At 45.4% G+C, this 72,089-nt stretch overlaps 3 pseudogenes; all 3 read left to right on the forward strand.

Moving 5' to 3' along the window:
* The first annotated feature begins 658 nt into the window (after window positions 1-658).
* Window positions 659-9,627, forward strand: LOC139241079 (neuropeptide SIFamide receptor-like; annotated as a pseudogene).
* Window positions 9,628-25,168: 15,541 nt separating this feature from the next.
* Window positions 25,169-34,043, forward strand: LOC139241080 (probable G-protein coupled receptor 139; annotated as a pseudogene).
* A 15,353-nt stretch (window positions 34,044-49,396) lies between these two features.
* LOC139241081 (probable G-protein coupled receptor 139) lies at window positions 49,397-58,815 on the forward strand (annotated as a pseudogene).
* The last annotated feature ends 13,274 nt before the right edge of the window (window positions 58,816-72,089 follow it).

Raw genomic sequence — 72,089 nt, forward strand, 5'->3', positions numbered from 1 at the left:
ACTATTCGATCAGTACTTAACCTTCTCTGCCCTAAGCAGAACAATCCCAGCTTCTCAAATCTCTCAATGTAACTGAGCTTCCTCTCCCTGGTATTATCCTTGTAAACCGCCTCTGCACCCTTCCTAAAGTACGGTGACCAGAATTGGACACAATTATCCAGCTGAGGCTTAACCAGTTTTTTGTAGAGCGTTGACATGCCTTCCTTGTTTTAGAATCCAAAGTCCCTATTTACCAAAGCAAGTCTTCATATACTTTCTTAGTCGCCTGATGAAGTGGCCCTGACACCTTCAAGGATTTGTCAATATGCAGCCCAGGTTCTGCTACTCTCCTGCACCTGCCTCAAAATAATACCATTTTGTTGAAACCGCCTCTGAACCTTCTGAATATTACTCGGTGACTCTGCTATTGCAGGGTGTGTTTGAGGTTATTAAAGTGCAATATCCACATAAGCTCTCCCGTGGATTAGGATAGTTAAGGTCCCTTACCTATTGTGCGACTGCATTGACTGCAGCTGGTACCAGGCCCCCCCTGAGCTCGATGTCTCACTGGGAGATTCTCCTGAGTATATATTAAAGGCTACTTCCAAAGCACTGCCTCTGTGTGTCAGTGTGTGCTGCTGTCTCCAGCTTCAACACACGTCACTGACTCTCTGCGAGGATGGGAAGCTTGGCATTCTTACTAGTGCAGGACGTGTTCTACCATTGCCTGGCAGTCATCGGTGTGGCCGGTATGTGAGTAGCAGATAGTCACCAAATGAGGGAACTCCTCTTTAATGACTGGCAACCTGTGAATGCGTGGCTGCATGGGTGTATGTGTGTGAGAGCGTGTATGTGTGTGTGTGACTGTGTGTATGAGACTGCATTTGTTTGAGCATGCTAGTGTGTGAATGCGTGTAAGTATATGTGTGACTGTTTCTGAGTGTGTGCTAATGTGCATTTTCGTGTGCCTGCATAACTGTGTTTCTACATGCAAGCTACTGTGTGAGTGTGTGTGTGTTTTAATATCTAAGTGTAGATGTATGTGGCTCTGTGTGTACTTGTGCCTGCGTGTGTCGGTCTGTGTCTTGTGTGTCTGTGGGAATTAAATACATAGGATATACGGCACAGAAACAGGCCATTCGGCCCAACCAGTCCATGCAGGCATTGATGCTCCTCTCGAGCCTCCTCCTGCCTTTCCTCATCTAAATCTATCAGCATAACCCTCTAATCCCTTCTTCCTCGTATGCTTGTCTCGCCTCCTCTTAAATGTATCAATACTATTCGCCTCAACCACTCCCTGTGGTAGCGAGTTCCACCACTCTTTGGGTAAAGAATTTTCTTCTGAATTCCCCATTGGATTTCTTGGTAACTGTCTTATATTGATGGCCTCCAGTTATGCTCTTCCCCACAAGTGGAAAAGTTCTTCTGTACCAACCTATCAAAGCATTTCATAGCTTTAAAGACCTCTATCAGGTCACCTCTCAGCCTTTTTTTCTTAATATGTATACCACTGCAGTTCTTTATCATCATTGTAAATCTTCTCTACACTCTCTGCAGTGACTCGATATACTTTTTGTAATATGACGACCAGAACTGTCCGCGGTCCTCCAAGTGTGGTCTAACCAAAGTTTGATACAGGTTCAGCATAACTTCCCTACTTTTCAATTCTATACCTCAAGAAATCAGGCTTGGTTTGCTTTTTTTAAGGCCTTGCTAACCTGTATTACGACTTTATCGATTTGTGTATTTGTACTCCGAGATCCCCTTGTTCCTCTACCCCACCTAGACTTGCACCTTCCAAGTAATAAGGGACCTCCCTATTCTTCCTCCCACATTTATCTGTGTTGAACATAATTTGCCAAATATATGCACATTCTGCAAGTTTATTAACGTCCTCCTGTAATTTGTTACAGTCTTCCTTAGTATTGACTGTCCCCTCTATTTGGTGTCATCAGCAAATTTAGAATTTGTATTTTTGATTCCAAGGTCGAAATCGTGAATAGAATTGTGAACAACGGTGGTCCCAGCACTGATCGATGTGGAACACCTATACCCACCTTTTGCCATTGTGAAAAGCTACCCTTTACATTTACTCTCTGCTTTCCGTCTTGAAGCCAGCTAGCTATCTATACAGCTACTTGTCTCCAGACTCCGCATTCTCTGACCTTGTCCATTTGTCTATTATGGGGTACCTCATCGAAGGCCTTTTGAAAATCTAGATAACTGACAGCTACTGCATCTCTATTGTCTACTCTCTGTTAACTCTTCAAAAAATTCAATGATGTGGTCAACCAAGACTTTCCCTTTAGAAATCCAGGCTGAATATTCGTTATTATATTTTTGGTTTCTCGATGTTCTTCCTTGTTCTCCTTTAGTAGAGATTCCATTATTTATCCATTATTTTTCCAACCACCGATGTTAAGCTGACTGGTCTATGAGTGTGTATATGCGAGAGTTTGTGTATTTGACTGTGATTGTGTGTGCGTGCAACTGTGTGAGTGTGTTCCTGTTTCAGTGTCTGTGTGTGAGTGTTTGCAACTGTGTTTGTGAATGCATTCTATTTTGGGTGCTTGTTTGCGTGTGTTGGACAGAGGGAGCTCAGTGAGAGATGGGGAGAGCTGGACACTTGGAGCTCATTGTGTGATGGAGAGAGTTGGACAATGAAACGCCAATGAGTGAAAGAGAGCGTTGGACAACTGGAGCTCTGACTGGTGAGGGAAGTTAGTAAATGGGAGACCGGTGAGTGACAGAGAGCTGGTTAGTGGAAAATAATTGAGTGAGGGGAGAGATGGACAACGGGAACTCGTTCATAGGGGCTGATTGAGTGATGGAAAGATAGTTGGATCTGGAGTTCTGATTGCTGAAGAGAGTTAGAAAATGGGAGCTTATTGGATGACTCAGAGAATTGGACAATTGGGAGCCATTTGACTGATGCAGAGAGCTGGCCAACCAGAGCTCACCGAGTGAGGTGGTGAGAAAGACAAAGGGATCTCATGGAATGAGGGAAAGAGTTGGGCAATTGGAACATTGATTGGCTGGTGGGATTTGGAAAATTGGGGCTCATTCAGAGACCGTTAGAGATTGGAGACTGGAAACATTGATTGATGGTGGAAATTGGATACTGGGGGTGGCATTCAGTGACTGGGAGAGCTTGTACGTGGAAGCTTAGTGATTGCTGATGGGAGCCAGGCAGTGGCAGTTGATTGAGTGCCATAGATAGTTGGACAATGGCAGCTCACTGAGTAATCGAGTGAGTTGGTCAATGAAGAATATAAGAAATAGGAGCAGGAGTAGGCAAGACGGCCGCTCGAGTCTACTCCGCCACTCAATAAGATCATGGTTGAATGACTTTCCCACCCTATTCCCATATCCCTTGATCCTTTAAAATCATAGAATCATAGACATTTACAGCATGGAAGGAGGCCATTTTGGCCCATCGTGTCCGCTCCGGCCAACAAGAGGTTATCCAGCCTAATTCCACTTTCCAGCTCTAGGTCCATAATCCTGCAGGTTATAACACTTCAAGTGCACATCCAAGTACTTTTTAAATGTGGTGAGGGTTTCTGCCTTTCCCACCGTTTCAGGCAGCGAGTTCCAGGCCTCCATAACCCTCTGTGTGAAGAAATTTCCCCCCAAATCCCCTCTAAATCTTCTACCAATTACATTAAATTTATGCCCCCTGGTTGTTGACTCCTTTGCTTAGGGAAATAAGCCCTTTCTACCCACTATATCTAGGCCCCTCATAATTTTATACACCTCAATGAGATCTCCCCTCAACCTCCTAACAAACCCAGCCTATCCAATCTGTCCCCATAGCTAAGATTCTCCACTCCCAACAACATCCTCGTAAATCTCCTCTGTACCGTATCCAGTGCAATCATGTCCTTCCTGTAATGTGGTGACCAGAACTGCATGCAGTACTCCAGCTGTTGCCTAACCAGTGTTTTGTACACTTCAAGCATAACCCCCCGGCTCTTTTATTCTCTGCCTCAGCTAGTAAAGGCATGCATTCCATATGTCGTCTTCACCACCTTATCTACCTGGCCTGCTACCGTCATGGATCAAAATCCTTGAAGTGGAATGTATATGGTTCGAGCTGCAGAACACCAAAGGACAAAAAACGTTAGTGGGAGTTGTTTACAGACCTCCAAATAGTCGTAGTGATGTTGGGGAGGGCATCAAACAGGAAATTAGGGGTGCATGCAATAAAGGTGCAGCAGTTATCATGGGTGACTTTAATATACATATAGATTGGGCTAACCAAACTGGAGGCAATACGGTGAAGGAGGATTTCCTGGAGTGCATAAGGGATAGTTTTCTAGACCAATATGTCGAGAAACCAACTAGGGGGGAGGCCATCTTAGACTGGATGATATGTAACGAGAGAGGATTAAATAGCAATCTAGTTGGGCGAGGCCCCTTGGGGAAGAGTGACCATAATATGGTGGAATTCGACATTAGGATGGAGAATGAAACAGTTAATTCAGAGACCATGGTCCAGAACTTAAAGAAGGGTATCTGTGAAGGTATGATCTGTCAATTGGCGAGGATAGATTGGCGAATGATGCTTTAGCGGTTGACAGTGGATGGGCAATGGCAGACATTTCGAGACCGCATGGATGAACAACAACAATTGTACATCCCTGTCTGGCATAAAAATAAAAAAGGGAAGGTGGTTCAACCGTGGCTATCAAGAGATAGTATTAAAGCCAAGGAAGTGGCATACAAATTGGCCATAAATAGCAGCGAACCCGGGAACTGGGAGAAATTTAGACCTCAGCAGAGGAGGACAAAGGGTTTGATTAGGGCAGGGAAAATAGAGTACAAGAGGAAGGTTGCAGGGAACATTAAGACGGACTGCAAAAGCTTCTATAGATATGTAAAGAGAAAAAGGTTAATAAAGACAAACGTAGGTCCCCTGCAGTCAGAATCAGGGGACGTCATAACGGGGAACAAAGAAATGGAAGACCAATTGAACAAGAACTTGGTTCGGTATTCACTAAGGAGGACACAAACAACCTTCCGGATATAAAAAGTATCAGAGTGTCTAGTAAGAAGGAGGAACTGAGGGAAATCCTTATTAGTCCGGAAATTGTGTTGGTGTCATTGTTGGTATTGAAGGCCAATAAATCCCCAGGGCCTGGTTGTCTGCATCCCAGAGTACTTAAGGAGGTGGCCTTGGAAATAACAGATGCATTGACAGTCATTTTCCAACATTCCATAGACTCTGAATCAGTTCCTATGATGTGGCGGGTAGCCAATGTAACCCCGCTTTTTCAAAAAGGAGGGAGAGAGAAAACAGGGAATTATGGACCGGTCAGCCTGACATCGGTTGTGGGTAAAATGAAGGAATCAATTATTAAGGATATCATAGCAGCGCATTTGGAAAGAGGTGACATGATAAGTCCAAGTCAGCATGGATTTGTGAAAAGGAAATCGTGCTTGACAAATCTTCTGAAATGTTTTAAGAATGTTTCCAATAGGGTGGACAAGGGAGAACCAGTTGATGTAGTGTATTTGGACTTTCATAAGGCTTTCGACAAGGTCCCACACAAGAGGTTAATGTGCAAAGTTAAAGCACATGGGATTGGGGGTAGTGTGCTGACGTGGATTGAGAATTGGTTGGCAGACAGGAAGCAAAGAGTAAGAGTAAATGGGTATTTTCAGAATGGCAGGCAGTGACTAGTGGGGTACCGCAAGGTTCTGTGCTGAGCCCCAGCTGTTTACATTGTACATTAATGATTTACAGGAGGGGATTAAACGTAGTATCTCCAAATTTCCGGATGACACTAAGTTAGGTGGCAGTGTGAGCTGCGAGGAGGATGCTATGAGGCTGCAGAGTGACTTGGATAGGTTAGGTGAGTGGGCAAATGCATGGCAGATGAAGTATAATATGGATAAATGTGAGGTTATCCACTTTGGTGGTAAAACCAGAGAGACAGACTATGATATGAATGGTGACAGATGAGGAAAAGGGGAGGTGCAACGAGACCTGGGTGTCATGGTACATCACTCATTGAAGGTTGGCATGCAGGTACAGCAGGCGGTTAAGAAAGCAAATGGCATGTTGGCCTTCATAGTGAGGGGATTTGAGTACAGGGACAGGGAGGTTTAACTACAGTTATACAGGGCCTTGCTGCTCCCGGGATGGCGGGACTGTCATATCAAGAAAGACTGGATCAACTGGGCTTGTATTCACTGGAGTTCAGAAGAATGAGAGGGGATCTCATAGAAACGTTTAAAATTCTGACGGGTTTAGGCAGGTTAGATGCAGGAAAAATGTTCTCAATGTTGGGGAAGTCCAGAATCAGGGGTCACAGTCTAAGGATAAGGGGTAAGCCATTTAGGACTGAAATGAGGAGCAACTTCTTCACCCAGAGAGTGGTGAACCTGTGGAATTCTCTAGCACAGAAAGTTGTTGAGGCCAATTCACTTAATATATTCAAAAAGGAGTTAGATGTAGTCCTTTCTACTAGGGGGATCAAGGTGTATGGCGAGAAAGCAGGAATCGGGTACTGAAGTTGCATGTTCAGCCATGAACTCATTGAATGGCGGTGCAGGCTCGAAGGGCCGAATGGTCTACTCCTGCACCTATTTTCTATGTTTCTATGTTTTTCTAAGATTAGGGCTCATGGGGTTGGGGGTAATATGAGTAGCATGGACTGAGGCTTGGTTAATGGACAGATAATAGAGAGTAGGAATAAACAGGTCATTTTCAGGATGGCAGGGTACAACTAGTGGAGTGCTACAAGGATCAGTGCTGGGGCCTCAGCTCTTTACAATCTATGTCAATGACTTAGATGAGGGAACTGAGCATAATTTCTCCAAGTTTGCTGCTGATACAAAGCTAGGTGAGAAATATGCTGTGAGGAGGATGCAATGAGGCTACAAGGGGATAGGAATGAATAAGTGGGTGAGCAAGAAGATGGCAGGTGAAGTATAATGTGGGGAAACGTGAAATTATAGGTAAAATGGAAAAGCAGAATTGTGAAATGTCAGTATTCAAAGGGATTCGGATGTCCTTGAACACAAATTACAGAAAGTTAACATGGAGGGACAGCAAGCAATTAGGAATGCAAACCTTTATTGCAAAGGGCTTGGAGTATAAGAATAAGAATGTCTTGCTGAAATTATATAGGGATTTGGTGAGACCACACCTGGAATACAGTGTACAGTTTTGGTCTCCTTACCTAAGGAAGGATATGCTTGGGGGTGTAACGATGGTTCACTGGATTGATTCCTGGGATGAGAGATTGAGTCCTATATTCTATGGAGTTTAGAATATTGAGAGGTGATTAAATTGAAATTTGTATAATTCTTAGAGGGCTTGACAGGGTCATTGGTGAGAGGCCATTTCGTTTGACTGGAGAATTTAGAGGTCATAGCCTCAGGATAATTGGTTGGCCATGTGGGACTGAGATGAGGAGAAACTTCTTCACTCAAAGTGTTGTGACTCTTTGGAATTCTGTCCCACAGAGTGCTGTGTATGCTCAGTGATTGGGTATAATCAAGGCTGATAACAATAGATTTAAGGGATTAAAAAGTTTGCAGGTGAGGCTAAAATCAGCCATGTAGTTGATAATGAAGAAGAAAGCTGTGGACTGCAGCAGGATATTGATGTACTGATCAGGGAAGGTTCAAGAGGTTGATTCCTGAGATGAAGGGGTTGTCTTATGAAGCAAGGTTGAGCAGGTCGGGCCTATATTCTTTGGAGTTTAGAAGAATGAGAGGTGATCTTATTGAAATATATAAGATTCTGAGGGGGCTTGACAGGGTCCATGCAGAGGATGTTTTCCCTCCCTGATGTCGAGAGTTGGAAAAGGGAGGTGAATGGAGTGACTGGTTGTGATTGGATAATGGGAGACCATTGGGTAAGGTAGAGAGTTGGGCAATGGGAGGCCACTGAGTTAGGGAGTGAGTTGGAAAATGCAAGTCCATTGAGTGACTGGTAGAGAGTTGTACAATAGGAGCTCATTAAATGATGGAGACAATTGAACAATGAGAGCACATTCAGTGAGGGCTGAGTTGAACAATGGGATCTCATTGAGTGATGAAGTGAGTTGAACAATGAGTGCTGATTGAGTGATGGACCGAGTTGGACCAATTGTATTTCACTGAGTGATGGACAATGGCTGCTCTTTACTTGTATGGTGAGCATTGGATAATGAGAGCGATCAGGGAAATAGAATCCATACAGTTTATACGGCTATCGAAGACATATTTATCATACTGATAGCCAATCATTCTCTCATTACTATTTTCCAACCTCTGGCTCTAAACTAACTTGAAATGTCCTCTCCTGCCAAGTTTCCTCACTCCTTCTTTGCTTCTTCACTGTGTTGCAACCAAGTTTCATCACACTGTCTCCCACTCATTACCTTTACATGGTCGTCTCTGTTCAATGCACAGCTGATTCTTACGCACACATGTTTACATTTCTCTATATTATGCAATCATCAACAGCCTTTCCCATAAGTTGCAGTTCTCGAGTTGTTGTGACCATAAAAGTTATGATCTAAACATACTATTAAGGCAGTACTATAAACATCCCATGGCCATAATCAATCTTGAATGCTGGCTGTTGCTGGGGACAACTCTCAACAGTTGCTACTCGAGGGTATCTCTCCCTCATGTAACATGCCCTATAACACATGGTGTGGGTGTAATTACTAACTCTCACCTCTCTTTCCCTCTCTGGCAGCTAACTTAATGACCATCGTGATTCTCTCCCGCGGGAGCTGTGGCCTCGCCAGATGCACGGGCCGTTACCTGGTCTCCATGGCAGCAGTGGACTTGCTGGTCATCATCTTCTGTGTGATGTTGAACTACCTGGGATCTCTCTACTTCCCCTTCTCGATCCTCACCCATTACCACGTATGCAGCCTGAACAGCATCATGAATGCCGCGGTGGTGGACTGCTCGGTCTGGCTCACCGGGGCCTTCACCCTTGATCGATTTGTCGCCATTTGTTTCCAGAAATGGAAAGCGAGATACTGCACGGTGGGAACAGCGAGCGGGGTGATAACGACTGTGTGCACGGTGAGCTACCTGCGCAATATCCCGCGCTACTTCACCTACGTAGCCGTTGATGCCCGCGGCCCGTTCCCAGTCTGCAGGCTCCGCAACCTTTGTACCAAAACCCCCTGGGCAGCATACCTTTGGTCCTGTACCATCTTAACCCCTCTCATTCCCTACGTGTGCATCTTGCTGCTCAACGCTCTCACTGTCAGGTACGTTCTCGTGGCCAGTCGGGTCAGCAGGGCATTCCGGGGTCAAGGTGGCGATGGGAAGCAGGTTGACCCCGAAATGGAGAACCGGAGAAGGTCCATCATCCTGCTCTTCGCCATATCGGGCAGCTTCATCGTGCTGTGAATGACCAGAGTGGTGGTCTTTGTGATCCAGGAGATGTTGCTGGACATAGGCCCTATGGTCATGCAGGTCGGCGACATGCTGATGTACATGAACTCCTGCACCAACACTTGCATTTACGCTCTCACCCAGGCTAAGTTCAGGGAGGAGATGAGGCGAGCCATCACACAGCCTATTCATCTGTTTCTGAAGCTCACCAAAGACTTAAAACCGAAGGAGAACTCGTCAACTCATCGGTTTCACCCAGAAGCTGCCCGCAGAGGTGGGGGTGGAGTCTAGGCAGCGGTAACCGGCTGGGATTCTGCTCATCTCGTACAACGAACTAAAAGTTAATTTAAAAACAGAGTTGTGGGAAAGTGAGTCGGTGCGTGAAAGGGGCAGGTTGAGTTAACAGAGATAGGGGAGGACAGAAGGTGAAGCTGGGCTGTTCAGGACTAATTATCACTGGAGCAGTTCTACACCCGCTTTCGAGTTTCTAATTCTTCTCACTGTTTGAGATTTACATCATCCAACACTTCCACCTTTCCATATCTACAAGGCACACAGCTGGAGTGTGATGGAATATTCTCCACTTGCCTGGATGAGTGCAGCTGCAACAACACTCAAGAAGCCCCACGCCATCCAGGACAAAGCAGCCCATGTGATTATCCACCACCTTAACCATCCAGTCCCTCCACACTGGTGCACCATGGCACAGTGTGTCCCATCTCAGGGTTGAGCAGATAATCTGTTTTAATCATGTTTATTAAGGGATAAATATGACCAGGACACTGGGAATAACTCCCCTGCTCTTCTTTGAAATAGTGCCAACTGATCTTTTATGTCCACCTGGGAGAGCAGACAGGGCCTCGGTTTGATGTCTCACCCAAAAGACGGCACCTCCGATAGTGCAGCACTCCCTCAGTACTGCACTGGGAGCGTCAGCCGAGATTTGCGTGCTCAAGTTCCTGGAGTGGGACTTGAACCCACAACCTTCTGACTCAGAGGTGAGTGTGCTGCCCACTGATCTACGACTGATCTACCCCATAGGTTTTGATTTCAACAAAGGGAGGAGGGAGCGTGGGTAACAGATAAACTGATTCACAACATAAGGACATCCCAAAGCAGTTTGCAGCTGATGAATTACGTCTGAAATGTAGTCACTGTTGTAAAGCAGGAAATGCGGCAGCCAATTTGTGCACAGCAAGCTCCCACAAACACCAATGAGACAAATGACCAGTTTGGATAGATGTTGTTTGTGAGAGGAAGGTTAGCCGGGACTCCAGGAGCACTCCCTGCTCTTTCAATAGGTGCATGGCATCTTCTGGACTGGATCCTCCTCCACATTTCTCCGTGAAATCGGTTGGGGTTGTGGCAGAGAAAGGAGTCAAAGGCGGGCAGTGAGGCCTATTGCCCATTAATTGCCCGATATCCATTTCCCTCCCCATGCGTCACTCACCATGTGAGCTCATGAACATGAATCAACCAAGGACGGTAGATGAGAGGATCCACCAGGTGGAGTAAAATGCAGAATGATACCTGGACGCCAAGGGTTAAATTACGAGGAGCGATTACACAAACTAGGATTGTATTCCCTGTAATTTAAATGATTAAGGGGTGATCTGATTGAAGATTTCAAGATATTAAGGGGAATTGATACGGGAGAGAGAGAGAAATTATTTCCACTGGCTGGGGAGCCTAGGACTCGGAGGCACAGACTAAAAATAAGAGCCAGACCTTTCAAGGTGAAGTTAGGAAACATTTCTACACACAGAGTGGCGAAGTTTGGAACTCTCTTCTGCAAACAGCAATTGATGCTCGATCAATTGTTAATTTTAAATCTGAGATTGACAGATTTGTGTTTACCAACGGTATTAAGGGATTGGGGCCAAGAAGGAGTTCGGTCACAGGTCAGACATGATCTCATTGAATGTTGGAAAAGGCTCGAGGGGCTGAATGGCCTCCTCCTGTTCCTATCTTCCTATGTAAGTGCACAAGGAAAGGAGCATTCAGATGTGAAGCGTGGAACTGTGTGACCATTGGGTTACAATACACACCATCCCTGCGTCGTACTATAGATCTGTTATAACACCTCCTCCCTAAGGTCACCCGGTGAAGCCATTAAACTGTTTTTAGTCACTGCGCCCTTGCAAGTTGAGTGCTACCATTTTTAATCATGTCTTCCCTGAATCAATTGCACTGAATTGAAATATAAAATGCTTTTTATTCTCATAAATAAACCTGTTAAAAGCCAAGTCGAGCCTGGGTGTAGTTATGTGACACGCAGTGATGGTGGGACCTAATCCGCGTGGAGATGTTGCGGGCAGGGGGGAGCCTCAATTTAGGGGGCCGGAGATCCACAGGAAATAGGCTGATGCCTCATTAATATCTGCATATCAGGGATCAGCATCGCAGTTAAGACCCCGATCCCATTTCAATCTCGGCCCGTCTTGGTGCTGCCATTTTCCGATCCCGCCATAACACATTCCTACACTCACAGTTGTTAAAGAGGCGGGGTCCTGATCAATAATTTGCTTCCCCAAATCAATAGGAACATAGGAATGGAAGGGGGTCATTAAGACCCTCGAGCCTGTTCAGCCACTCACTTCGATTTTGGCTGATCCGCATCGGAACTCCATCTACCTGCCCTGGTTCCATAACCCTTAATACCCATACCCAATAAAAACCTATCAGTCTCAGCTTTGAAATTGACGCCCCCAGCCTCAATAGCTTTTTGGGGGAGAGAGTTCCAGATTTCCACTCCCCTTTGTGTGAAGAAATGCTTCCTGACATCACCCCTGAATAGCCTGTCTCTAATTTTATGGTTCTGCTCCCTTGTTGTGGACTATCCCCACCAGAGGAAACAGTTTCTCTCCATCTACCCTATCAGCTTCTTTTAATCATCTTAACCACCTCAACTGCATCACTCTTAATCTTCTATACTCAAGCTTAATAACGGGATAATTAAGAGTAATAAGCTTCTTATACCATGAATATCAGGTCTCACGGATATATTAAGTACGCAGCTACTTAAACATACTTAAAAATAAAACTTACTATCACAATTAGAATCATAGAAATCTGTGGCACAAAAAGAGGCCATTCAACCTATTGTGTCCGTTCCGTCCGACAAAGAGCTATCCAGCCTAAACCGACTTTCCAGCTGTTGGTCCGTAGCCCTGTAGGTTCCGGCACTTCAAGTGCATATCTAAGTACTTTTTAAATGCGATGAGGGTTTCTGCCTCTCCCAGCGTTTCAGGCAGCGAGCTTCAGACCCCCACTGTCCTCTGGTTGAAAGAAATTCTAAAATCCCCTCTAACCCTTTGACAAATGACTTTAAATATTGATGATGGTTTGGTTGGGGATTGAAATGCAAGAGAGATCTGAGGTCACTATCTTAGGCTTTTACAACACCAAAGATTCATCACAAACTGTCAGTTTTATACATTTCTCTCACTCACTCCATGTGACTATCCACACAATTATGCATTGTGCCATTATACTTTAAAATACAATTTAATTGACTTGTCCATTATCAATAACTTTCGTGTCAACAAGTTATTTTTCCATAGACCGGTGCAGTTTCCTTACTTTGTTATTTTTCTGACAGGTTCACTCTTGTTTCATATAATTGCCATTCCACCAAGTTTCTTTTTAATTAATTCTCGGGATGTGGGCATCGCTGGGAAGTCCAGCATTTATTGCACATCCCTAATTGCCCTTGAAAATGTGATGATGAGACGGCGTCTTGAACCCCTGCAGTCCGTGTCGGGTCAAGGTTTATTTTCGGAGCGGTTTGGTACAACTGAATGCTGGGCTATTGCGGAGGGCGTTTAAGAGGAACCCACATTGCTGTGGGTCTGGAGTCACCTATAGGCCAGATTTCTCTCCCTAAGGGGCAGTGGTAAACCAGATGGGTTTTTAACAACAATCAAGTCGTTTCATTCACCATTGCTGATGCAGGTTGAACATCCCTGATCCAGAACCATTCCTGGCTACCGGGTTGCGCATGCGCAGAACTCCGACATAACAAATTGAAGTGCTTCCTCACTGCTGACTCCTGCAATTGCTGGCTTGACCTCGCGATCTACTGCCCACCCCACCACCGCCCGCCATGATCTCTCTGCCGCACTCCCAGCCCCCAGCCAGCCAGCCCCGATATACCCTTGCTCAGCAGCTGTACCATCCAATTTAACATGACCACCCCTCGTCCTGAAAATTCCCTCATCCGGAACAGGCCAGGTCCCGAGGATGCTGTATAAGGGGAGGTGCAACCTGTACTAGCTTTTTATTTCAGATTTACTTATGTAAGTGGGTTTAAATTTTCGTGGTGGGATTTGAACTCATGTCTCTGGATTTCTAGTCCAGTAACATATTTACTATGCTACCGTATCCACAGTGAAACTTGTAATTGTAATTATGCCTGGTCTGCCTTTGATTCTGTACCATTTTGTACGAATCAATCTCCTGCTTCTATAGAAGCCTCAATTAAAATGGATGAGATTTACCCAGAGGGTTTTCTGGAGAACTACCTGTTATCCCTGCACTTGTTATCAACGGATTAAGATTCTCTGACATATATGAATCAGCGTGCATGTCTTTGATCAAGTTTACTGAACTGACTAAACTGACCATTGCTTAAAGGTTGGTCTGGCTGAACATCCCAGTGGCACTTTACAATGACTTAAACTTCCATGCTTTAACAGTCAAAGGCTGAAGTTTAACATTACTCCAATGCAAAGCGATATCGATACAGTATAAGTCAGGACAGTCTGATTAACCCTTTCCTTACACAGTTATAATGCAAACTGCCTGTGTAAACGTATCACGCTGCAATGATGCCCACTGACCAGTGGAGGCTCTGCAGGAGCACGTCTAACAGGAGAATTCAATTACAAAGTGACAGGTTCACATTATAGAAGCAGTCAGGGGAATTTATAATGGAAATGTATCAAAAAAAATAAGGACAGATTGTATGACTTTAAAATGAGGGCCGAAATTATACCTATGTGTCCGAGACTCTAACTCTAACTCTTCACCTGAAGGTTATACTCGGTCTCAACACCCCTTGAGCAATGCCAAAAGAGGTTGACTATTCATATATTAAAAATATTATATCTGAGTGCATGTCTTGTCTGAAACATCTTACTTCTTGTTGTCACATTTTTGCCACACTGTTTGCATTAGCTTTGTCCATTATGTCCACATTTATAATGGAAACTACCGATTGAAAACATGCCTTAATAACATAAGAAATATGAGCAGGAGTAGGCCATATGGGCCCTCGAGCTGATCTTCTGCACTAACCCAACTTTCCCGCCCAATCCCCATATCACTTGTTGCCCCTAGTTTCCAAAAATATATCAATCTGAGCCTTGAATATACTCAATGATTCAGCATCCATGGCCCTCTGGGGTGGAGAATTCTAAAGATTTACCAGCCTCTGAGTGAAGAAATTCCTCCTCATCTCAGTCTTAAATGGCCGACCCATGATCCTGAGTCTGTGCCCCCTGGTTGTGGACTCTCCAGCCAGGGGGAATCAACCTCTCAACATCTACCCTGTCAATCCCCCTCAGAATCTTATATGTTTCAATGAGATCACCTCTCATTCTTCTAAACTCCAGAGAGTATAGGCCCACTCTACTCAATGTCTCCTCATAGGACAACTGTCTCATCCCAGGGATACATCTAGTGAACCTTTGTTGCACCCGCTCTATAGTAAATATATCCTTCCTTATGTAAGGAGACTAAAACTGTGCACAGTAGTCCAGGTGTGGTCTCACCAAAGCCCTGTATAATTAAAGCAAGACTTCCTTACAATTGTACTCCAAGACCGTTGAAATAAAGGATAGCCAATTATTTGTTTTGTTAATTGCTTGCTGTACCTGCAAGTTAACTTTCCGTGAGTCGTGCTCAAGGACACCCAAAACCCTCTGAATATCACCATTTCATAGTTTCTCATCTTAGAGAAAATATTTTGCTTTTCCATTCTTGCTACCAAAGTGAATAATCTCACATTCCCTTACCTTATACTCCATCTGCCACCTTCCAGCCAAATCGCTCAATAAATCTATATTCCTTTGCGGCTTCTTTGCATCCTCCTCACAGCTAACGTTCACCGAGATTCGTATTGTCAGTATACTTGGATATATTACATTCAGTCCTCTCATCTAAGTCATTTATATAGATTGTTTTCAGCTTAGGCCCAAGCACTGATCCAGCCAGGAGAAACAGCCTCTCAGCATCTAACCTGTCAAGTCCTCCAAGACTTTTATACGTTTCAATGAGATCACATCTCATTCTTCTAAACTCCAGAGAGTTTAGGCTCATTCTACTCAATTGCTCCTCACTGGATAACCCTCTCATCCCAGGAATCCATCTGGTCAACCATCATTGCGCTGCGTCAAAGGCAAAAGATATCCTTCCTGAATGTCACGTTGTAATGACACCTTCCAGGCAGTGGTGGCACTGTAGTGCACTCTAATATATTCATTCAGTTTTTAAATGCCATTTGTCAACGATACTTCAGGTACAAGGAGAAGCTATTAGTTACTGCAGGAAATTGGTCTCCAAAGTTGATCTCATGTATGTACAAAATAATTTTTGACCTTTAATTCTAGTCCGAATCATGGAAATTCTTAAACAGTCCATCTGAAAAGTCTGTTTTAGCTAAACTACTTTTCTGTAGTGCCACGGTTTGGCACCTCCCAGCTCCTCAACCTGAACTGGATAAGTACCTGAAAGAAAAAAAGTGCAGGGCTATGGGGAAAAGGCGGGGGAGTGGGACTAGCTGAGGTGCTCTTGCAGAGAGCCGGCATGGTCTCAATGTGCCAAATAGCCTCATTCTGTACTGTAGCCATGCTATGATTCTGTGAATTAAGGTGAGAGAGTTAAGAAGAGTTAAGGTTGAGGGGTTAAAGTGAGAATGTTGAGGATTCGAGTTGTTACTTGACATATATTTGAAGGCTAGGAGTGACTTTCTTCCTCTGCTGATCAGCACCTCCAGGTCCGGTGAAACGGATTATTTCTCTGGGTTGAATTAAGTTGCAAGAGCTCCTTCAGCCATCCCTGGGATCCTTCGGTTTCATGCATTCGGATTGTGACAGCTGCTCCCTGGGACAGTGGCAGGGGGCTGCCAAGGATGGGCAGAGAGATGGTATCTGTCCCTCAGTGCAGTGTGAGAACATCAACCCTCACAGTGATGACAGGGTCACAGGGGCAGAGCGCATCTCGCAGGAATGGAACGGGAGTACTTCATTCAGCAGTTTTAGCCTGTTACATAGGTGCAGGAGAAGGCCCATTGAGATCCTCGAGTCAGTTACATAGGAACAGGAGGAGGCACATTCAGCCCCTGGAGCCTGTTACACAGGAACAGGAGGAGGCCCATGAAGCCCCTGGAGCCTGTTGGACAGGAACAGGGGCTGGCCATTCAGCCCCTCGAGTCTGTAACATTGGAACAGGAGGAGGTCATTCAGCCGCTCGAGCCTGTTGCAAACAGGTTATCAGCCTTCGGTAACGGGTATTGATCCTGTTTCGAAACTCGATTGATCGTAACCTTGTAGTCTCCTCAAATCCTGACAGTGCCATCACTTTTCAACATGGGAACAATGGGGCTGGCCCATCCGTTAAATTTGACCAGTGATAAGTTCCCTTCACGCTAGAGTCTGTCCAGTTCGATTTCGACTTTCTCCCTCATCATGTATGGAATTGCCCGAGCTTTATGATGGACGGGTCTTGCATCCGAGTCCATGTGGATCTGCATCTTGGCTCCTGTGAAATTACCGATGCCTGGTTTTAACAGCGAGGGGAGTTGCTCAGCACTTGAGCAAATGGAGTATTCTCCTCCAACAACAACACTTTGATCTGGTTCCAGTTCCATTTGATTTTTTCCAACCAGTTCCTGCCGAACAGCGATGGACGATTGCCTGGAACAATCTATAACTCTACATTGTAAACCACACCATCATACGGCACCTTGATTACTGCACTGCCAATCACTGTTATGAGTTTGTTAGTGTAAGTATGCAACTTGGCATTGACTGGCATTGACTCAGTTTAGGCCTCACAGCCTTAGTATCCCACAGCCTGTCGAATGTCCTCTGGCTCATTATTGATTGACTCATACCCACGTCCAATTTCATTCATACTGGCACACCATTAAGTTTTATATTAATCATTATCGGCTGGCTCTTTGTTAGGAATGAATACAGTCCATACACTTCCTCCTCTGGTATCTTGGATTGCATATCCGGTTCCACGCTAGACTTGTCGTCATCCTCCATGTGATGTGTCGCAGCACGCTTGCTCAGTTGCGGAGATGCCCCACTCTCGAACAGCCTTTACAAATATACTCTTTAAACCGACACTGATGATACCGATGATTTCCCCCACAACGCCAACATGGTGATATTGGATGCATTCCCATTGGCGGACTTTGAGCAGCCACAAGTTTCACATATGCAGTTGAGTAGGCCCTGCCATATGGAGCTCTGCAAAACGACGATACTATCTTGTTTACACTACTTGCCGTGTTCCGATTTTTCAATGATATCTGCTTTCAGCTTTTGTCTGTCATCATGCATGATTGGGCATTCGTGATGGTCTTGCTCAAATCCAGCATCTCCGCCACCAGTCGCTTACGTAGGATCATTACGTGGTTGATGATGACTACAAAGAAGTCCCGCAGCATGTTTGCCAATGCAGTTTCAAACATACACGGTCCAGCTAGACGTCTTAATTCAGCAATGGTCCTCAGAATGAACGTGCGTGTAGAATCGATATCATGAGATGATTGTTTTGTATGAAGAAAGAGTCTGACTGAATACTGTGAACTCAAAGTAAAGTGTGAACTTAGTCCTTTATTGCATGTCTCCAGAGTGCCTCTCCAACATGTGAGGTCTCCTTAAATACCTGTGCTTCCAAGGGATTGTAGGATTCCTTGAGACTCCAGGGAATGAGCCCTCTCGTGGCTGTACAGAGTATATGCAAGTTTACATATATAACAACACTCCCCGCCAAAGTCAACAGTGCAACTATTTACAAGGTGAGTCGATCTGGGCCCTTCTTGCCCTGGTTGATCGTCCCGTGGCAAATGCTGGTATAGATGAGTCGTCTGTTGGGCCCTCGCTGGGCTGCTGTGCAGCTGGCCTTGCTGGGCTGCCTGGTGTGGTGAGTTCTGCTGGGTTGCTGTGGATGATGGGTTCTGCTTCGTGGCCAATCGCGGTGTCGGTTGCCACTGGTGTGTATGTCGGGGGGTCAAAGAAGGCAAGGTCCAAAGTGGGTTGCTCAGGATAGTCCGTGAATCTGAGTTTTATTTGGTCCAAGTGTTTCCGGTGAATAAGTCCATTTGACAGGTTGACCCGAAACAACCTGCTCTCCTCTTTGGCCACGACAGTGCCGGGAAGTCATTTGGGACCTTGTCCATAATTCAATAGAGATACAAGATCATTGATTTCAATCTCACGTGACACATTTCCGCGATCATGATACTGACTGTGTTGAGGCCGGCTGAAATCTACCTGTTCTTGTCGATCGGGGTGAAATAACGAGTGCCTTGTCTTAAGTGCCCTTTTCACGAGCAGTTCAGCAGGTGGGATCCCGGTTAGCGAGTGGGGTTTCGTGCGGTAACTAAGCAGGACTCAGGATAGGCGAGTCTGCAGTGAGCCTTCAGTTACCTTCTTCAAGCCTTGCATGATGTTTTGCACTGCTATCTCTGCCTGACCAATGGATGCTGGTTTAAATGGGGCAGATGCAACATGTTTAATCCCGTTGCGCGTCATAAATTCTTTGAACTCAGCACTGGTAAAACATGGCCCATTGTTGCTCACAAGGCCATCGGGCAGGCCATGCGCGGGAAGCATGGCCCATGGGTTTCAGTGGTGGCAACGGATGTGCTTGCCGACATTATCTCACATTCAATCGAGTTGAAGTATGGATCTACAACCACTAGGAACATTTTCCCCAAGAACGGGCATGCATAGTCGATATGGACCCTAGACCACGGTTTGGAGGGCCAAGACCATAAACTGAGTGGCACCTCCCTGGGTACATTGCTGAGCTTCGAGCATTAGTTGCATCTGTGCACGCAGGACTCTAAGTCCCCCTCAATAACAGGCCACCACACATGGGATTTGGTTATCGCTTTCATCATTATGATGCCTCGGTGGGTACTGTGGAGGTCATTTATGAAGGTCTCTCTGCCCTTCTTGGGAACCAGTACCCGATTACCCCACAGAAGGAGGTCTGCCTGTATCGATAATTCAGCTTTGCACTGTTGGAACAGCTTTATCTCTTCCTGCATTTCCACTGAGACACTGGACCAGCTCCGATGAAGGACACAGTTTTTAACAAGGGACAGTAAAGCGTCCTGGTTCATCCAGCTTTTAATCTGTCGGGCTGTGACGGGTGATTGCTCACTCTCAAGTGCTTCCATAACCATGACTAAATCTGCAGGCTGCGCCATTTCCACACCCGTGGTGGACAATGGCAGCCTACTGAGAGCATCGGCACAGTTTTCTGTGCCTGGCCTGTTGTGGATGGTGTAGTTGTTTGCAGACAACGTGAGCGCCCATCTCTGGATGCGGGCCGATCCGTTAGTATTTATCCCTTTACTCTCGTAAAACAGGGATATGAGTGCCTTGTGGTCAGTTTCCAATTCAAATCTTAGCCCAAACAGATATTGATGCATTTCTTTACCCCATTGACACACACTAATGCTTCTTTCTCAACCATGCGGTCGGCTCTCTCAGCCTTAGACAGACTCCTGGATATGTAAGCAACCAGTTGCAATGTCCCAAAATCATTAGCTTGTTGCAATACACACCCGACACCATATGACGATGCATCACATGCTAGTACCAAACACTTACATGGATCATACAACACAAGAAATGTGTTTGAGCATGACAATTTTCTAGCTTTTATACAGACATTTTCTTGGCTTTTTCCCCATACCCATCCATCGCCTTTACGCAGTTCGAACAGTGTGCTGAGACTCGGTAAGAAGTTACCAAAACAGTTCAGGAGTCCTCGAAACGACCGCAGCTCCATCACGTCCTGTGGCATTGCTGCGTTCTCGATTGCCTCCATCTTTGAATCTATGGGCCTGATGCCATCCGACGCTAATCTCCTCCCCAGGAACTCCACTTCAGGTGCCAGGAAAATGCACTGAGCTTTTTAACCTGAGCCTCACGCGGTTGAATCTCCACCAGGTTCTGCAGATGCTCGACTGTGTCCCGACCTGTGACCAAGATGTCGTCCTGGAAGACCACTGTGTGCAGAACCAACTTCAGTAAGCTTTCCATGTTTCTTTGGAATATCGCCACCACTGATAGATGCCCGTTTGGAATTCAGTTATAAATGAAGAGACCTTTGTGTGTGTTGATGCAGGTGAGGCCTTTCGAGGATTACTCCAGCTCCTGCGTCATGTAGGCTGAAGTCAAGTCCAGCTTCGTGAACATCTTTCCTCCCACCAGCTTTGCAAAGAGGTCGTTGGCCTTTGGTAGTGGGTATTGGTCCTCCAGGTAGAAACGATTGATCGTTACTTTGTAATCGCCACAGATTCCGACTGTGCCATCTCCCTTGAGGACTGGGACGATTGGGCTGGCCCACTCGTTGAATTCGATTGGTGAAATGATGCCCTCTCTTTGCAGCCGGTCGAGCTCGATCTCTGCCCTTTCTCTCATCATGTACAGTACTGCTCTCGCCTTTTGATGGATGGGTTGCGCCGCTGGAATTAGGTGGATCTGCACTTTTGCTCCTTGGAACTTCCCGATGCCTGGTTCGAACAGCAAGTGGAATTTGTTTAAGACCTGGGCACACGAAGTTTCGTCAGCCGGCGAGAGCACTCACACATCGTCCCAGTTCCAGTGTATATCTCCCAGCCAGCTCCTGCCGAGCAGCGTGGAACCATCGCCCGGTACCACCCAGAGTGCACCGCTCCATTGTAGGAGACCTTTACAGTGGCCCTGCCGGTTACGAGAATCAGTTCAGTTGTATAACTTCTTATTTTGTGTGAATTGGAGATAAGACTGGCCTTGAGGCCTTGCTGCACCACAATTTCTTGAAAGACTTTTTGCTCATGATGGACTGGTTCACGTCTGTGTCCAGCTCCATTGACACCGGGAGTCCATTTAGTTCAACATTCAGCATTATCGGGGGACACTTTGTGGTAAATGTGTGCACCCCATGTAACTCTGCCTCCGGGGTCTGAGGCTCTGGTTCATCGTCATCCGCCGTGGATCTGTCCTCCTCTGCAACATGGTGGTTTGCAGGATTAACAGGATTTACAGCTCGCCTGCACATATGTTGGAGGTGTCCCATTGTTCCTCAGTCCTTGCAAACGTACCCTTTGAAGTAGCATGAATGGAAACGATGATCACCCCACAGCGCCAAAAAGGTGTTGATGGCCTTCCATTCATCCCCCTTGATGGTGGACTCTGAGACATCTGTGGATGTGCAGCTGCTGGCGTGGGGGCCTGCCCTGTAGGTTGCGATTTGAAAACAACATCACTTTGTTCACAGTACTTGTAGCAGCATTTGTTTGCTGAGAGATTTGCTTCGTATTATCACTGGTGGCAAGGAACGCCTGGGCTATCGCTGTGGCCTTAATCAAGGTTGTGGTCTCTACAGTCAAGAATTTGCGAAGTATTGTTTTGTGGCCAATGTCAAGTACGAAAATGTCTCTGAGCATGTGCTCCAAATGTCCTTCAAATTTGCAATGTCCTGCAAGGCGTCTTAGCTCGGTGACATAACTCGCCACTTCCTGGCCTTCAGACCTTTTGTCGGTGTAGAACCAGTACATCGCCATCAAAACTTTCAGGTTCAAATGCTCCTGGACCAGTGTGCACAAATCATCATATGATTTCTCTGTGGTTTTCGCTGGAGGAAGCAGATTTTTCACGAAGCCCTATGTTGGTGCCCCACAGATGGTGAGCCGAATCGCCCTTCGTTTGGCATCGTTCGCTTTTCCTTCCAGCTCATTGGCTACGAAGTATTGGTCGAGTCGCTCCACAAATGTTTCCCAATCATCTCCCTCCGAGAATTTCTCCAGGATGCCCACTGTTGTCTGTATCATTGGGTTCACGATCTGTATCTTGTCGCCAGTTGTTATGTATGAAGAAAGAGTCTGACTGGATACTTTGAGCTCAAAGTAAAGTGTGACCTTAGTCCTTCATTGCAGGTCTCCAGAGAGCCTCTCCAATCTGTGAGGACTCCTTAAATGCATGTGCTCCAAAGGGCTTCTGGGATCCCTTGGGACTCCAGGGGATGAGCCCTCTTGTGGCTGCACAGAGTGTATACAAGTTTACATTTTTAATAATGATGATAGCTTCTTCTGGTTTGAGATGGTCACGTACCAGAGCACACAATGTTTCATAGTCCTTGTCCGTTGGACTTAAGGGCGAGAGGAGATTCTTTATGAGTCCATAGATTTTCCGACCGCAAACCATGAGGAGGACCGCCCAGCGCCGAACTGTGTCTGCCTCTTTCTTTATTTTGTTGGCCATGAAATACTGGTTCAAGCGGGCTATAACGTATGCCCAATCTTTTCCCTGCACAAATCGCTCCAGAGTTCCAATTTTACTCATTTTTGCATGCAAAGGTTCTTGTAACCTCGTCGCCAAATGTTGTTTCTTCAATAACTCAATAGACTGAATACTGTAATCTCAGAACAGGTACAAACCTGCCTCTACTTTATTAAAGCCCAAAGTGATTACACTATAAGATGGCTGGCTTTTTATATCTGGGCCACACACAGATGTGCACAGCCGAATAACCTCCAACAGTGGCACCAACTGGTCGCTAGCAAACCCAAGCATACATGCATGACACTTGCGACGAGTAATCGGGGTGGAGGAGCGATGAGGGATCATGGCTGAGATTTGGTGGGTGATCGTGCCGGAGGTTTGGCGAATGTTTGGTGCGGAGGTGCGGTGAATGTTTATGGTGGAAGAGCGGCGAGAAATTGTGGCGGAGGTGCGGCGAATGATTGCAGTGGAGAAGCAGCAAGAGATCATGGTGATGGTGCGGTAAATTAGGGTATGGGGCCTAGAAGTACTGAGGGCCCAGGGGTAGCACGGGCCGGCCCACACTGTGATATGTGTGCGTACTAGGTCCATGCAGCAGAGCTAGTCTCCAGTCGTCCTGGTTTACCCTTGCCACTGGACCAAGACCTAGCTCTGTCAAACCCGGGTGGTGGCTGATGTGCAATGGTCACCACACGTTAAAAACATCCATGCACAGGAATATTTCACCCCCTCAATTGGAGTTCAGGATGGGAACATCGGGTCCTTCATTGAAACATCTATGAACTCATGTGGAAGCAAGTCATCCTCGTTCGATGGACCGCCTGTGACGATAAGACCCCAATCCCCATTTCAGTCTCGGCCCTTGTTGCTGCTGTCAGTTCCTGATCCCGCCCACACACCACGGGCAGTGCAAGTGGGGAGACGGTATTTAAAGGGACCCTCAGCTTCTCTCGGCAAAAACACAGGAAAGGTTTTATTGCTGGCGATGTTCTGATTGTATTAGATTGGTTCTCTGCAATTTAGAGGCTTTCTATGTGCTTGAAAGTTCCTGTGAAAGTTCCTAGGGTGGTAGGTTCAAGTCCCACTCCAGGGACTTGAGCATAAAATGTCGTCTTTCAGGACCAGATTTTAAACTGAGGCCTTGTCTACACTCTAAGGTGGACGTAAAAGATCTTGTGGCACTATTTCGAAGAAGAGCAGGAAAGTATTCCCCAGTTTCCTGGTCAATATTTCACCCTCAATCAACATCACTAAAACAAATTATCAGGTCATTATCACATTGCTACTTGTGGGAGCTTGCAATGCAAAAAATTGGCTCCGATGTTTCCCACATTACAGTCGTGACTACATTTCAAAAGTACTTCATTGGCTGCAAAGCGCTTTGGGACGTCCGGTGGTCGTGAAAGGCGCTATATAAATGCAAGTCTTTCTTTTTATTTTGTTTTATGGAATCTGATTCCAGTACCCTTTCAGACAGTGTGTTCCAGATCATACCAACCATCTGTGTTAACATGTTTCTCCTCAATTTCTCTCTAAATCTTTTGACAATTAATTTAATCTATGTCCGATGGTTCCTGGCCCTCTTGCCAGAGGAAGCCCTTTTTCCCTAGTTGCTCTATCAAAGCCCTACGTAACTTTGAATATCGCTATTCGATCAGTCCTTAACCTTCTCTGCCCTAAGCAGAACAATTGCAGCTTCTCAAATCTCTCAATGTAACTGAGCTTCCTCTCCCTGGCATTATCCTTGCAAACCGCCTCTGCACCCTCTCCAAGGCCTTGACATCCTTCCTAAAGAACGGTGACCAGAATTGGACACAATTCTCCAGCTGAGGCCGAACCAGTTTTTTGTGGAGGGTTAACAAGTCTTCCTTGTTTTAGAATCCAATGTCCCTATTTACAAAAGCAAGTCTTCATCTACTTTCTTAATCGCCTGATGAAGTGGCCCTGCCACCTTCAAGGATTTGTCAATATGCAGCCCAGGACCTGCTACTCTCCTGCACCTGCCTCAACATTTAGTTGAAACCGCCTCTGAACCTTCTGAATATTACTCGGTGACTCTGTTATTGCAGAGTGTGTTTGAGGTTATTAAAGTGCAATCTCCACGTAAGCTCTCCCCGTGGATTAGGATAGTTAAGGTCCCTACCTATTGTGCGACTGCATTGACTGCAGCTGGTACCAGGCCCCCCCTGAGCTCGATGTCTCACTGGGAGATTCTCCTGAGCATGTAATAGAGGCTACTTCCAAAGTACTGCCTCTGTGTGTCAGTGTGTGCTGCTGTCTCCAGCTCCAACACACGTCACTGACTCAATGCGAGGATGGGAAGCTTGGCATTCTTAATAGCACAGGACGTGTTCTACCATTGCCTGGCAGTCATCGGTGTGGCCGGTATGTGAGTAACAGATAGTCACCAAATGAGGGAAATCCTCTTTAATGACTGGCAAGCTGTGAATGTGTGGCTGCATGGGTGTATGTGTGTGAGAGAGTGTGTGTGTGTGTGTGTGTGTGACTGTGTGTGTGAGACTGCATTTGTTTGAGCATGTTAGTGTGTGAATGCGTGTAAGCATATGTGTGACTGTGTTTCTGAGTGTGTGCTCGTGTGCAGTTTAGTCTGTGTACATGATTGTGTTTCTGCGTGCAAGCTACTGTAAAGTGTGTGTGTGTTTTAAAGTCTAAGTGTAGATGTATGTGGCTGTGTGTTTACTTGTGCCTGTGTGTGTCGGTCTGTGTCTTGTGTGTGTGTGTGTGGGGATAAAATACATTGGTGACACGGCACAGAAACAGGCCTTTCGGCCCAACCAGTCCATGCCGACGTTTATTCTCCTCTCGAGCCTCCTCTTGTCTTTCCTCATCTAAATCTATCAGCAAAACCCTCTTTTCCCTTCTCCTCATATGCTTGTCTAGCATCCTCTTAAATGCATCGATACTATTCGCCTCAACCACTCCCTGTGGTAGCGAGTTCCACCACTCTTTGGGTAAAGAATTTTCTTCTGAATTCCCCATTGGATTTCTTGGTAACTGTCTTATATTGATGGCCTCCAGTTATGCTCTTGCCCACAAGTGGAACCATTCTCTCTGTACCAACCTATCAAAACCGTTCATAGCTTTAAAACCTCAATCAGTTCACATCTCAGCCTTTTTTTCAAGAGAAAAGAGACCCAGCCTGTTCATCCTTTATTAATATGTATACCCCTGCAGTTCTTTATCATCCTTGTAAATCTTCTCTACACCCTCTGCAGTTACTCGATGTACTATTTATAATATGACGACCAGAACTGTACGCGGTACTCCAAGTGTGGTCCAACCAAAGTTCGAAACAGGTTTAGCATAACTTCCCTACTTTTCCATTCTATACCTCGAGAAATCAGGCTTGGTTCGGTTTTTTTAATGACCTTGCTCACCTGTATCACTACTTTAGCGATTTGTGTATTTGTACTCCGAGATCCCCTTGTTCCTCAACTCCACCGAGACTTGTACCTTCCAAGTAATCAGGGACCTCCCAATTCTTCCTCCCACATTTATCTGTGTTGAACTTAATTTGCCAATTATATGCACATTCTGCAAGTTTATTAACGTCCTCCTGTAATTTGTTACAGTCCTCCTAAGTATTGACTGTCCCTCTATTTGGTGTCATCCGCAAATTTAGAAATTGTATTTTTGATGCCAAGGTGTAAATCGTGAATAGAAATTGTGAACAACAGTGGTCCCAGCACTGATCGATGTAGAACACCAATACCCACCTTCTGCCATTGCGAATAGCTACCCTTTACATTTACTCTCTGCTTTCCGTCTTGAAGCCAGCTAGCGATCTGTACTGCTACTTGTCCCCAGACTCCGCATTCTCTGACCTTGTTCATTGGTCTATTATGGGGTAACTAATCGAAAGCTTTTTGAAAATCTAGATAAATGACATCTACTGAATCTCTATTGTCTACCCTCTGTTAACTCTTCAAAAAATTCAATGAGGTGGTCAACCAAGACTTACCCTTTTGAAATCCAGGCTGAATATTCGTTATTATATCTTTGGTTTCAAGATGTTCTTCCATGTTCTCCTTTAGTCGGGATTCCATTATTTCTCCGACCACCGATGTTAAGCTGACTGGTCTATGAGTGCGTATATGCGAGTGTTTGTTTATTTGACTGTGATTGTGTGCGCGTGGAACTGCGTGAGTGTGTTCCTGTTTCAGTGTCTGTGTGTGTGAGTGTTTGCAACTGTGTTTGTGAATGCATTCTATTTTGGGTGCTTGTTTGTGTGTGTTGGACAGAGGGAGCTCAGTAAGAGATGGGGAGAGCTGGACACTTGGAGCTTATTGTGTGATGGAGAAAGTTGGACAATGAAACGCCAATGAGTGAAAGAGAGCATTGGACAACTGGAGCTCTGACTGGTGAGGAAAGTTAGTAAATGGGAGACCGGAGAGTGACAGAGAGCTGGTAAGTGGAAAATGATTGTGTGAAGGGAGAGATGGACAACGGGAACTCGTTCATAGGGGCTGATTGAGTGATGGAACGATAGCTGGAACTGGAGTTCTGATTGATGAGGAGAGTTAGAAAATGGGAGCTTATTGGATGACTCAGAGAATTGGACAATTGGGAGCCCATTGACAGATGCAGAGAGCTGGCCAAGCAGAGCTCACCGAGTGAGGTGGTGAAAAAGCAAAAGGGATCTCATGGAATGAGGGAAAGAGTTGGGTAATTGGAACATTGATTGGTGGGATTTGGAAAATTGGGGCTCATTCAGAGACCGTTAGAGATTGGAGACGGGAAACATTGATTTATGGTGGGAATTGGATACTGGGGGTGCCATTAAGTTACTGGGAGAGCTTGTACGTGGAAGCTTAGTGATTGCTGATGGGAGCCGGGCAGTGGCAGTTGATTGAGTGCCATAGATAGTTGGACAATGGCAGCTCACTGAGTAATCGAGTGAGTTGGTCAATGAAGAATATAAGAACTGGAGCAGGAGTAGGCAACACGGCCCCTTGAACCTGCTCCACCACTCAGTAAGATCATGGTTGAATGACTTTCCCACCCTATTCCCATATCCCTTGATCCTTTAAAATCATAGAATCATAGACATTTACAGCATGGAAGGAGGCCATTTTGGCCCATCGTGTCCGCTCCGGCCAACAAGAGGTTATCCAGCCTAATCCCACTTTCCACATCTAGGTCCATAACCCTGCAGGTTATAAAACTTCAAGTGCACATCCAAGTACTTTTTAAATGTGGTGAGGGTTTCTGCCTTTCCCACCATTTCAGGCAGCGAGTTCCAGGCCTCCACAACCCTCTGTGTGAAGAGATTTCCCCCAAAATCCCCTCTAAATCTTCTACCAATTACATTAAATTTATGACCCCTGGTTGTTGACTCCTCTGCTTAGGGAAATAGGCTCTTTCTCTCCACTATATCTAGGCCCCTCATAATTTTATACACCTCAATGAGGTCTCCCCTCATCCTCCTAACAAACCCAGCCTATCCAATCTGTCCCCATAGCTAAGATTCTCCACTCCCAGCAACATCCTCGTAAATCTCCTCTGTACCGTCTCCAGCGCAATCATGTCCTTCCTGTAATGCGGTGGCCAGAACTGAATGCAGTACTCCAGCTGTAGTCTAACCATTGTTTTGTACAGTTCAGGCATATCCCCCCGGCTCTTATATTCTATGCCTGAGCTAATAAAGGCATGCATTCCATATGTCTTCTTAACCACCTTTTCTACCTGGCCTGCTACCGTCAGGGATCTATATCCCTGATGTGGAATGTATATGGTTAGAGCTGCAGAACACCAAAGGACAAAAAAAGTTAGTGGGAATTGTTTACAGACCTCCAAACAGTCGTAGTGATGTTGGGGAGGGCATCAAACAGGAAATTAGGGGTGCATGCAATAAATGTGCAGCAGTTATCATGGGTGACTTGAATATGCATATAGATTGGGCTAACCAAACTGGAAGCAATACAGTGGAGGAGGTTTTCCTGGAGTGCATAAGGGATGGTTTTCTAGACCAATATGTCGATGAACCAACTATGGGCGAGGCCATCTTAGACTGGATGATGTGCAACGAGAGAGGATTAATTAGCAATCTAGTTGTGCGAGGCCCCTTTGGGAAGAGTGACCATAATATGTTGGAATTCTACATTAGGATGGAGAATAAAACTGTTAATTCATAGACTATGGTCTAGAACTTAAAGAAGGGTAACTATGAAGGTATGAGGTGTTAATTGGCGAATGATACTTAACGGGTTGACAGTGGATGGGCAATGTCAGACAGTTAGAGACCGCATGGATAAACTCCAACAATTGTACATCCCTGTCTGGCGTAAACATACAAAAGGGAAGGTGGCTCAACCGTGGCTCTCAAGGGAAATCAGGGATAGTATTAAAGCCAAGGAAGTGGCATACAAATTGGCCAGAAATAGCAGCGAACCCGGAGAAATTTAGAACTCAGCAGAGGAGGACATAAGGTTTGATTAGGGTAGGGAAAAGAGAGTACAAGAGGAAGCTTGCAGGGAACATTAAGACGGACTGCAAAAGCTTCGATAGATATGTAAAGAGAAAAAGGTTAATAAAGACAAACGTAGGTCCCCTGCAGTCAGAATCAGGGGAAGTCATAACGGGGAACAAAGAAATGGCAGACCAATTGAACAAGTACTTTGGTTCGGTATTCACTAAGGAGGACACAAGCAACCTTCCGGATATAAAAAGGGTCAGATTGTCGAGTAAGAAGGAGGAACTGAGGGAAATCCTTATTAGTCAGGAAATTGTGTTGGGGAAATTGTTGGGATTGAAGGCCAATAAATCCCCAGGGCCTGATTGTCTGCATGCCAGAGTACTTAAGGAGGTGGCCTTGGAAATAGCAGATGCATTGACAGTCATTTTCCAACATTCCATAGACACTGGATCAGTTCCTATGGTGTGGAGGGTAGACAATGTAACCCCACTTTTTAAAAAAGGAGGGAGAGAGAAAACAGGGAATTATAGACCAGTCAGCCTGACATCGGTAGTGGGTAAAATGATGGAATCAATTATTAAGGATGTCATAGCAGCGCATTTGGAAAGAGGTGACATGATAATCCAAGTCAGCATGGATTTGTGAAAAGGAAATCAAGCTTGCCAAATCTTCTGGAATATTTTAAGATTTTTTCCAGTAGAGTGAACAAGGGAGAACCAGCTGATGTAGTGGATTTGGACTTTCATGAGGCTTTCGACAAGGTCCCACACAAGAGGTTAATGTGCAAAGTTAAAGCACATGGGATTGGGGGTAGTGTGCTGACGTGGATTGAGAATTGGTTTGCAGACAGGAAGCAAAGAGTAGGAGTAAATGGATACTTTTCAGAATGGCAGGCAGTGACTAGTGGGGTACCGCAAGGTTCTGTTCTGGGCTCCAGTTGTTTACATTGTACATCAATGATTTAGAGGATGGGGTTAAATGTACTATCTCCAGATTTGCGGATGACACTAAGTTGGTTGGCAGTGTGAGCTGCGAGGAGGATGCTATGAGGCTGCAGAGTGACTTGGATAGGTTAGGTGAGTGGGCAAATGCATGGCAGATGAAGTATAATCTGGATAAATGTGACAGACTATTATCTGAATGGTGACAGATGAGGAAAAGGGGAGGTGCAACGAGACCTGGGTGTCATGGTACATCACTCATTGAAGGTTGGCATGCAGGTACAGCAGGCGGTTAAGAAAGCAAATGGCATGTTGGCCTTCATAGTGAGGGGATTTGAGTGCAGGGGCAGGGAGGTGTAACAACCGTTATACAGGGCCTCTGTGCTCCCGGGATGACGGGACTGACATATCAAGAAAGACTGGATCAACTGGGCTTGTATTCACGGGAGTTCAGAAGAATGAGAGGGGATCTCCTAGAAACGTTTAAAATTCTGACGGGTTTAGGCAGGTTAGATGCAAGAAAAATGTTCCCAACGTTGGGGAAGTCCAGAACCAGGGGTCACAGTCTAAGGATAAGGGGTAAGCTATTTAGGACTGAAATGAGGAGAAACTTCTTCACCCAGAGAGTGGTGAACCTGTGGAATTCTCTACCACAGAAAGTTGTTGAGGCCAACTCACTTAATATTTTCCAAAAGGAGTTGGATGTAGTCCTTACTACTAGGGGGATCAAGGTGTATGGCGAGAAAGCTGGAATGGGGTACTGAAGTTGCATGTTCAGCCATTAACTCATTGAATGGCGGTGCAGGCTCGAAGGGCCGAATGGCCTACTACTGCACCTATTTTCTATGTTTCTAAGATTAGGGCTCATGGGGTTGGGGGTAATATGAGTAGCATGGACTGAGGCTTGGTTAATGGACAGATAATAGAGAGTAGGAATCAACAGGCCATTATCAGGGTGGCAGGGTACAACTAGTGGAGTGCGACAAGGATCAGTGCTGGGGCCTCAGCTATTTACAATCTATGTTAATGACTTAGATGAGGGAACTGAGCATAATATATCCAAGTTTGCTGCTGATACAAAGCTAGGTAAGAAATATGCTGTGAGGAGGATGCAATGAGGCTACAAGGGGATAGGAATGAATAAGTGAGTGAGCAAGAAGATGGCAGGTGAAGTATAATGTGGGGAAATTTGAAATTATAGGTAGAATGGAAAAGCAGAATTGTGAAATGTTGGTATTCAAAGGGATTTGGATGACCTTGAACACAAATTACAGAAAGTTAACATGGAGGTACAGCAAGCAATTAGGAAGGCAAACCTTTATTGCAAAGGGCTTGCAGTATAAGAATAAGAATGTCTTGCTGCAATTATATAGGGATTTGGTGAGACCACACCTGGAATACAGTGTACAGTTTTGGTCTCCTTACCTAAGGAAGGATATGCTTGGGGGTGTAACGATTGTTCACTGGATTGATTCCTGGGATGAGAGATTGAGTCCTAAATTCTATGGAATTTAGAATATTGAGAGGTGATCAAATTGAAATGTATATAATTCTTTGAGGGCTTGACAGGGTCATTGGTGAGAGGCCATTTCGTTTGACTGGAGAATTTAGAGGTCATAGCCTCAGGATAATTGGTTGGCCATGTAGGACTGAGATGAGGAGAAACTTCTTCTCTCAAAAGTGTTGTGACTCTTTGGAATTCTGTATCACAGAGGGCTGTGTATGCTCAGTGATTGGGTATAATCAAGGCTGATAACAATGGATTTAAGGGATTAAGAAGTTTGCAGATGAGGCTAAAATCAGCCGTGTAGTTGATAATGAAGAAGAAAGCTGTGGACTGCAGGAGGATATTAATGTACTGGTCAGGGAAGGTTCAAGATGTTGATTCTTGAGATGAAGGGGTTGTCTTATGAACAAAGGTTGAGCAGGTTGGGCCTATTCTCTTTGGAGTTTAGAAGAATGAGAGGTGATCTTATTGAAATATATAAGATTCTGAGGGGGCTTGACAGGGTCGATGCAGAGAGGATGTTTTCCCTCCCTGATATAGAGTTGGAAAAGGGAGGTTAATGGAGTGACTGGTTGTGATTGGATAATGGGAGACCATTGGGTAAGGTAGAGAGTTGGGCAATGGGAGGCCACTGAGTTAGGGAGTGAGTTGGAAAATGCAAGTCCATTGAGTGACTGGTAGAGAGTTGTACAATAGGAGCTCATTAAATGATGGAGACAATTGAACAATGAGAGCACATTCAGTGAGAGCCTGAGTTGAACAATGGGATCTCATTGAGTGATGAAGTGAGTTGAACAATGAGTGTTGATTGAGCGATGGACCGAGTTGGACCAATTGTATTTCACTGAGTGATGGACAATGGCTGCTCTTTACGTGTATGGTGAGCATTGGATAATGAGAGCTATCAGGGAAATAGAATCCATACAGTTTATACTGCTATCTAATAATTATTTATTATACTGATAGCCAATCATTCTCTTATTACTATTTTCCAACCTCTGTCTCTAACCTAACTTAGAAATGTCCTCTCCTCCCAAGTTTCCTCACTCCCTCTTTGCATCTTCACTGTGTTAAAACCAAGTTTCATCACACCGTCTCCTACTCATTACCTTTACATGGTACTCTCTGGTCAATGTACAGCTGATTCTCACGCACACGTGTTTACATTCTCTGCGTTATGCGAACATCAACAGCCTTTCACATAAGTTGCAGTGCCCGAGTTGTTGTGACCATAAAAGTTATGATCTAAACATACTATTAAGGCAGTACTATAAACATCACATGGCCATAATCAATCTTGAATGCTGGCTGTTGCTAAGGAGAACTCTCAACAAGTTGCAAGGCTAGGGTATCTCTCCCTCATGTAACATGCCCTGTAACACATGGTGTGGGTGTAATTACTAACTCTCACCTCTCTTTCCCTCTCTGGCAGCTAACTTAATGACCATCATGATTCTCTCTCGTGGAAGCTGTGTCCTCGCCAGATGCACGGGCCTTTACCTGGTCTCCATGGCAGCGGTGGACTTGCTGGTCATCATCTTCTGTGTGATGTTGAACTACCTGGGATCTCTCTACTTCCCCTTCTCGATCCTCACCCATTACCACGTATGCAGCCTGAACAGCATCATGAATGCCGCGGTGGTGGACTGCTCGGTCTGGCTCACCGTGGCCTTCACCCTTGATCGATTTGTCGGCATTTGTTACCAGAAGTGGAAAGCGAGATACTGCACGGTGGGAACAGCGACCGGGGTGATAACGACTGTGTGCACGGTGAGCTACCTGCGCAATATCCCGCGCTACTTCACCTACGAACCCGTTGATGCCCGCGCCCGTTCCCAGTCTGCAGGCTTCGCAAACTTTGTACAAACACCCCCTGGGCAGTATACCTTTCGTCTTGTTCCATCTTAACCCCTCTCATTCCCTACGTGTGCATCTTGCTGCTCAATGCTCTCACCGTCAGGCACGTTCTCGTGGCCAGTCCGGTCAGCAGGGCATTCCGGGGTCTAGATGGCGATGGGAAGCAAGTTGACCCCGAGATGGATAACCGGAGAAGGTCCATCATCCTGCTCTTCGCCATATCGGGCAGCTTCATCGTGCTGTGGATGACCAGAGTGGTGGTCTTTGTGTTCCAGGAGATGTTGCTGGACATAGGCCCCATGGTCATGCAGGTCGGCGATATGCTGATGTACCTGAACTCCTGCACCAACACTTGCATTTACGCTCTCACCCAGGCTAAGTTCAAGGAGGAGATGAGGCGAGCCATCACACAGCCCATTCATCTGTTTCTGAAGCTCACCAAAGACTGAAAACCAAAGGAGAACTCGTCAACTCATCGGTTTCTCCCAGAAGCTGCCCGCAGAGGTGGGGGTGGAGTCTAGGCAGCGGTAACCAGCTGGGATTCTGCTCATCTCGTACAACATACTAAAAGTTAATTTAAAAACAGAGTTGTGGGAAAGTGAGTCGGTGCGTGAAAGGGGCAGGTTGAGTTAACAGAGATAGGGGAGGACAGAAGGTGCAGCTGGGCTGTTCAGGGCTAATTATCACGAGAGCAGTTCTACGCCCCCTTTAGATTTTCTAATTCCTCTCACTGTTTGAGATTTACATCATCCAACACTTCCACCTTTCCACATCTACAAGGCACACATCAGGAGCGTGATGGAATACTCTCCACTTGCCTGGATTAGTGCAGCTCCAACAACACTCAAGAAGCCCCACGCCATCCAGGACAAAGCAGTCCATGTGATTATCCACCACCTTAACCATCCAGTCCCTCCACACTGGTGCACCATGGCACAGTGTGTACCATCAAAGGGATGAGCAGATAATCTGTTTTAGTCATGTTGATTTAGGGATTAATATGGATCAGGACACCGGGCATAACTCCCCTGCTCTTTTCGAAATAGTGCCAAGGGATCTTTTATGTCCACCTGAGAGAGCAGACAGGGCCTCGTTTTAACGTCTCACCCAAAAGACGGCACCTCCGATAGTGCAGCACCCCCTCAGTACTGCACTTAGAGTATCAGCCTAGATTTGCGTGCTCAAGTTCCTGGAGTGGGACTTGAACCCAAAACCTTCTGACTCAGAGGTGAGGGTGCTGCCCACTGATCTACGACTGATCTATCCCATGGGTTTTGATTTCAACAAATGGAGGAGGGAGCGTGGGTAACAGATAAACTGATTCACAACATAAGGACATCCCAAAGCCGTTCACAGCTGACGAATTACATCTGAAATGTAGTCACTGTTGTAAAGCAGGAAATGCGGCAGCCAATGTGTGCACAGCAAGCTCCCACAAACACCAATGAGACAAATGACCAGTTTGGATAGGTGTTGGTTTGAAGGAATGGTAGCCGGGACTCCAGGAGCACTCCCTGCTCTTTCAATAGTTGCATGGCATTTTCTGGACTGGATTCTCCTCCTCATTCCTTCGTGAAATCGGGTGGGGTTGTGGCAGAGAAAGGGATCAAAGGCGGGCAGTGAGGCCTATCGCCCATTAATTGCCCGACATCCATTTCCCTCCCCCTGCGCCTCTCACCATGTGAGGTCATGAACATGAATCAAGGAAGGACGGTAGGTGAGAGGATCCACCAGGTGAAGTAAAATGCAGAATGTTACCTGGACGCCAAGGGTTAAATTACGAGGAGCGATTACACAAACTAGGATTGTATTCCCTGTAATTTAGATGATTAAGGGGTGATCTGATTGAAGAGTTCAAGATATTAAGGGGAATTGATACGGGAGAGAGAGATAAATTATTTCCACTGGCTGGGGAGCCTCGGACTAGGAGGCACAGTCTAAAAATAAGAGCCAGACCTTTCAGGATGAAGTTAGGAAACATTTCTACACACAGAGTGGCAGAAGTTTGGAACTCTCTTCTGCAAACAGCAATTGATGCTCGATCAATTCTTAATTTTAAATCTGAGATTGACAGATTTGTGTTAACCAACGGTATTAAGGGATCGGGGCCAAGAAGGAGTTAGGTCGCAGATCAGACATGATCTCATTGAATGCTGGAAAAGGCTCGAGGGGCTGAATGGCCTCCTCCTGTTCCTATCTTCCTATGTAAGTGCACAAGGGAAGGAGCATTCAGACGTGAAGCGTGGAACTGCGTGACCATTGGGTTACAATACACACCACCCCTGCGTCGCACCATAGGTCTGTTATAACACTTCCTCCCTCAGGTCACCCGGTGAAGCCATTAAACTGTTTTTAGTCACTGCGCCCTTGCAAGTTGAGTGCTACCATTTTTAATCATGTCTTCCCTGAATCAATTGCACTGAATTGAAATGTAAAATGCATTCTATTCTCAAAAATAAACCTGTTAAAAGACAAGCCGAGCCTGGGTGTAGTTGTGTGACACGCAGTGATGGTGGGATCCAATCCGTGTGGAGATGGTGGGGGCAGGGAGGAGCCTCAATTTAGGGGGCCGGAGATCCACAGGAAATGGGCGGATGCATCATTAATATCTGCACATCAGGGGTCGGCATCGCAGTTAAGACCCTGATCCCATTTCAAACTCGGCCCGTCTTAGTGCTGTCAGTTCCCGATCCCGTCATAACACATTCCTGCGCTCACAGTTGTTAAAGACGCGGGGTCCTGATCAATAATTTGCTTCCCCAAATCAATAGGAACATAGGAATGGAAGGGGGTCATTCAGCCCCTCGAGTCTGTTCCGCCACTCACTTCGATTTTGGCTGATCCGTATCCAAACTCCATCTATTCGCCCTGGTTCCATAACCCTTAATACCCATACCCAACAAAAACCTATCAATCTCAGCTTTGAAATTGACCCCCCCAGCCTCAATAGCTTTTTGTGGGAGAGAGTTCCAGAATTCCACTCCCCTTTGTGTGAAGAAATGCTTCCTGACATCACCCCTGAATAGCCTGTCTCTAATTTTAAGGTTCTGCCCCCTTGTTCTGGACTATCCCCACCAGAGGTAACAGTTTCTCTCTATCTACCCTATCAACTCCTTTTAATCATCATAACCACCTCAACTGCATCACTCCTTAATCTTCTATACTCAAGCTTAATAAAGGGATAATTAAGAGTAATAAACTTTTTATACCATGAATATCAGGTGTCACGGATGTATTAAGTATGCAGCTACTTAAACATACTTAAAAATAAAATTTACTATCAAACTTAGAATCATAGAAATTTATGGCACAGAAAGAGGCCATTCGACCTATTGTGTCCGTTCCGTCCGACAAAGAGCTATCCAGCCTAAACCGACTTTCCAGCTGTTGGTCCGTAGCCCTGTAGGTTACAGCACTTCAAGTGCATATCCAAGTACTTTTTAAATGCGATGAGGGTTTCTGCCTCTACCACCCTTTCAGGCAGCGAGTTTCAGACGCTCACTGTCCTCTGCGTGAAAAAAATTCTCAAATCCCCTCTAACCCTTTGACTAATGACTTTAAATCTTGATGATGGTTTGGTTGGGGATTGAAATGTGTGAGAGATCTGAGGCCACTATCTTAGGCTTTTACAATACCAAAGGTTCATCACAAACTGTCAGTTTTATACATTTCTCTCACTCACTCCATGTGACTATCCACACAATTCTGCATTATGCCATTATACGTTAAAATACAATTTAATTGACTTGTCCATTATCAATAACTTTAGTGTTAACAAGTTATTTTTCCATAGACTGGTGCAGTTCCCTTACTTTGTTATTTTTCTGACAGGTTCACTCTTGTTTCATATAATTGCCATTCCACCAAGTTTCTTTTAAATTAATTCTTGGGATGTGGGCATCGCTGGCAAGGCCGGTATTTACTGTACATCCCTCATTGCCCTTGAGAATGTGATGATGAGACGGCGTCTTGAACCCCTGCAGTCCGTGTGGGGTCAAGGTCTATTTCCGTAGCGGTTTGGTACAACTGAGTGCTGGGCCATTTCGGAAGGCGGTTAAGAGAAACCCACATTGCTGTGGGTCTGGAGACACCTATAGGCCAGATTGCCCTCCCTAAGGGGCAGTGGTAAACCAGATGGGTTTTTAACAACAATCCAGTCGTTTCCTTTAGCATTGCTGATACAGGTTGAACCTCCCTTATCCAGAACCATTCCTGGCCACCGGGTGGCGCATACGCAGAACTCCGACATAACAAATTGTGGTCATTCCTCGCTGCTGACTCCTGCAATTGCTGGCTTGACCCCGCGATCTACTGCCCACCGCCCCCCCGCCCGCCATGATCTCTCTGCCGCACTCCCAGCCCCAAGCCAGCCAGCCCCGATATACCCTTGCTCAGCCATCCAATTTAACATGACCACCCCTCGTCCGGAAAATTCCCTTATCCGGGACAGGTCAGGTCCCGAGGATGCTGGATAAGGGAAGGTTTTCTACGAATCAATATCCTGCTTCTATAGAAGCCTCAATTAAAATGGATGAGGTTTACCCAGAGGGTTTTCTGTAGAACCACCTGTTATCCCTGCACTTGTTATCAATGGATTAAGATTCTCTGACTTACATGAAGCAGCGTGCATGTCAAGTTTACTGAAGTGACGAAACTGACCATTGCTTAAAGGTTGGTCTGGCTGAACAGCCCAGGGGCACTTGACAATGACTTAAACTTCCATGCTTTAACAGTCAAAGGCTGAAGTTTAACATTACTCCAATGCAAAGCGATATCGATACAGTAACAGTAAGTACAGTCTGATTAACCCTTTCCTTACACAGTTATAATGCATACTGCCTGTGTAAACGTATCACGCTGCAAGGATGCCCACTGACCAGTGGAGGCGCTGCAGGACCACCACTAACAGGAGAATTCAATTACAAATTGACAGGTTCACATTATAGAAGCAGTCAGGGGAATTTATAATGGAGCTGTATTTAAAAAAATAAGGACAAAATGTATGACTTTAAAATGAGGGCTGAAATTATACCTATGTGTCCGAGACTCAAACTGTAACTCGAACTCTTCACCTGAAGGTTATACTCGGTCTCAACACCCCTTGAGCAATGTCAAAAGAGGTTGACTATTCATATATTAAAAATATTATATCTGAGTGCATTTCTTGTCTGAAACATCTTACTTCTTGTTGTCACATTGTTGCCACACTGTTTGCATCAGCTTTGTCCATTATGTCCACATTTATAATGGGAACTACCGATTGAAAACATGCCTTAATAACATAAGAAATAGGAGCAGGAGTAGGCCATATGGGCCCTCGAGCTGATCTTCTGCACTAACCCAACTTTCCCGTCCAATCGCAATATCCCTTGTTGCCCTTAGTTTCCAAAAATATATCAATCTGAGCCTTGAATATACTCAATGATTCAGCATCCATGGCCCTCTGGGGTGGAGAATTCTAAAGATTCACCACCCTCTGAGTGAAGAAATTCCTCCTCATCTCAGTCTTAAATGGCCGACCCATGATCCTGAGTCTGTGCCCCCTGGCTCTAGACTCTCCAGCCAGGGGGAATCAACCTCTCAACATCTACCCTGTCAATCCCCCTCAGAATCTTATATGTTTCAATAAGATCACCTCTCATTCTTCCAAAGACCAGAGAGTATAGGCCCACTCTATTCAATCTCTCTTCATAGGAAAACTGTCTCATCCCAGGGATAAATCTAGTGAACCTTTGTTGCGCCCCCTCTATGGCAAGTATATCCTTCCTTCTGTCAGGAAACTAAAACTGTGCACAGTACTCCAGGTGTGGTCTCACCAGAGCCTTGTATAATTGCAGCAAGATTTCCTTACGCTTGTACCCCAAGACCCTTGCAATAAAGAATAGCCAATTATTTGCTTTGCGAATTGCTTGCTGTACCTGCAAGTTAACTTTCCATGAGTCGTGTTCAAGGACACCCAAAAACCCTCTGAATATCACCATTTCACAGTTTCTCACCTTAGAGAAAATATTTTGCTTTTCCATTCTTGCTAACAAAGTGAAAAACCTCACATTCCCTTACCTTATACTCCATCTGCCACCTCCCTGCCAAATTGCTCAATTGATCTATATCTCTTTGTGTCTTCTTTGCATCCTCCTCACAGCTAACGTTCACCGGGATTTGTATGGTCAGCATACCTGGATATATTACAATCAGTCCTCTCATCTAAGTCATTGATATAGATTGTATTCAGCTTAGGCCCTAGCACTGATCCAGCCAGGAGAAACAGCCTCTCAGCATCTACCCTGTCAAGTCCTCCAAGAATTTTATAGGTTTAAATGAGATCATCTCTCATTCTTCTAAACTCCAGAGTATAGGGTCATTCTACTCAATTACTCCTCACTGGATAACCCTCTCGTCCCAGGAATCCATCTGGTCAACCATCATTGCGCTGCCTCGCAGGCAAAGATATCCTTCCTTAATATCACGTTGCAATGACACCTTCCAGGCAGTGGTGGCACTGTAGTGCACTCTAATATATTCATTCTGTTTTTAAATGCCATTTGTCAAGGTTACTTCGGGTACAAGGAGAAGCTATTAGTTACTGCAGGAAATTGGTCTCCAAAGTTGATCCCGTGTATGTAGAAAATAACGTTTGACCTTTAATTCTAGTCCGAATCATGGAAATTCTTAAACAGCCCGTCTGACAAGTCTGTTTTAGCTAAACTACTTTTCTGTTGTGCCATGGTTTGGCACCTCCCAGCTCCTCAACCTGAACTGGATAAGTACCTGAAGGAAAAAAAATGCAGGGCTATGGGGGAAGGGCGGGGGTGTGGGACTAGCTGAGGTGCTCTTGCAGAGAGCCGGCATGGTCTCAACTTGCTGAATAGCCTCATTCTGTACTGTAGCCATGCTATGATTCTGTGAATTAAGGTGAGAGAGTTAAGCAGAGTTAAGGTTGAGGGGTTAAAGAGAGAATGTTGAGGATTCGAGTTGTTACTTGACATATATTTGAAGGCTAGGAGTGACTTTCTTCCTCTGCTGATCAGCACCTCCATGCCCGGTGAGACGGATTATTTCTCTGGGTTGAATTAAGTTGCAGGAGCTCCTTCAGCCATCCCTGGGATCCTTTGGTTTCATGCGTTCGGATGGTGGCAGCTGCTCCCTGGGGCAGTGGCAGTGGTGTGCCAGGGATGGGCTGAGAGACGGTATCTGTCCCTCAGTGCAGTGTGAGAGCACCAACCCTCACAGTGATGACAGGGTCACGGGGGCAGAGCGCATGTCGCAGGAATGGAACAGGATTATTTCATTCAGCAGTTTTAGTCTGCTACCTAGGGGCAGGAGAAGTCCCATTGAGATCCTCGAGTCAGTTACATAGGAACAGGAGGATGCCCATGCAGCCCCTGGAGCCTGTTGGACAGGAGCAGGCCATTCAGCCCCTCGAGTCTGTAACATTGGAACAGGAGGAGGTCATTCAGCCGCTCGAGCCTGTTGCAAACAGGTCATCAGCCTTCGGTAACGGGTATTGATCCTGTTTCGAAACTCGATTGATCGTAACCTTGTAGTCTCCTCAAATCCTGACAGTGCCATCAGTTTTCAACATGGGAACAATGCGGCTGGCCCATCCGTTAAATTTGACCAGTGATAAGTTCCCTTCACGCTAGAGTCTGTCCAGTTCGATTTCGACTTTCTCCCTCATCATGTACGGAATTGCCCGAGCTTTATGATGGACGGGTCCTGCATCCGAGTCCATGTGGATCTGCATCTTGGCTCCTGTGAAATTACCGATGTCTGGTTTTAACAGCGAGGGGAGTTGCTCAGCACTTGAGCACATGGAGTATGCTCCACCAACAACAACACTTTGATCTGCTTCCAGTTCCATTTGATTTTTCCAACCAGTTCCTGCCAAACAGCGATGGACCATTGCCTGGAACAATCTATAACTGTACATTGTGAACCACACCATCATATGGCACCTTGATTACTGCACTGCCAATCACTGTTATGACTTTGTTAGTGTACGTACCCAACTTGACATTGACTGGCATTGACTCAGTTTACGCCTCACAGCCTTAGTATCCCACAGCCTGTCGAATGTCCTCTGGCTCATTATTGATTGACTCACACCCACGTCCAATTTCATTCATACTGGCACACCATTAAGGTTTATATGAATCTTTATCGGCTGGCTCTTTGTTAGGAATGAATACAGTCCATACACTTCCTCCTCTGGTATCTTGGATTGCATATCCGGATCTGCGCTAGACTGGTCGTCGTCCTCCATGTGATGTGTCGCAGCACGCTTGCTCAGTTGCGGAGATGCCCCACTCTCGAACAGCCTTTACAAATATACTTTTTAAACCGACACTGATGATACCGATGATTTCCCCCACAACGCCAACATGGTGATATTGGATGCATTCCCATTGGCGGACTTTGAGCAGCCACAGGTTTCATATATGCAGTCGGGTAGGCCCTGCCATATGGAGCTCTGCAAAACGACGATACTATCTTCTTTACAGTACTTGCCGAGTTCCGATTTTTCAATGATATCTGCTTTAAGCTTTTGTCTGTCATCATGCATGATTGGACATTCGTGATGGTCTTGCTCAAACCCAGCTTCTCCTCCACCAGTAGCTTACGCAGGATCATCACGTGGTTGATGCTGACTACAAACAAGTTCCGCAGCATGTCTGCCAATGCAGTTTCAAACATATACGGTCCAGCTAGACGTCTTAATTCAGCAATGAATTCTGATACATCCCTCAGAACGAACGTGCGTGTAGAATCGAGATCGTGAGATGATTGTTTTGTATGAAGAAAGAGTCTGACTGGATACTGTGAGCTCAAAGTAAAGTTCTCCAGAGTGCCTCTCCAACCTGTGAGGCCTCCTTAAATACCTGTGCTGCCAAGGGATTATGGGATCCCATGGGACTCCAGGGGATGAGCCCTCTGGTGGCTGTACAGAGTATATGCAAGTTTACATATATAACAACACTCCCTGCCAAAATCAACAGTGCAACTATTTACAAGGTGAGTCGATCTGGGCCCTTCTTGCCCTGGTTGATCGTCCCGTGGCAAATGCTGGTCTTGATGAGTCGTCTGTTGTGCCCTCGCTGGGCTGCTGTGCAGCTGGCCTTGCTGGGCTGCCTGGTGTGGTGAGTTCTGCTGGGTTGCTGTGGATGATGGGTTCTGCTTCGTGGCCAAACGCAGTGTCGGTTGCCACTGGTGTGTATGTTGGGGGGTCAAAGAAGGCAAGGTCCAAAGTGGGTTGCTCAGGATAGTCCGTGAATCTGAGTTTGATTTGGTCCAAGTGTTTCCGGTGAATAAGTCCATTTGACAGTTTGACCCGAAACAACCTGCTCTCCTCTTTGGCCACGACAGTGCTGGGAAGTCATTTGGGACCTTGTCCATAATTCAATACAAATACAAGATCATTGATTTCAATCTCACGTGATACATTTTCGCGATCATGATACTGACTGTGTTGAGGCCGCCTGCTCTCTACCTGTTCATGTAGATCGGGGTGAAATAACGAGTGCCTTGTCTTAAGTGCCCTTTTCATGAGCAGTTCAGCAGGTGGGATCCCGGTTAACGAGTGGGGTATCGTGCGGTAGCTTAGCAGGACTCGGGATAGGCGAGTCTGCAGTGAGCCTTCAGTTACCCTCTTCAAGCCTTGCATGATGTTTTGCACTGCTTGCTCTGCCTGACCATTGGATGCTGGTTTAAATGGGGCAGATGTAACATGTTTAATCCCGTTGCGGGTCATGAATTCTTTGAACTCAGCGCTGGTAAAACATGGCCCATTGTTGCTCACAAGGCCATCGGGCAGGCCATGCGCGGGAAGCATGGCCCGCTGGCTTTCAGTGGTGGCAGCGGACGTGCTTGCCGACATTATCTCACATTCAATCCATTTGGAGTATGGAGTATGCATCTACAACCACTAAGAACATTTCCCCCAAGAACGGGCCTGCATAGTCGACATGGACCCTAGACCACGGTTTGGAGGGCCAAGAACATAAACTGAGTGGCGCCTCTCTGGGTACATTGCTTAGCTGCGAGCATGTGTTGCATCTGTGCACACAGGACTCTAAGTCCCCATCAATAACGGGCCACCACACATGGGATCTGGTTATCGCTTTCATCATTACGATGCCTGGGTGGGTACTGTGGAGGTCATTGATGAAAGTCTCTCTGTCCTTCTTGGGAACCACTACCTGATTACCCCATAGAAGGAGGTCTGCCTGTATAGATAATTCAGCTTTGCACCGTTGGAACAGCTTTATCTCTTCCTGCATTTCCACGGAGACACTGGACCAGCTCCGATGAAGGACACAGTTTTTATCTAGGGACAGTAAAGCGTCCTGGTTTGTCCAGGTTTTAATCTGTTGGGCTGTGACGGGTCATTGCTCACTCTCAAGTGCTTCCATAAGCATGATTAAATCTGCAGGCTGTGCCATTTCCACCCCCGTGGTGGACAATGGCAGCCTACTGAGAGCATTGGCACAGTTTTCTGTGCCCGGCCTGTGGTGGATGGTGTAGTTGTTTGCAGACAACGTGAGCGCCCATCTCTGGATGCGGGCCGATGCGTTGGTATTTATCCCTTTACTCTCGGAAAACAGGAATATGAGTGGCTTGTGGTCAGTTTCCAAATCAAATCTTAGCCCAAACAGATATTGATGCATTTTCGTTACCCCATTGACACACACTAATGCTTCTTTTTCAACCATGCGGTAGGCTCTCTCAGCCTTAGACAGACTCCTGGATATGTAAGCAACTGGTTGCAATGTCCCAAAATCATTAGCTTGTTGCAATACACACCCGACACCATATGACGATGCATCACATGCTAGTACCAAACACTTACATGGATCATACAACACAAGAAATTTGTTTGAGCATGACAATTTTCTAGCTTTTACACAGGCATTTTCTTGGCTTTTGCCCCATACCCATCCATCCCCTTTACGCAGTAAGGCATGCAGTGGTTCGAAAAGTGTGCTGAGACTCGGTAACAGGTTACCAAAATAGTTCAGGAGTCCTAGAAACGACCACAGCTCCATCACATCCTGTGGCATTGCTGCGTTCTCGATTGCCTCCATCTTTGAATCTATGGGCCTGATGCCATCCGCCGCAAACCTCCTCCCCAGGAACTCCACTTCAGGTGCCAGGAAAACGCACTGAGATTTTTAACCTGAGCCTCACGCGGTTGAATCTCCGCCAGGTTCTGCAGATGCTCGACTGTGTCCCGACCTGTGACCAAGATGTCGTCCTGGAAGACCACTGTGTACAGAACCAACTTCAGTAATCTTTCCATGTTTCTTTGCAATATCGCCACCACTGATTGAATTGTAAACGGGCATCTGTTATAAATGAAGAGACCTTTGTGTGTGTTGATGCAGGTGAGGCCCTTCGAGGATTCCTCCAGCTCCTGCATCATGTAGGCTGAAGTCAAGTCCAGCTTCGTGAACGTCTTTCCTCCCACCAGCTTTGCAAAGAGGTCGTCGGCCTTTGGTGGTGGGTATTGGTCCTCCAGGTAGAAACGACTGATCGTTACTTTGTAATCGCCACAGATTCCGACGGTGCCGTCTCCCTTGAGGATTGGGAAGATTCGGCTGGCCCAGTCATTGAATTCGATCGGTGAAATGATGCCCTCTCTTTGCAGCCGGTCGAGCTCGATCTCTACCTTTTCTCTCATCATGTACAGTACTGCTCTCGCCTTGTGATGGATGGGTTGCGCCGCTGGAATTAGGTGGATCTGCACTTTTGCTCCTTGGAACTTCCCGATGCCTGGTTCAAATAGCGAGGGGAATTTGTTTAAGACCTGGGCACACGAAGTGTTGTCAGCCGGCGAAAGCACTCACACATCGTCCTAGTTCCAGCGTATATTTCCCAGCCAGCTCCTGCCGAGCAGCGTGGAACCATCGCTCGGTACCACCCAGAGTGCACCGCTCCATTGTAGGAGACCTTTACAGTGGCCCTGCCGGTTATGAGAAACAGTCCATTTGTATAACTTCTTAATTTTGTGTGAATTAGAGATAAGACTGGCCTTGAGGCCTTGCTGCACCACAATTTCTTGAAAGTCTTTTTGCTCATGATGGACTGGCTCGCACCATTGACACCGGGAGTCCATTTAGTTCAACATTCCGCATTATCGGGGGACACTTTGTGGTAAATGTGTGCACCCCATGTACTTCTGCCTCCTGGGTCTGAGGCTCTGGTTCATCATGATCCGCCGTGGATCTTCCTCCTCTGCAACATGGAGGTTTGCAGGATTAACAGGATTTGCAGCTCGCCTGCACATACGTTGGAGGTGTTCCATTGTTCCACAGCCCTTGCAAACGTACCCTTTGAAGTGGCATGAATGGAAACGATGATCACCCCCACAGCAGCAACAAGGTGTTGATGGCCTTCCATTCATCACCCTTGATGGTGGACTCTGAGACATATGCGGACGTGTAGCTGCAGGTATGTGTGACCTGCCCTGTACATTGCGATTTGAAAACAACATCACTTCGTTCACAGTACTTGTAGCAGCACTTGTGTGCTGAGAGATTTGCTTAGTAGTGTCACTGGTGGCAATGAACGCCTGGAGTATCACTGTGGCCTTAATCAAGGTTGGGGTCTCTACAGTCAAGAATTTGCGAAGTATTGTTTCGTGGCCAATGTCAAGTACGAAAATGTCTCTGAGCATGTGCTCCAAATGTCCTTCAAATTTGCAATGTCCTGCAAGGTGTCTTAGCTCGGCGACATAACTCGCCACTTCCTGGCCTTCAGACCTTTTGTAGGTGTAGAACCAGTACATCGCCATCAAAATGCTTTCCTTCAGGTTCAAATGCTCCCGGACCAGTGTGCACAAATCATCGTATGATTTCTCTGTGGGTTTCGCTGGAGCAAGCAGATTTTTCACGAAGCCCTGCGTTGGTGCCCCGCAGACGGTGAGGAGAATCGCACTTCGTTTGGCAGCGTTCGCTTCTCCTTCCAGCTCATTGGCTACGAAGTATTGGTCGAGTCGCTCCACAAAGGTTTCCAAATCATCTCCCTCAGAGAATTTCTCCAGGATGCCCACTGTTGTCTGCATCATTGGGTTCGCGATCTATATCTTGTCACCAGTTGTTATGTATGAAGAAAGAGTCTGACTGGATACTTTGACCTCAAAGTAAAGTGTAAACTTAGTTCTTCATTGCAGGTCTCCAGAGAGCTTCTCCAATCTGTGAGGCCTCCTTAAATACATGTGCTCCAAAGGGCTTATGGGATCCTTTGGGACTCCAGGGGATGAGCCCTCTTGTGGCTGTACAGAGTATATACAAGTTTACATATATAACAATGATGATAGCTTCTTCTGGTTTGAAATGGTCACGTACCAGAGCACACAATGTTTCATAGTCCTTGTCCGTTGGACTTAAGGGTGAGAGGAGATTCTTTATGAGTCAATAGATTTTGCGACCACAAACCGTGAGGAGGACCGTCCGGCGCTGAACTGCTTCTGCCTCTTTCTCCATTTTGTTGGCCACCAAGTACTGGTTCAAGCGGGCTACAATGTCTGTCCAATCTTCTCCCGACACAAATCGCTCTACAATTCCAATTGCGCCCATTTTTGCATGCAAAGGTTCTTGTTACCTCGTCGCCAAATGTTGTTCATGCAGTAACTCAATCGACTGAATACTGTAACTTCTGAACAGGTACAAACCTGGCTCTACTTTATGATAGCCCAAAGTGAGTACATTACAAGATGGCTAGCTTTTTATACCTGGGCCACACACACGTGCGCACAGCCCAATGATCTCCAACAGTGGCGCCACCTGGTGGCTAGTAAAACCAAGCATACATGCATGACACTTGCGACGAGTAATCGTGGAGGAGGAGCGATGACGGATCATGGCTGAAATTTGGTGGGTGATCGTGCCGGAGGTTTGGCGAATGTTTGGTGCGGAGGTGCGGTGAATGTTTATGGCGGAAGTGCGGCGAGAAATTGTGGCGGAGGTGCGGCGAATGATTGGGGTGGAGAAGCAACAAGAGATCATGGTGATGGTGCGGTGAATTAGGGTTTGGCGTCCAGAAGAGCTGAGGGCCCAAGGGTAGCTCGGGCCGGCCCACACTGTGATATGTGTGTATACTAGATCCATGCAGCAGAGCTGGTCTCCCGTCGTCCTGCTTAACCCTTGCCACTGGACCAAGACCTAGCTCTGTCAAACCCGGTAATGGTGGCTGATGTGCAATGGTCACCACACGTTAAAAACATCAATGCACAGGAATCTTTCACTCCCTCAATTGGAGTTCAGGATGGGAACATCGGGTCCTTCATTGAAACATCTATGAACTCATGTGGATGCAAGTCATCCTCGTTCGATGGACCGCCTATGACGATAAGACCCCAACCTTATTTCTGTCTCGGCCCTTGTTGCTGCTGCCAGTTCCTGATCCCACCCACAGACCATGGGCAGTAGAAGTGGGCAGATGGTATTTAAAATGGACCCTCAGCTTCTCTCGGCAAAAAAACGCTGACGATGTTGTGATTGTATTAGATTGGTTCTCTGCAATTTAGAGGCTTTCTAAGTGCTTGAAAGTTCCTGTGAAAGTTCTGAGGGTTGTAGGTTCAAGTCCCACTCCAGGGACTTGAGCACAAAAATGCCATCTTTCAGGATGAGATGTTAAACTGAGGCCCTGTCTGTGCTCAAAGGTGGACGTAAATGATCTTGTGGCACTATTTCGAAGAAGAGCAGGAAAGTTTTCCCCAGTGTCCTGGCCAATATTTAACCCTCAATCAACATCACTGAAACAGATTATCAGGTCATTATCACATTGCTACTTGTGGGAGCTTGCTGTGCACAAATTGGCTCCCGTGTTTCCCACATTACAACAGTGACTACATTCCAAAAGTATTTAATTGGCTGCAAAGCGCTTTGCGACGTCCGATGGTCGGAAAATACGCTATATAAATGCAAGTCTTTCTTTTCATTTTGTTTTATGGAATCTGATTCCAGTACACTTTCAGGCAGCGTGTTCCAGATCATACCAATCCTCTGTGTTAAAATGTTTCTCCTCATTTCCTCTCTACCTATGTTCTAAGGTCCCTGACCCTCTTGCCAGAAGAAGCCCTTTTTCCCTAGTTGCTCTATCAAAACCCTACGTAACTTTGAATATCGCTATTCAATCAGTACTTAACCTTCTCTGCCCTAAGCAGAACAATCCCAGCTTCTCAAATCTCTCAATGTAACTGAGCTTCCTCTCCCTGGTATTATCCTTGTAAACCGCCTCTGCACCCTCTCCAAGGCCTTGACATCCTTCCTGAAGTAAGGTGACCAGAATTGGACACAATTCTCCAGCTGAGGCCTAACCAGTTTTTCTAGAGGGTTAACAAGCCTTCCTTGTTTTAGAATCCAATGTCCCTATTTACAAAAGCAAGTCTTCATATACTTTCTTCATCGCCTGATGAAGTGGCCCTACCACCTTCAAGGATTTGTCAATATGCAGCCCAGGATCTGCTACTCTCCTGCACCTGCCTCAAAATAATACCATTTAGTTGAAACCGCCTCTGAACCTTCTGAATATTACTCGGTGACTCTGCTATTGCAGGGTGTGTTTGAGGTTATTAAAGTGTAATCTCCACGTAAGCTCTTCCCGTGGATTAGGATAGTTAAGGTCCCTTACCTGTTGTGCGGCTGCATTGACTGCAGCTGGTACCAGGCCCCCCCTGAGCTCGATGTCTCACTGGGAGATTCTCCTGAGTATATAATAGAGGCTACTTCCAAAGCACTGCCTCTGTGTGTCAGTGTGTGCTGCTGTCTCCAGCTCCAACACACGTCACGGACTCTCTGCGAGGATGGGAAGCTTGGCATTCTTACTAGCGCAGGACCTGTTCTACCATTGCCTGGCAGTCATCGGTTTGGCCGGTATGTGAGTAGCAGATAGTCACCAAATGGGGGAACTCCTCTTTAATGACTGGCAACCTGTGAATGTGTGGCTGAGTGGGTGTATGTGTGTGAGAGCGCGCGTGTGTGTGTGTGTGTCTGAGACTGCATTTGCTTGAGCATGCTCGTATGTGAATGCGTGCAAGCATAAGTGTGACTGTGTTTCTGAGTGTGTGCTATTGTGCATTTTCGTGTGCCTGCGTGACTTTGTTTCTACGTGCAAGCTACGTGCAAGTGTGGGTGTGTGTGTGTTTTAATGTCTAAGTATATATGTATGTGGCTGTGTGTGTACTTGTGCCTGTGTGTGTTGGTCTGTGTCTTGTGTGTGTGTGGGGATTACATACATAGGATATTCAGCACAGAAACAGGTTATTCAGTCCAACCAGTCCATGCCGACGTTTATGCTCCTCTCGAGCCTCCTCCTGTCTTTCCTCATCTAAATCTATCAGCATAACCCTCTATTCCCTTCTCACTCGTATGCTTGTCCAGCCTCCTCTTAAATACATCTATACTATTCACCTCAGCCACTTCCTGTGGTATCGAGTTCCACATTCTCACCCCTCTTTGGGTAAAAAATGTTCTTCTGAATTCCCCATTGGATTTCTTGGTGACTGTCTTATATTGATGGCCTCTAGTTGTGCTCTTCTGCACAAGTGGAAACATTATCTCTGTACCAACCAATCAAAACCTTTGAGAGCTTCAAAGACCTCTATCACGTCACCTCTCAGCCTTTTTTTGAAGAGAAAAGAGACCCAGCCTGTTCATCCTTTCTTGATATGTATACCCCTGCAGTTCTTTATCATCCTTGTAAATCTTCTCTACACCCTCTGCAGTGACTCGATGTACTTTTTATAATATGACGACCAATTATATGCACATTCTGCAAGTTTATAAATGTCCTCCTGTAATTTGTTACAGTCCTCCTCAGTATTGACTGTCCCCTCTATTTGGCGTCATCAGCAAATTTAGAAATTGTATTTTTGATTCCAAGGTCTAAATCGTGAATAGAAATTGTGAACAACAGTGGTCCCAGCACTGATCGATGTGGAACACCTATACCCACCTTCTGCCACTGAGAATAGCTACCCTTTACATCTACTCTCTGCTTTCCGTCTTGTAGCCAGCTCGCTATCTGCACTGCTACTTGTCCCCAGACTCTGCATTCTCTGACCTTGTTCATTGGTCTATTATGGGGTACCACATCGAAGGTCTTTTGAAAATCTAGATAAATGACAGCTACTGCATCACTATTGTCTACTCTCTGTTAACTCTTCAAAAAATTCAATGAGGTGGTCAACCAAGACTTTCCCTTTTGAAATCCAGGCTGAATATTCGTATTATATTTTTGGTTTCTAGATCTTCTTCCATGTTCTCCTTTAGTAGGGATTCCATTATTTGTCCATTATTTATCCTACCACCGAGGTTAAGCTGTCTGGTCTATGAGTGTGTATATGCAAGAGTTTGTGTATTTGACTGTGATTGTGTGTGCGTGCAACTGCATGAGTGTGTTCCTGTTTCAGTGTCTGTGTGTGTGTGTTTGCAACTGTGTTTGTGAATGCATTCTATTTTGGGTGCTTCTTTGTGTGTGTTGAACAGAGGAAGCTCATTGAGAGATGGGGAGAGCTGGACACTTGGAGCTCATTGTGTGATGTCGAGAGTTGGACAATGAAACGCCAATGAGTGAAAGGGAGAGTTGGACAACTGGAGCTCTGACTGCTGATGAAAGTTAATAAATGGGAGATTGGTGAGTGACAGAGAGCTGGTAAGTGGAAAATAATTGAGTGAGGGGAGAAATGGACAATGGGAACTCGTTCATAGGGGCTGATTGAGTGATGGAACGATAGCTGGAACTGGAGTTCTGATTGATGATGAGTGTTAGAAAATGGGAGCTTATTGGATGACTCAGAGAATTGGACAATTGGGAGCCCATTGACTGATGCAGAGAGTTGGCCAACCAGAGCTCACCGAGTGAGGTGGTGGGAAAGACAAAGAGATCTCATGGAATGAGGGAGAGAGTTGGACAATTGGAACATTAATTGACTGGTGGGATTTGGAAAATGGAGGCTCATTCAGAGACTGTTAGAGATTGGAGACAGAAAATATTGATTTATGGTGGGAATTGGATACTGGGGGTGCCATTAAGTGACTGGGAGAGCTTGTACGTGGGAGCTCAGTGATTGCTGATGGGATCCTGGGCATTGGCAGTTGATTGAGTGCCATAGATAGTTGGACAATGGCAGCTCACTGAGTAATCGAGTGAGTTGGTCCATAAAGAATATAAGAAATAGGAGCAGGAGTAGACAATACGACCCCTCGAGCCTGCTCCACCACTCAATAAGATCATGGTTGAATGACTTTCCCAACCTATTCCCATATCCGTTGATCCTTTAGAATCATAGAATCATAGAAATTTACAGCACGGAAGGAGGCCATTTTGGCCCATCGTGTCCGCTCCGGCCAACAAGAGGTTATCCAGCCTAATCCCACTTTCCAACTCTAGGTCCATAACCCTGCAGGTTATAACACTTCAAGTGCACATCTAAGTACTTTTTAAATGTGATGACGGTTTCTGCCTTTCCCACCCTTTCAGGCAGTGAGTTCCACGCCTCCACAACCCTCTGTGTGAAGAAACTTCCCCCCAAATCCCCTCTAAACCTTCTACTAATTACATTAAATTTATGCCACCTGGTTGTTGACTTCTCTGCTTAGGGAAATAGGCCCTTTCTATCCACTATATCTAGGTCCCTCTTAATTTTATGCACCTTAATGAGGTCTCCCCTCATCCTCCTCTGTTCCAAGGAAAGCAAACCCAGCCTATCCAATCTGCCCCTCATAGCTAAGATTTTTCAGTCCCAACAACATCCTCGTAAATCTGCTCTGTACCCTCTCCAGCGCAATCATGTCCTTCCTGTAATGCGGTGACCTCGTCAATTGGCGAGGATAGATTGGCGAATGATACTTAAGGGGTTGACAATGGATGGGCAATGGCAGACATTTAGAGACCGCATGGATGAACTACAACAATTGTACATCCATGTCTGGCATAAAAATAAAAAAGGGAAGGTAGCTCAACCGTGGCTATCAAGGGAAATCAGGGATAGTATTAAAGCCAAGGAAGTGGCATACAAATTGGCCAGAAATAGCAGTCAACCCGGGGACTGGGAGAAATTTAGAACTCAGCAGAAGAGGACAAAGGTTTTGATTAGGGCAGGGAAAATAGAATATGAGAGGAAGCTTACAGGGAACATTAAGACAGACTGCAAAAGCTTCTATAAATATGCAAAGAGAAAAAGGTTAGAAAAGACAAACGTAGGTCCCCTGCAGTCAGAATCAGAGGAAGTCATAACAGGGAACAAAGAAATGGCAGACCAATTGAACAAGTACTTTGGTTTTGTATTCACTAAGGAGGACACAGACAACCTTCTGGACAAGGGAGAACCAGTTGATGTGGTGTATTTGGACTTTCAGAAGGCTTTCGACAAGTTCCCACACAAGAGATTAATGTGCAAAGTTAAAGCACATGGGATTGGGGGGTAGTGTGCTGACGTGGATTGAGAGCTGGTTGGCAGAAAGGAAACAAAGAGTAGGAGTAAATGGGTACTTTTCATAATGGCAGGCAGTAAAAAGTGGAGTACCGCAAGGTCCTGTGCTGGTGCCCCAGCAGTTTACCTTGTACATTAATGATTTAGACGAGGGGATTAAATGTACTATCTCCAAATTTTCGGATGACACTAAGTTGGGTGGCAGTGTGAGCTGCGAGTAGGATGCTATGAGGTTGCAGAGTGACTTGGATAGTTAGGTGAGTGGGCAAATACATGGCAGATGAAGTATAATATGGATAAATGTGAGGTTATCCACTTTGGTGGTAAAAACAGAGAGACAGACAATTATCTGAAAGGTGATAGATTAGGAAAAGGGTAGCAACAACGAGACCTGGGTGTCATGGTACATCAGTCATTGAAGGTTGTCATGCAGGTACAGCGGGTAGTTAAGAAAGCAATTGGCATGTTGGCCTTCATAGCGAGGGGATTTGAGTACAGTGGAAGGGAGATATTGCTACAGTTGTACAGGGCCTTGGTGAGGCCACACCTGGAGTATTGTGTACAGTTTTGGACACCTAACATGAGGAAGGACATTCTTGCTATTGAGGGAGTGCAGCGAAGGTTCACCAGACTGATTCCCGGAATGGGGGGACTGACATATCAAGAAAGACTGGATCAACTTGGCTTGTATTCACTGGAGTTCAGAAGAGTGAGAGGGGATTTCATAGAAACGTTTAAAATTCTGATGGGTTTAGGCAGGTTAGATGCAGAAAGAATGTTCCCAATGTTGGGGAAGTCCAGAACCAGGGATCACAGTATAAGGATAAGGGGTAAGCCATTTAGGACCGAGATGAGGAGAAACTTCTTCACCCAGGGAGTGGTGAACCTGTGGAATTCTCTGCCACAGAAAGTTGTTGAGGCCAATTCACTAAATAGAATCAAAAAGGAGTTCGATGTAGTCCTCACTACTTGGGGGATCAATGGGTATGGCGAGAAAGCAGGAATGGGGTACTGAAGTGCATGTTCAGCCATGAACTCATTGAATGGCGGTGCAGGCTCGAAGGGCTGAATGGGCTACTCCTGCACCTATTTTCTATGTTTCTATGTTTCTATGTTTCTATCTGTGGACATGCGTTCCAAGGTCCCTTTGTTGCTCTATGCTTCTCAGTGTCTTACCATGTAATATGTATTCCCTTTCCTTGTTAGCTCTTCCCAAATGCATTCATTACCTCAAACTTCTCTGGATTAAATTCAATTTGTCGCTGTTCTGCTAACCTGACCAGTACATTCATATCCTCCTGCAGTCCACAGCTTTCTTCTTCATTATCAACTATGCAGCTGATTTTAGCCTCATCTGCAAACGTCTAAATACCTTAAATCTATTGTTATCAGCCTTGATTATACCGAATCACTGAGCATACACAGCCCTCTGTGATACAGAATTCCAAAGAGTCACAACACTTTGAGTGAAGAAGTTTCTCCTCATCTCAGTCCTACATGGCCAACCAATTATCCTGAGGCTATGACCTCTAGAATCTCCAGTCAAACGAAATGGCCTCTCACCAATGATCCTGTCAAGCCTTCTAAGAATTATATAAATTTCAATTTGATCACCTCTCAATATTCTAAACTCCAGAGAATATAGGACTCAATCTCTCATCCCAGGAATTAATCCAGTGAACCATCGTTACACCCCCAAGCATATCCTTCCTTAGGTAAGGAGACCAAAACTGTACACTGTATTCCAGGTGTGGTCTCACCAAATCCCTATATAATTGCAGCAAGACATTCTTATACTATACTGCAAGCCCTTTGCAATAAAGTTTTGCCTTCCTAATTGCTTGCTGTACCTCCATGTTAACTTTCTGTAATTTGTGTTCAAGGACATCCGAATCCCTTTGAATACCAACATTTCACAATTCTGCTTTTCCATTCTACCTATAATTTCATATTTTCCCACATTATAGTTCACCTGCCATCTTCTTGCTCACTCACTTAATCATTCCAATCCCTTTGTAACCTCATTGCATCCTCCTCACAGCTTACTTTTTCACCTAGCTTTGTATCAGCAGCAAACTTGCATATATTATGCTCAGTCCCCTCATCTAAGTCATTAACATAGATTGTAAATAGCTGAGGCCCCAGCATTGATCCTTGTAGCACTCCACTAGTTGTAACCTGCCATCCTGAAAATGACCTGTTTTATCATACTCTCTATTATCTGTCCATTAACCAATCCTCAATCCATGCTGCTCATATTACCCCCAACCCCATGAGCCCTAATCTTGTGAAACAACCTATTATGTGCCACCTTATCGAATGCCTTCTGAAATTCTAAATATACTACATCCACTGGTTCCTCCTAATCTACCCTGCTTGCTACACCCTCAAAAAACTAGAATAGATTTGTCAAACATACTTTCCCATTCATAAATAAAAACCGAAAATACTGAAAATACTCAGCAAATAATTAAGAATGCAAATGGAATGTTGGCCTTTATTCTCAGAGGGATGGAGTGTAAAGTAGAGAAGTCCTGCTACAACTGAAACTGTTGGTGAGTCCACATCTCGAGTACTGCGTACAGTTTTGGTCTCTTTATTTAAGGAGGGATACACTTGCATTGGAGGCAGTTCAGGGAAGGTTCAAGAGGTTGATTCCCGAGATGAAGGGGTTGTCATATGAAGAAAGGTGGAAAAGATTGAGCCTGTACTCTTTGGCGTTTAGAAGAATGAGGTGATCTTATTGAAACGTTTAACATTCTGAGGGGGCTTGACAAGGCAGATGCAGAGAGGATGTTTTGCATCTCTGATGTAGAGAGTTGTACAATGGGAGGCCACTGAGTGAGGGAGTGAGTTGGAAAATGCAAGTCCATTGAGTGACTGTTAGAGAGTTGTACAATAGGAGCTCATGGAATGATGGAGACAGTTGAACAATGAGAGCATATTCAGTGAGGGCCTGAATTGAACAATGCGATCTCATTGAGTGATGAAGTGAGTTGAAGAATGAGTGCTGATTGAGCGATGGACCGAGTTGGACCAATTGTATTTCACTGAGTGATAGACAATGGCTGCTCGTTAAGTATACAGTGAGCATTGGATAATGAGAGCCATCAGTGAAATCAAATCCGTACAGTTTATATGGATATCTAAGAAATATTTATTATTCTGATAGCCAATCATTCTCTCATTACTATTTTTCAACCTCTGTCTCGAACCCATTTTAGAAATGTCCTCTCCTGCCAAGTTTCCTCACTCCCTCTTTGCATCTTCATTGTGTTGAAACCACACCGTCTCCTACTCATTACCTTTATATGTTAGACTCTGGTCAATATATAGTCCTTCAGCCGATTCTTACGCACACACATTTATGTTTCTCTACATCATGCGAACATCAACAGCCCTTCACATAAGGTGCAGTGCCCTAGTTATTGTCACCATAAAAGTTATGATCTATACATACTATTAAGGCAGTACTATCAAGATCCCATGGCCATAATCAATCTTGAATGCTGGCTGTTGCTTGGGAGAACTCTCAACAGTTGCTAGGCCAGGGTATCTCTCCCTCATGTAACATGCCCTATAACACATGGTGTGGGTGTAATTATTAACTCTCACCTCTCTTTCCCTATCTGGCAGCTAATTTAATGACCATCGTGATTCTCTCCCGTGGGAGCTGTGGCCTCGCCAGATGCACGGGCCGTTACATGGTCTCCATGGCAGCGGTGGACTTGCTGGTCATCATCTTCTGTGTGATATTGAACTACCTGGGATCTCTCTAATTCCCCTTCTCGATCCTCACCCATTACCACGTATGCAGCCTGAACAGCATCATGAATGCCGTGGTGGTGGACTGCTCGGTCTGGCTCACCGTGGCCTTCACCCTTGATCGATTTGTCGCCATTTGTTTCCAGAAGTGGAAAGCGAGATACTGCACGGTGAGGACAGCGACCGGGGTGATAACGACTGTGTGCACGGTGAGCTACCTGCGCAATATCCCGCGCTACTTTGTCTATGAATGCGTTGATGCCCGCGGCCCGTTCCCAGTCTGCAGGCTCCGCAATCTATGTTACAAAACCCCCTGGGCTATTTACATGTGGTCTGGCACAGTCTTAACCCCTCTCATTCCCTACGTGTGCATCTTGCTGCTCAATGCTCTCACCGTCAGGTACGTTCTCGTGGCCAGTCGGGTCCGCAGGGCATTCCGGGGTCAAGGTGGCGATTGGAAGCAAGTTGACCCCGAGATGGAGAACCGGAGAAGGTCCATCATCATGCTCTTCGCCATATCGGGCAGCTTCATCTTGCTGTGGATGACTAGAGTGGTGGTCTTTGTGTTCCAGGAGATTTTGCTAGACATGGGCCCCATGGTCATAGTGATGCAGGTCGGCGACATGCTGATGTACCTGAACTCCTGCACCAACACCTGCATTTATGCTCTCACCCAGGCTAAGTTCAGGGAGGAGATGAGGCGAGCCATCACACAGCCCATTCATCTGTTTCTGAAGCTTACTAAAGACTTCAAACCGAAGGAGAACTCGTCAACTCATCGGTTTCATCCAGGAGCTGCCCGCGGAGGTAGGGGTGAAGTCTAGGCAGCGGTAACCAGCTGGGCTTCTGCTCATCTCGTACAACTAACTAAAAGTTAATTTAAAAACAGAGTTGTGGGAAAGTGAGTCAGTGCGTGAAAGGGGCAGGTTGAGCTAACAGAGATAGGGGAGGACAGAAGGTGAAGCTGGGCTGTTCAGGGCTAATTATCACTGGAGCAGTTTGACACCCCCTTAAGATTGTCTCATTCTTCTTGTCGTAATGTATTTTTTTAAGTTGCATTACACTGTTTTTGTACCCTTTTTGCCATAAAATAATATGGAATAGTGGTCCTGCCAGAAAACTTCTGCAGCAGACAGTCTGTTTGCATAAACATGCTAACCTTGACTGAAACTGCTGATAGCTGATTAATAGCCACCAGACAACATTAAGACTGTCCTGCTGAGATAAGTACCACCCATTGTGCTCTCCGGAATAATCTGTCACTATACCAGACCTTAGAAGGGCTGAGGTTGTAAAGATGTATAACCAATTCACCCCCTAAGAGATAATCAAATTGCCAGCCATTATCTCTTGCACAGAACTTATCCATAATTTGCAAGAAGCCAAGTACCCAATCAACTTCTATGGAAATCATGGGCACAAATAACTGACCAGGAAACTGGACAGTCCTAAAACAATGCAAAGCCGGTGATAGCACATTATCACACCCTCATCAAGTTATTGCTGTCTGGCCCACCAAAGTTACTGACAAAGGAGACATTTGGAAAAAATGGAAAGACAAGGATGTGATAATCATTAACTGATTGAAGAACTCTTTATCTGTTTTCACTGACTGCAAAGGCAGAACCAATACACAGGATGGAACCATAACTGGTTTGTTCTACTGTATAAATACATTGTGAAACTGTACCATTTTGAGAGTCCTCACTTGGCCTTTGACTGAGTGAGACTCGTCCTTGCTGCAAGTAAAACTTATTAAAGGAACATCTACCGGAGCTGATTGTGTTAGAGTCGTATATTGAGAGCCGAGATTTCAACAGTTACTTCTTGGAGGTTCCACCGAGATCGCTTACTCTCTACTATGTGAGTGAACAGATGCCGGCATATTGCCTCTTCAGTGAAGGGCTTTACTGGCCAGAATAAGGTGAGCCTTTTGCTCATAAGTGGTCTCTTTACTGTTAAATCGCATATGTAATCTGTTGTCCACAGTGGAGGTACTGCGATCTACGAGACTCGACATTTAAGAGCTAAAGTTATTTTGGGAATTTTTTCCTTCTCAGCTTGTAGGCAGAAGGGATCTGATCCTGAAAATTTCCGAAGCACGGGGAGATTTTCATTAGTAAAAAGTAAGAAGAGGGCTATCGATCGATGATCCTTGTGTGATAGGATCAGGATCCTTGTGCGATATGACCATAAAGGGAATTATCCTTGTTTGATACGATATTACAAGTCCCTAAAGGAAAGTTCCTTGTGTGATAGGACTGTGTTAGAAGGGAGACGGTCCTTATGTGATAGAATCCAGGTCCTTGTGCGATAAGACCATAAATGTTATTAAGATAAGTTAAGGACTCGGTCTGTAGTGGCATACAATGCAGACCGAGAATTGACTATTTGTTTAGATAGAGTTTAAGGCTATGATCTGTATACTCACGTGAATGTTGATTGTCCGAGTTGTCTTTGTTATACTGTTGTGTTCAATACTTTTGTGCGACATTGCAATTAGAGAAATGGGAAGAGTCACTAGAGAAAATTGTGATTCGGAAAAAAAAAGGATTGATTGAGAAAAGAAACAGTAACTGATTGATCAACTATGGTTGGTTCGTGTCAACATATCTCACGCACCCAGACTGAGCCCGAAATTAAGAGCCTTTTGAGGCCACGTGATGGCCAGGAGAAGTGGGCGTAGAGACCTCGTTGACCGAAAGGATTGTGAAATCAGAAACTGTGAAAAATCTTACTCATCCAGAAGCCGGAGCAAGTAAAACACCACCAAAGGGCACAGCAGCCTATTTTATGCTCCAGGATTGTGGTCAGTCTTCAATTGACCACCTAAAAAAAATAGTAAAATGGACTAAGTGTGAAAACAGGCCATTTCCACCTGATGCTTCATTTAATTTAGAAATAATCACATGTCTGGAGGAGTGTCTTGTAGACGAGACCCAGGTAGAAGAGGGGAAAAAAAGAAAGTAATAGAAAAGGCCTGGGTTCCGATTCTTCGAGCCCATGTAAAATTAACAGAGGAAGTAAATCAATATGTAAGAAAAGGAAAAAAAACCCTGATAGTGACTATCTTAAGTGATGTATGGATCAAAATATAGAGCTGGCCAAATAATAAGCTTTGTTGAATGAAGAGAGACTTTTGTGAATGTCTGTCTTTGAATGAGAGTGCTTGTGTGATTTTTGACTACGGAATATTTGAGGTCGGAATTAATGAATTTTTCAGGTGTCTGAAAGCCTGTTTGAGAAAGTGGTGGAGCTGTCTGCTGTTTTAGCTCCACTCACTTTTTCGAACAGAGTGAAGGTTTTTTTAATCCTTCGTATTGTTGTCCTGTATGTGTGAAGTTTTAAGAAAGTGTGAACCTAGAATTGAATTGCATTTTAAGTTAGAAACGCAGGTGTGGATTTATTCGGATGATAAGTTACGGAGCTCGGAAATGCACAAAGGATAGGTTTGTTGAACAAAAGATTAAAAAAATGCGTAGTCCTGTTGGTTAAAAAAAAAAATTCGACACGCTCACTTGTCAAAAGAAAAGACGCAATCATTGATTACATTGGATTGAAAGACAATAAATTTAGTCTAGGAATGAGATAAAGAACGGAGAAGGGAAGATGTAATGCCTTTTTTTTACAAAAAAGCCTGTGTTGGTCTCTCGAGGCTGGGGAAGGACACCCCCCTTTTCCTTTTGTGTAAAAAATTGACACAAAAGCTTCTAGCTCAGTAAAAAGAGTTTGAAATAAAAGATTGGCAGTACAATATTTGAATTGGGTTTTTGAGATATTTCAGGTGGTTCTCTTTGATAAACATTTTGGTTGTATTGGAAAATCTTGGGTTTGGAAGCATTTTTAATACAATTACACAACTGCTGCGTCAGAAGCTGAAGTTTAAAATGATGTAATTTATGAGACACTGTATCATAAAATTGAAGTTACAGAGCAAAAGATTGGAGTTTTTGATGTTCAGCTTCTAAAACAGAAGTTGGGCACACAATTATAAAACAAGTACTTTGCATTCTGTGATCTGTGAATCACGATAAGCATAAATGAGAAGTCTGTGTAACACACTGATTTTTCCAGTTCAGAAGCCCAGTAGTGACAAATGGAGGTTTGTCCAAGACCTACGAGCTGTGAATGAATCTGTATTCCCAACTTATCCGGTGGTGCCCAATCCTTCGACTATATTTACCAGTATTCCGGCAAACTCAACGTATATTGACCTATGTTCAGCATTTTTCTCAATACCCATTCACCCAGAGCCCCAATTCCTGTTTGCCTTCATGTATAAAGGACATCAATATACGTGGACAAGACTCTCACAGGGATTTATCGAAAGACCTACTACATTTTCACAATGCTTAAAGAAGGATCTGGAAAATGTAATTTTACCAGCAGGTTCTACCTTTGTGCTGCATGTTGAAGACTTACTGCTCGCCTCACCTGCCAAATCAGCCTGCGAAACAGATTCTCTTGTGTTATTAAAAGCCTTGGCCTCGAAAGCACACAAAGTGTCAAAGGCGAAGTTACAATTAGTCTCAGAAAGGGTTCGGTATCTAGGACACGAATTGGTCAGAGATACAAGACAATTGACACAAGACAGAGTAAAAGCAATCTGTTCTGCTCCACTACCAAGAACCAAGAGAGAAATGAAACATTTCCTCGGCATGTCAGGATATTGCAGGCAATGGATTATGAATTATTCCAAGGTCGTTAGGCCATTGTTAGACATGTCCATGCCCTCACTACCAGAAAAGTTGATTTGGATTGAAGTATCCCGGAATGCTTTCCAGAACCTTAAGCAGTCCCTCACTTCAGCACCGGCCTTGGGATTACGAGACTACACGAAGCCATTCAACTTATTTGTTCATCACAAGTCGGGTTTTGCAAAATCTGTTTTGATTCAGTTACATGGGGACCGGCAGCGACCGATAGCGTATTTCAGTACCCAACTAGGTCCAGTGGCATGCGAACTACCAGGATGTCTTCTGTCATGTATTCAGTATTCAACTAGCATTGTAACCCATGTATAATCTGATCTAAGTTGTACACTGTGAGAACATGGGATTCGCTCGGTCGCCGCGATCTTTCAGCAAAATATGGAAAGCCTCCTCAAGTCGATTCCAGGGACGGTGGTTTTTCAGGACGACATCCTCATCACGGGTTATGATACGGAAGAGCACCTCCACAACCTGGAGGAGGGGCTACGCAGACTGGACCGGGTAGGGCTGCGACTGAAAAAGGCGAAGTGCGTCTTCCTAGCTCCAGAGGCAGAATTCCTGGGGATGAGGGTAGCAGCAGACGGGATCAGCCCTAATGCGTCCAAGACGGAAGCGATCCAGAGAGCACCCAGACGCCGTAACACGACGGAGCTGCGTTCGTTCCTGGGGCTCCTGAACTATTTTGGTAACTTTCTTCCCCAATTGAGCATGCTGCTAGAGCCGCTACACGTCCTCCTATGCAAAGGTCATGAATGGGTCTGGGGGGACAGCCAGGAAAGGGCTTTTAATAGAGCACGCAATTTGTTATATTCCAACAATCTGTTAACGCTATATGACCCATGTAAGAAACTTTTGTTAACGTGCGATGCGTCGTACTATGGTGTCGGGTGTGTGTTGCAGCATGTCAATGCCAAGGGTCAGTTACAGCCGGTTGCTTATGCCTCCAGGAGTCTGTCCCAGGCAGAAAGGGGCTACGGGATGGTAGAAAAGGAGGTGCTCGCATGTGTATATGTGGCAAAGAAAATGCACCAGTACCTGTTTGGCAGGAAATTTGAGCTGGAGACAGATCACAAACCCCTAACATCCCTTTTGGCCGACAACAAGGCCATAAATGCAAATACATCGGCCCGCATACAGAGGTGAGCACTCACGTTAGCCGCCTATGACGATACAATTCGGCATAGACCGGGCACCGAAAATTGTGCCGATGCACTCAGCAGGCTTCCACTAACCACCACTGAGGGGGCTACCGAGCATGCTGCTGAGATGGTCATGGCTGTTGAAACTTTCGGAAACGAAGGCTCATCCGTGACAGCCCGTCAGATTAAAGTCTGGACAAATAGAGACCCGCTATTGTCTCTAGTCAAGAAATGTGTCCTGAATGGGGACTGGGCAGCCACGTACAGGGCATGCCCTGAGGAATTTAAACCATTTCACAGGCGCAAGGATGAACTCGCAATTCAGGCCGATTGCCTACTGTGGGGAAACTGCGTAGTCATGCCCCAGATGGGCAGAGAGGTGTTCATCAGAGAACTCCACAATGAGCACCTGGGCATTGTCATGATGAAGGCAATTGCCAGGTCACACGTTTCGTAGCCAGGGATAGACGCAGATCTGGAACTTTGTGTTCGCAGGTGCAACACGTGTGCCCAGCTGGGCAACGCACCCAGGGAAGCCCCCCTTAGCCCCTGGTCCTGGCCCGCCAAGCCTTGGTCACGCATCCATGTGGACTACGCAGGGCCTTTCATGGGAAAAATGTTTTTGGTTGTAGTAGACGCCTACTCCAAATGGAACGAGTGTGAAATTTTAAATTCAAGCTCATCCTCTGCCATGGTAGAAAGTCTATGGGCAATGTTCGCCGCCCACGGTCTACTGGATGTCTTGGTCAGTGACAATGGCCCGTGCTTTACAAGCATTGAATTCCAGGAGTTCATGGCAGGCAATGGAATTAACCTTATCAGACCGGCAGGCAGAACGAGCAGTGCAGATAATCAAACAAGGGATCCTCAGAATCCAAGGGGGTTCCCTACAAAGGCGCTTATCATGCCTCTTGTTGTCCTACAGATCCCGACCACACTTGCTCACAGGGGTTCCACCCGCAGAGCTGCTAATGAAAAGGACACTCAAAACCCGGTTATCCCTTATACACCCCACCATGAAAGAAATTGTCGAGAGCAGGCACCAGTCACAATATGAATACCATGACAGGAATGCAAAGGCGCAATGTATTGATGTAAATTACCCTGTTTTTGTCCTCAACTACGCTGCAGGGCCCAAATGGCTCGCAGACACTGTGATTGCCAAAGAGGGAAATAGGATTCTGGTAGTTAAACTTACCAACGGACAAATCTGCCGCAAACTTGTGGATCAAATGCAAAGTTAAAGCACATGGGATTGGGGGTAGTGTGCTGACATGGATTGAGAAATGGTTGTCAGACAAGAAGTAAAGAGTAGGAAAAAATGGGTACTTTTCAGAATGGCAGGCGGTGAGTAGTGGGGTACCGCAAGGTTCTGCGCTGGGGCCCCAGCTGTTTACATTGTATATTAATGATTTAGACGAGGGGATTAAATGTAGTATCTCCAAATTTGCGAATGACACTAAGTTAGGTGGCAGTGTGAGCTGCGAGGAGGATGCTATGAGGCTGCAGAGCGACTTGGATATGTTAGGTGAGTGGGCAAATGCATGGCAGATGAAGTATAATGTGAATAAATGTGAGGTTGTCCACTTTGGTGGTAAAAACAGAGAGACAGACTATTATCTGAATGGTGACAGATTAGGAAAAGGGGAGGTGCAACGAGACCTGGGTGTCATGGTACATCAGTCATTGAAGGTTGGCATGCAGGTACAGCAGGCGGTTAAGAAAGCAAATGGCATGTTGGCCTTCATAGCGAGGGGATTTGAGTACAGGGGCAGGGAAGTGTTGCTACAGTTGTACAAGGCCTTGGTGAGGCCACACCTGGAGTATTGGGTACAGTTTTGGTCTCCTAACCTGAGGAAGGACAATCTTGTTACTGAGGGAGTGCAGCAAAGGTTCACCAGACTGATTCCCGGGATGGCGGGACTGACCTATCAAGAAAGACTAAATCAACTGGGCTTGTATTCACTGGAGTTCAGAAGAATGAGAGGGGACCTTATAGAAACGTTTAAAATCTGATGGGTTTAGACAGGTTCGATGCAGGAAGAATGTTCACAATGTTGGGGAAGTTCAGAACCAGGGGTTACAGTCTAAGGATAAGGGGTAAGCCATTTCCGACCGAGATGAGGAGAAACTTCTTCACCCAGAGAGTGGTGAACCTGTGGAATACTCTACCACAGAAAGTTGTTGAGGCCAATTCACTAAATATATTCAAAAAGGAGTTAGATGTAGTCCTTACTACTAGGGGGATCAAGGGGTATGGCGAGAAAGCAGGAATGGGGTACTGAAGTTGCATGTTCAGCCATGAACTCATTGAATGGTGGTGCAGGCTAGAAGGGCCGAATGGCCTACTCCTGCACCTATTTTCTATGTTTCTATGTTTCGAAACAAAAAGGAGGTTCAGCAACCCCGTAGAAGAAGCAGAGGAAGAACACGACATAGAGTTCACTCCACCACAGGTGACCGAACACCGGAATCAAAAGGAGGAGAGCCCAGTCACTGTGGGCAGTCCGGACAGGTCTGAGGCACCGCAAACAGCAGACACTCAGGCCAGCGTCCAACAACCGGAGCCCCAACTCAGGCGCTCGACAAGAGAGCGTAAACCACCAGAGAGACTCAACCTGTGATCCCAATAAGACTTTGGGGGGGGGGGGGGGAGGAGGTGATATCATGTATTCAACCAGCATTGTAACCCATGTATAAGCTGACCTAAGTTGTACACTGTGAGAACAATGACCACTAGATGGTGAACTTGTGGGAGACACTCCTAACCTGGACCTTTGGGTAGAAAAGGGGAAGCTCCGCCCACCTTCATCACTTGAGTGCTAAGGAATAAAGGACAGGTCACAGACTGACCTTGTCTCAAGCATGGGCCTCGTGTGCATTCATACTGTATAGTAAGGACCTTTCATCTTCCTTCTTTGGCAGCAGCTTATTATGCTGTACAACAGGCTCAGACAATAACTCCAAATCATCAGACCATTTTCTATATCCCACACTCTGTCGAGATTTTACTTACTAAATGTGCCACTCAACACCTAACTTCTGCAAGAACCACTAAATATGAAGTTGAACTGGTATCAAATCCGAACCTTATCATTAAAAGATGTACTACCTTAAATCCAGCCACTCTAGTCCCCACGGAAGAAGACGACAAACCCCATTCATGTGAAATTGTAACCGAATTAGTGACTAAACCACGTATCAATTTAACAGATGTACCAATGTGTAACCCTGATCTAGTGTACTATGTTGACGGATCAGCCTTACGTAATGACAGGGGCCAACCTAAAGCAGCTTATGCAAATGTAACCCAGTTTAATGTTGTCGAAACAGCCTCTCTTCCAGACTCCTTTTCAGCCCAACAAGCCGAATTGTTTGCGTTAACTCGAGCCTGTATTCTGGCTGAAGGACAAACAGTTAATATTTACACTGACTCAGGTATGCTTTTGGGGTATCACATGACTATGGACAAATTTGGAAGATTCGCGGGTACCTGACTTCTTCAGGAACCCCTATCAAAAATGCAGAACAAGTAGAAAATCTTCTGCGAGCCATTCAATGCCCCTTAAAACTTGCCATTATCAAATGCCAAGCACATACAGGCCAGTCGAATGAGGTGGCACTTGGAATCGCGAGAGCTGATAATGCAGCTAAGTCAGCAGCTCTGTCAAAAGGGGGGATGCAGGTGTCATTGTTTCCAATAAGGAAATTAATTGCTCAGACCCACCACCCACTATGAATGATGTGCTGTCCTTTCAGGCACAGGCCAGTACGGAGGAGGTGGTGACCTGGACGAAGGATCAATGTTATAAAATTCCAGAAGGAATATGGGTTCACCATGACGGCCGCGTGGTGGCCCCTAGATCCTTACTTCCATGGATTGCCCGATGTGTTCATACATTCACACATGCAGGCAAAGGGGGGATGGCAGATTATATTTTGGCAACTTGGTATGCACCAGGTATTTCGGCAATTGCAAAACAAATCTGTGAAAATTGTGTTACCTATCAGACAATGAATCCGGGTAAGACGGAAAAAGTAGAATCTGCCTCCCACCCAAATCCAGTCGGGCCTTTTGTACATTTACAAATGGATTTTATTGAATTACCTATGTATATGGGATTCAAGTATGTATTAGTTATTGTAGATGTTTTCCAAGTAAAAAGGCCGATGCCACTACTATTGTTAAATTTGTGTTAAAAGAAATCGTATCACGCTTCGGAATCCCTGCTAAGCTTTCTAGTGATAATGGGTCATATTTCACGGAACTGTTTTCAAAGAAATGTGTAAAGCTTTACAGATTAACCAACGTTTTCATTGCAGTATCATCCACAATCAGCTGGACTTGTTGAAAGATATAATGAAATACTTAAAAATAAGCTGGCAAAATTATGTAATGACACTGGACTAAAATGGGTAGAACTGCTGCCCTTAGCCTTGTTGTTAATGCGATCTGCAACCAACAGAACAACAGGCCTGTCACCGCATGAGGTAGTTATGGGACATCCCCAACGACTACCTTTTACAGCACCCTTTACTGCAAAACAAATAGACATCCACAAAATGGAAGAAAAATGCGTTGCACTAACCAAATGTATTTCCAGCTTTCATTCACAGGTAAAAGAAGCTCAAGTCAAGCCAGCGGAAGGGAAGTGCCATAACCTGGAGCCCGGGGAATTCGTTTACATCAAAATCTTTAAAAGAAAAAGCAGTCTGCAACCAAGATTTGAAGGACCACACCAGGTCTTGCTGGCGACTAATACTGCAATCAAGGTAAAGGAAAGACCGACATGGATCCATGTGTCCCATTGCAAAAGGGCACCCGACCAGGAGTAAGGGAAGAAGGATCCAGAGGAACAAAGAAAGGAAGACTGAATAAGGAACTGTACGGACTATGGGGACTGATAGTGCTATGCTTAACAGGGTTGTGCTTTGCGTTATTGATAATACCCGAGGTACAGAAACACGAACAAAGGGAACTGCAGGTAAATGTATTTATGGCACTGAGTCATAAGTATGATCAAGAAAGAAACTTGGCAAGTTGTTGGATATGTTCCCACTCTGAAGGGGGTATTCCCCTAAGACCTGTCTCCTTTAATGAATCAGAAATGGCAGAATGGTTAATAGTGCAAAATAGGACAAACCTAAGCAAGTGTCAGAAACGAAGGATCAACAGAATGGAGGTCAGCAGGGTATAAATTTATAACCTTCCAGAGACGAAAGGACCAGAAATGGGACGCAGCAAGTGTTCACAAATGACTAAATGGCAAGCCATGACAAATCTCACTAACAGGAGAAAGATAGCAACTGTTAACTGGACTATGGTCCATAATAAAGCCTCAGGTGAAGAGTGGGATGGGGACACCACTTGAGTATGGATGGCACGAAAGGACCAAAGGCTGACATCCTATAATTGCACGTACTTTATTTGTGGCCATAAAACCTACCCATGGTTACCAGCCAATTGGATAGGGTCCTGTTACTTCGGACATGTGGTACCCTTTATTAGGACAACAAAGACTCTCAGGAATGCCTATGAAAGTCATAGACTTAAAAGGGATTTGACATAGTTAAATGGAATATTCAAGGTAATGATACCACGCTATGGAATAGCATCAAACAAATGGCAGTTACAGGAACTGGCTAATTTAGTAGAATCAGTAGCCAACACAACTTCCTAGGCCTTCGTAGGGGTGAATGACAAAATGGCAGCCGTTCGAACAGTGGCTCTCCGAAATCGTATGGCCTTAGATTATCTCCTAGCCAAAGAAGGAGGGACATGCACGTTAATTGGTGGAGAATGCTGTACGTATATCCCGGATAAGTCAGAAGAGATCAGCAGTCTAGCTGAATATATTAGGAAAGAGGTAATAGAGTACAAACAGACTATGGGCCAGGACGGTACCACCTTGTGGGATTGGGCATCGGGATGGTTGGGACCCCTAGGGAGATCTTTGGTACAGGGTTTGATCATATTCTTGCTGATAATCTTTGTTTGTCTTAGTCAAGTGTTGCGGTGCCAGGTTGGGAAAAACAGTGTTACCAACAGAGACCACTGCTAGGGTTATGGTAGCTACAACTACTGAAGGTTCTTGTGTGGAAATAGAAATAGAAAGATATGCAAGACTAGAATGGATTAAGCTGTCCCTGTGAAGGACAAAAGGAGGGAATGTGGAAATGTATTTTTTTAAGTTGCATCACACTGTTTTTGTACCCTTTTTGCCATAAAACAAAATGGAGTCCCGGTCCTGCCAGAAAACGTCTGCAGCAGACAGTCTGTTTGCATAAACATGTTAACCTTGACTGCTGATAGCTGATTAATACCCACCAGACAACATTAAGACTGTCCTGCTGAGCTAAGTACCACCCCTTGTGCTCCCCTGTATTATCAATAGTCTGTCGCTATGCCAGACCTTAGAAAGGCTGGATAAAGGTTGTAAAGATGCAGCACCAATTCACCCCCTAAGAGATAATCAAATTACCAGCCATTACCTCTTGCACAGAACTCATCCATAATATGCTAGAAGCCAGGAACCCAATCAACCTCTATGAAAATCATGGGCCCAAATAACTGGAAACTGGACAATCCTAAAACAATGCAAAGCTGGTGATGGCACATTATCACACCCTAATCGAGTTATTGCTGTCTGGCCCACCAAAGTCACTGACAAAGGAGGCATTTGGAAAAAATGTTAAGACAAGGATGTGGTAATCATTAACTGATTGAACAACTCTTTATCTGTTTTCGCTGACTGCAAAGGCAGAACCAATACACAAGATGGAACCACAACTTGTTTGTTTTACTGCAAAAATACATTGTGAAACTGTTCTATTTTGAGAGTCCTCACTTGGCCTTTGACTGCGTGAGACTCTTCCTTGCTGCAAGTAAAACTTATTAAAGGAACATCTAGATTCACCACCCTCTGAGTGAAGAAATTCCTCCTCATCTCAGTCTTAAATGGCTGGCCCATTATCCTGAGTCTGTGCCCCCTGGCTCTAGACTCTCCAGTCAGGGGGAATCAACCTCTCAGCATCTACCCTGTCAATCCCCCTCAGAATCTTACATGTTTCAATGAGATCGCCTCTCATTCCTCTAAACTCCAGAGTGTTTCGGCCCACTCTACTCAATCTCTCATCGGACAACTGTCTCATCCCAGGGATAAATCGAGTGAACCTTTGTTGCACCCTCTCTATGGCAAGTATATCCTTCCTTCTGTAAGGAGACTAAAACTGTGCACAGTACTCCAGGTGTGGTCTCACCAAAGCCCTGTATAATTGCAGCAAGAATTCCTTACGCTTGTACGCCAAGATCCTTGCAATAAAGGATAGCCAATTATTTGCTTTGCTAATTGCTTGCTGTAGCTGCAAGTTAACTTTCCGTGAGTCGTGTTCAAGGACACCCAAAACCCTCTGAATATCACCATTTCACAGTTTCTCATCTTTGAAAAAATATTTTGCTTTTCCATTCTTGCTATCAAAGTGAATAACCTCACATTTCCTTTCCTTATACTCCATCTGCCACCTTCCTGCCAAATCGCTCAATCGATCTATATCCCTTTGCAGCGTCTTTGCATCCTTCTCACAGATAACTTTCACCTAACTTTGTATGGTCAGTATACTTGGATATATTACAATAAGTCCTCTCATCTAAGTCATTGATATAGATTGTATCCAGCTTAAGCCCAGGAGATACAACCACTCAGCATCTACCCTGTCAAGTCCTGTAAGAATTTTATACGTTTCAATGAGATCACCTCTCATTCTTCTAAACTCCAGAGAGTATAGGATCATTCTACTCAAACGCTCCTCATTCTACAACCCTCTCATCCCAGGAATCCATCTGATCAACCATCATTGCGCTGCCTCGCAGGCAAAGATATCCTTCCTTCATGTCACGTTGCAATGACACCTTCCAGGCAGTGGTGGCACTGTAGTGCACTCTAAAATATTCATTCCGTTTTTAAATGCCATTTGTCAAGGTTACTTCGGGTACAAGGAGAAGCTATGAGTTGCTGCAGGAAATTGGTCTCCAAAGTTGATCCCGTGTATGTAGAAAATAACTTTTGACCTTTAATTCTAGTCCGAATCATGGAAATTCTTAAACAGCCCATCTGAAAAGTCTATTTTAGCTAAACTACTTTTCTATAGAGCCACGGTTTGGCACCTCCCAGTTCCTCAAACTGAACTGGATAAGTACCTGAAGGAAAAAAAACTGCAGGGCTATGGGGAAAGGGTGGGGGAGTGGGACTAGCTGAGGTGCTCTTGCAGAGAGCCGGCATGGTCTCAACGTGCTGAATAGCCTCATTCTTTACTGTAGCCATGCTATGATTCTGTGAATTAAGGTGAGGAAGTTAAGAAGACTTAAGGTTGAGGAGTTAAAGTGAGAAGGTTGAGGATTCGAGTTGTTACTTGACATATATTTGAAGGCGAGGAGTGACTTTCTTCCTCTGCTGATCAGCGCCTCCAGGCCCGGTGAGACGGATTATTTCTCTGGGTTGAATTAAGTTGCAGGAGCTCCTTCAGCCATCCCTGGGATCCTTCGGTTTCATGCAATCTCACTGTGAAAGCTGATCCCTGGGGCAGTGGCAGGGCCAGGGATGGGCAGAGAGACGGTATTTGTCCCTCAGTGCAGTGTGAGAGCACCAACCCTTAGAGTGGTGACAGGGTCACAGGCGCAAAGCGCATCTCGCAGGAATGGAACAGTAGTATTTCATTCAGCAGTTTTAGCCTGTTGCATAGCGGCAGGAGAAGGCGCATTGAGATCCTCGAGTCAGTTATGTAGGAGCAGGAGGAGGCCCATTCAACCCCTGGAGCCTGTTACATCAGACCATGAGGAGGCCCATTCAGCCTACGAGTAATTTACACAGGAACAGGAGGACGCCCATTCAGCCCCTCGAGTCTGTAACATTGGAACAGGAGGAGGTCATTCAGCCACTCGAGCCTGTTGCAAACAGGTCATCAGCCGTCGGTAACGGGTCTTGATCCTGTTTCGAAACTCGATTGATCGTAACCTTGTAGTCTCCACAAATTCTGACAGTGCCAACACTTTTCAACATGGGAACAATGGAGTTGGCCCATTCGTTAAATTTGACCGGTGATATGATCCCTTCACACTGGTTTCTTGCCCGAGTTTATGATGGACGGGTCTTGCCTCCGAGTCCATGTGGATCTGCATCTTGGCTCCTGTGAAATTGCCGTGCCAGGTTCAAACAGCGAGAGGATCTTGCTCAGCACTTGAGCACATGGAGTATCCTCCTCTGACGACAACACTTTGATCTGGTTCCAGTTCCATTTAAATTTTTTCTAAACAGTTCCTGCCGAACAGCGTTGGGCAATTGCCTGGAACAATCCATAATGATACATTGTGAACCACACCATCATACGACACTTTGATTACTGCACTGCCAATCACTGTTATGAGTTCGTTAGTGTACGTACGCAACTTGG

Source organism: Pristiophorus japonicus, chromosome Y (genome assembly GCF_044704955.1).
Source record: "Pristiophorus japonicus isolate sPriJap1 chromosome Y, sPriJap1.hap1, whole genome shotgun sequence".
NCBI classification, from domain to species: domain Eukaryota; kingdom Metazoa; phylum Chordata; class Chondrichthyes; family Pristiophoridae; genus Pristiophorus; species Pristiophorus japonicus.